The sequence below is a fragment of the Primulina huaijiensis genome, chromosome 9 (genome assembly GCF_012295235.1).
Source record: "Primulina huaijiensis isolate GDHJ02 chromosome 9, ASM1229523v2, whole genome shotgun sequence".
Taxonomy (NCBI): domain Eukaryota; kingdom Viridiplantae; phylum Streptophyta; class Magnoliopsida; order Lamiales; family Gesneriaceae; genus Primulina; species Primulina huaijiensis.
Genome location: NC_133314.1, coordinates 3300590 through 3371693, shown reverse-complemented (window position 1 = coordinate 3371693; position 71104 = coordinate 3300590). Strand labels below are relative to the sequence as shown.

The following is a 71104-nucleotide window of genomic DNA, read 5'->3' as shown; positions in this document are numbered from 1 at the left end:
GCATCACCCTCCCCAGCTCCACCTCCCACCGCGAGGGTTTCCGGAATTTGCGGCAGCGGAGCTGGCGAAACAAAGACCTTCGGCACCTTGACCTGAATCGTCGCATTCTCCCTGGCTTTGATCAACCACGGGTCGTTCAAGAACTGCTCCACCCCAGCAACCTCCTGCAAAAAGTCCTTCAGGCCCTTCTCGCTCTGCAATCTTCGAGGAAACCCAAGTGCGCAAGAACATATCTTTCGACTGCAAACACACAAAAAAAGAGAGAGATTTATCCCAACTCAAAAACCCATCTCGCAGACACACAAACACACTCCACTGCGCGTAAATCCACACATTAATGGGCTCAGTCCAAGGATTAAGAGAGAGATTACCAGGTAATTGGGCAAGAAACATGAAAAGCCATCGAATTTGAAAAAATATATATATATTAAGGGGAATTATTTTTAATTTTCCTTTGAGCGAGTGGTGGTAGTATTTTTGTGCAGACAAATTATTTATTTTTACGGCGCTGATATATTGGAAAACCCACAATTATTTTGAGGGAGAAAGGGTGATGAAAGGCAATTTGTGAATCATTAGGCCTCGCTTGGTTTATATATTATGGGGAAACATGATTTTGCTCCCCTCTGCTTTCAAGAATTCTACATTTAACAGACATTTCTTTTTAATATTATTTTATTTTTCCATATTTGTTTGCGACTAAAGAAACATCCACATAATTTATTACATTTTTATTATCTAAATTAAAATAATAATTTTATTAAACAAAATTCTTAATGCATACTAGTCTAAATATCATGCATCCACATGTTAAAAGATTTGTCATTAATCAGGGTTGCCATTAAGATTTCACATGAATCGAATCAAGTCAAATTATTACAAAAAATATCAAGTTTGAATGATTCGAAACTCGAACTTTTAACTATATTTAGCTCGAATTAGATATCAACCTCAAACATTCTTACATTTTAAAACGAAAATGTTCATTCTTGTTACATTTGGAGTGTTCTGCTGTACATTTTTCTTAATGAAAATAATCAAAGAAAGAAATAGATTTTTTATTAATGGGTTTTTGGGGTATGAAAATTTGCCAAAGTGGCTATTCTAGATAATTTTTCAATATGATTGTTTTTTTATATATAATTTCCCCATAAATAATTTGTCATGATTTGCTTGTCATTAGGTATATTATAATGGCAAAAACTTACGTGAGACGGTCTCACGAGTTGTATTTTGTGAGACGTGTCTCTTATTTGGGTCATCCATGAAAAAATATTAATTTTTATGTTAAGAGTATTACTTTTTATTGTGAATATCGGTAGGATTGACCCGTCTCACAGATAAAGATTCGTGAGACCGTCTCATTACAATTTACAACTAAAGAAACACATCTGTATAATTTATTAAATTTTTTTATTTTAAATAAAATAATAATATTATTAAAAAAAATCCTTCATACTAGTCTAAATATTATGCAACTCGAATTTTTAGATATTTTTTGCTCCAATTAGATATGAGTTTTACATATTCCAACATTCATTTTCTAAATTATATTTGAACCATAATTGGAAATAAAGACTCGAAAAACATTAACGAATTTCAATGGGAAAAAATTATGAACAAAATCTCAAAAAAATATTAATATAAAGTTTATATATTTAAATGAAAAAATCGAAAAATATTATGAATATAATTTGTTTGAATGAATTTACACAGATCAAGTTCACAAATTAGCTTGAATGGATCGGACGGACAAGAATTATTCGGAATCTTAACGGATCTTCTATTTGTATTGGATCCGATCGGTCTCCTGAAAATTGTTCGAGCCTGCAAATATTGATCAGTCAAAGCAAGTCCTCTCTCTCTCTCTCCAGAATCTTCTTCGATTACTACACACACTTTCACGCACTCGGAGGTGAAAAGGATCCGGCAATGTGTGTGTCAGCAGAAGATTGAGCTGATTAAGGTGATCGTGCCATTGTTGCCCTCTTTATTAGGGTTTTCTGAATTGAACACCTTTTTTGGCTTTATTAAACTGCTGGACCAGAGAAGTGAAGTTTGCTGAGTTGATTCATTTATGTTAATTTTGATTTCGTTGATTGATCTACAGGCCATTTTGACTGGAGTAACTATTATTGAGTATCATATGATCTGCCTCTAGCTAAAATTTATGTTTTTTTACTTTCTTTTTGTTGGATTTTGCATTGTGAAAGTTGCAGATTGAAAGGAGTTGATAGCAGATATACTAATCTATTTTAAGATATAAATAATGGTGGAATTGGAGGAGCAGCTAGTGCCTTCGCCAGGTAGTTACCATGTTCTGGCGTTTTTCATCTCAAGTTTGGTTTAGAAAATGTGGTGTTTTTTAAAATTTTGTGTCAATACTTCTATTGGATGCCCGGAATCGTGTGGTGTGCGATAGCATGTCATTTTCCAAGCGTTGTGTGAGGTGCACGAATTAAAAATTAGGCAGTTGCTACACACACACACACATATATGTATGAGCATGAGTCGAAGAGCTGTTCCCATAATCCATAAATAGCTCTGGTTGAACAACTCAGCAGGGCTGGGGCATGCTTCTCTGCTACCCCAAAGGTAAAATGTTTCAAGTTTTTAAAATTCCCTGAAAATGTAAAATTAGCTTGAAAATTGGAACTCACGTGGTGTAATTTTACTGATCTTTCTAAGATGTTTGATTTTGGGGAGTCATATATTTAAGACTAATACTACCGTTACTTTGATAATATGTATTCTTGTTAACTTTACTCCAAGAGTGACCCCTTACAGCACTTGAATCACGAGAATAGTGTTTCTCTAGCAATGTGAAATATTTTCTGTCTGCAGATCAATTATAAAATGGTTGTGTTTATTTTAAAATGAGAATATTTGAGATGAATAAAACATGCATCATTTGCAGATCGAGATGGTGATGATGAAATTGTTGCTGAAGGTGCCTCAGTTGTGCATGGAGAACTTCCTCAAGATGACAGTGGCCCCCCTAAGGTTAGTTCTGTCGTGGAAGTTCTTCATGAGAAAGTGACAAAGCAAATTATAAAGGAAGGCCATGGTCAGAAGCCATCAAAATATTCAACATGCTTTTGTAAGTTCAATAATAAGATTTTATTGACCTCTTAATTGCTTTCCATGAGTTATTAAATGCTCTCCATGAGTTAGCATATTAATCTTTTCGGTTTAGATAAATGATGTTCAATTATGAAAATCCTATGTATCCATGCACGTTAGCATCCCATGAACTCAACATTCTGCCAAGTGATGAGTTGGGGATGGGTTGACCATGACACTGTAACAAAATTCATGTCTGACTAAATTTTATCTATCTGGAAGAACATTTGTAATGTTTTAAGACAATTCTGAAACATACTTATGAGAAGTTTGAAAAAGAAATACCAAGCCATGAACCGAGGGAACAACATAATCTTCTACAGTTGGGAAAGGTAGTGTAGATGTGGGAAGATAGGAGTTTCGAGTATTTGAATAATTTCAGGAACTGTCCTATACCTCGATCTAATTCTCCTGGATGTTATAATGTTCCTATATGAACCAGATTCTTATTTCTCATACGATTTTGCTTTATTGTTTGGAAATTTTAACCGATCATAGCCTTTTTACATGACCTTATTCCTCTTCTTGTGCTCATAGATCTTTTATTTGATTTATGTAAGGAATGGGTGTACCCTCATGAAGGCAAATTATGAAACTGTACACTGGTCGAATTTGACTACCTTGTGCGTGTGAATTATAATGAAAATGGTTGCTGGACTTACAAGTGCCGTAATCTTTGTTCGGGTGTTTCCTAAAAGTTTTTGAATTTCAAATTTTTTATGTTATTTTCAAATAAAACTCTTTGATGCGGATGCTTCTGATGTAATGTTATCGTGGACTTTCATTTATCGTTTGAATTTTCACTTGATTCATTTCTTTTGAAAGGGTAGTTTAGGGTGATTTGCTTGCTGTGTTTGAAATTTCCGTCGCTTTAATGGGGAAGAGGTACACAAACTAACCTCAAAATTTTTGTCAGTGCACTACCGGGCATGGACTGAAAGTACCCAACACAAGTTTGAAGATACATGGCATGAACAGCAACCCCTTGAGCTTATTCTAGGCAAAGGTAATGCTTAAGGAGTTATACGTGTTGGTTTTCGTGGAGGTGGTAGCTGTAGTTATCTGTACACACGCTCGTTTGGATCCTTTTATGACGACTTACAAAATATCACTTGCCATTCTTTTGTGGTACTAGTGTGTAGTAACATGTCTCTTTCTGGGCTAGTTTGCTGAACTTCTGAATTAATGGAGCTTCTGAGATGACAGTTATTCTGAAGGATTTTATCCTTATATTGCAAAAAGCCACTCTGAGACTTAAAAATAAATATTTATTTTTAAAAGATTTTTTGGTCCATGAGAGTTCATTGAACCTTTTCATTAATGTACAGCGAAAAATGATGGGATATAAGTTTCTGGCAAAATGTGTAATTTTGTCTTCTGATCTTTTCCTACAGAGAAAAACGAAAAGACTGGGTTGGCTATTGGAATTTCTAGCATGAAATCTGGAGAACGTGCATTGCTTAATGTTGGTTGGGAACTAGGATATGGAAAAGAAGGAAATTTTTCTTTTCCAAATGTTCCACCAATGGCGGATATTGTGTATGAAGTTGAATTAATTGGTTTCGATGAAACCAAAGAAGTGCGAGTTTTATATCTCTCTCCGTGCTTAAAGTTTTGTGGATTACTTTAGATTTCCAAATATTCACTCTCTCCTGACAAATCATTACACAGGGAAAAGCTCGCAGTGACATGACAGTAGAAGAAAGAATTGGTGCAGCAGATCGAAGAAAGATGGATGGGAATGAGTTGTTCAAAGAGGATAAATTGGAGGAGGCAATGCAGCAGTATGAAATGGTTGCAAAATTACTGCTCTTACTACTTTTTGTTGTTTTCATTTTCTTAATTTACATTTCTCACGGAATTTTTTTGTGCTTTAGGCCATAGCATACATGGGAGATGACTTCATGTTCCAGTTGTTTGGGAAGTACCGTGATTTGGCTTTGGCAGTAAAAAATCCTTGCCACCTTAATATGGCAGCCTGCTTCGTAAAGCTCAAGCGCTACGATGAAGCTATTGCCCAATGTGGTATTGTATGTAGATACTTCCTGAAAATTCATCCACTCAGAACTGTTTTGACTGTTTATTTTCTTTCAACTCTCTCATCATCGAATTTTGTTGAACCTTTATTCAGCTTCAAAAGTAAATAGTCACTTGGTCAATGAAATGTGCTGGCTAGGATCTTGTCTCTTTTGGAGGAAACATGAGTATATCGCCTTTTGATCCTAATGTTAGTCTGACTACACGTTTCTATTACATTTTTCCAAATATTGAGTACAATCCAAACATTTGAAACCGGAAAACTAAATCATAGATGATTTCAGATAGTTGACGTAATATCAAGCTGTTCTAAAAAAATCCAGGATAATGTTTACAGGAGAAAAACGAGGTGACTTTTAACAGAAAGTAGAAACTTGATTTTGCACAACGATGGTCAGAAAAATTGCATTTTGTATCTAAAAAATTTTCAAGCTTTGTCACTTGAATTTTTCTTTTCTTCTTGATCACGTGGTTCGTGTTCTGTTTCCCATAGACCTACTGGGTTAATTTTTCACGTTTCGGTATTTTCTTTGTCAGATACATGATTTGCCAAGTGTTTGCTATAATAGCTAAATGGAACTTTGCATTTTTAAAAAAAATGGAACTTGAATTTCTGGATCAATATGATGTTATTTGCCCTTACTATGTCATTTGTACTCTCTTTTTTGGCTGGTATCACTACCATAATAAAAATAAGACTTGAAAGATGTTGCGGCTAGGTGTTGGCCGAGGAGGAGAACAATGTCAAAGCGTTGTTTCGACGTGGCAAGGCTAGAGCGGAACTTGGACAGACAGATGCTGCTCGTGAAGACTTCATGAAGGCCCGAAAATTTGCCCCTGAAGACAAAGCAATAACAAAAGAGTTGCGCCTGCTAGCCGAAGATGACAAAGCTGTTTATCAGAAACAGAAGGAGCTCTACAAGGGATTATTTGGATCACGTCCAGATCCAAAACCAGCAACGGAAAATGGGCTGGTTTTGATTTGGTATTGGTTGCTGTCATTGGTCTCTGGACTTTTCAAGAAAGAGAGACGAAAGGCCGACTGATGTTTGATGCGAGGTTTACATAATATATTTACAATTGTTTAAGAATGAATACAAGGGATGCTAATGCAGACAATTCCTGCTCGGAGTTCAGCTCGTATCGGTACAAACAATGATAATATATTCCTTCTTTTCCCCTCTAGATTTCCTTTTTTCTAAAAAGATACGTAAATTGCCAGTACTTGGTATTGATTTATGGGTGCATTTGCTCGAAATTGAGCTCGGTTCATAGAAATCCTCGAGCATGTTAAACTTGACGCGCTATAGCAAAGCAGCTAGTAATTCTCTTGCACAACTAAATTTTTATTTTGCAAATAAATTTCCAAAGCCTCCAAACAAATATTCAACATTTCTCCACCATCCATGTGCAACCTCTAAAGAGCTTTGCTGCGTACATGTAGTGGCTACTTTGCTAAACCGAAGGATACCAAGGATGCCTGTATTTCTTCCAATGTACGCCCCTTCGTTTCTGGAACAAGCTTTATGACGAAGATGATTGTAAATCCACAAATGGCTGAGAAAATGAAAAATGTACCTGAAAAATTCGAAATGGTATAATCAGGTTAATCGAAAGTTTAGAGCTCATGTTTACTGAATTGGTCGGATATTGGAAACTAAAACTAGAGTGGGCCAGTGTATCACCTGCAAAGCTCCACTGTGCAAGAAAGTTGAATGAATATGTTATAATCCAAGAACCAAACCAGCTTACCACTGCCACAAGGCTTCCAGCTACACCTTTCACATTTATAGGAAATATCTGAAATATCGATGAAATGTCAGACATATTGGTGAAATTTGAACTATTTCTGGCAAATATATAAGGTGAAAGTTGTACCTCTGACATTATAACCCAAGGAATGCCTCCCATGCCTAAAGAGAATGATCCCGTAAAAATCTGATGAAAAGTTAAACGAGTCTTCGTTCATTGGAGCTGATGAAATGAGAATTGCTAATAAGATATGCCAATATTCTAAGTATTGTCACGTTTTCGAGTTACTAGTGACAATGGATTACCAAGACTCCACCAAGAGATAGAAAGGGACTGGATTCCCATAGTTTAAGGTCCTGCAATTGGAGGATAATATACATCATGTATCCAGATCAACATGACGCGTGAAACAGATTGGTACGAGATAAGACCTGTAACAAGAATGATAACCCAATCAAGAAACAACCCAAGCATGTTCCTGCCGCTGAAACCTGCAGCAGAAGACCTTTCAGAAGATGGTCATAAAAGCTAAATGAAGGTAAGGGCGACATAATCATGTTACCAAAAGCAGTGGACGTCTCCCAGACTTATCCATCAATAGGACTCCTAAAACAGTCATTGGAACCTGCAAAAGGGAAGTATATAAATCGGAGAAATAGAATCCAACAATCAAAAAAACGAAATACAGAACATAGAAACCTGAATGATAACCATAGCTGTCGTACCCACTCTTTCTGAAAAACCTGTAATAAGCTAAAGATTAGAATTATTCTTCCTACTCGTCTTTGATTAAATGTTCTTTACCAGCTGACACAAATATAGAACTTGCATAGTATGATATTGCATTGACGCCTCCGAATTGTTGTAACACCATCAGGCCGACCCCGATCTGTGAATATGAAACACATAGTTGGACGGTGTAAGTCACACAAAACAAATCATTAATCCTCTTGAAGAAATAAATGGAACCTTACAGCAAGTGAGTGAGCAAATTTCCGTTGGAACAATTCTATTATGCTGGATTCCTTGAATTGTTCCGAAGTTACAGTATAGTCCTACGAGTCCATGAACACATTGTATGTGTGTCAAAGCAAAAGAATAAGCTGGAAAATTTAAAAACCATCCTACAAGCGTTAACAAGTAGAAGAGGCTACTCTAATTTCAGCAGCTTCTTCAAGAATGTTGGCTCTCATCCCGCGCAAGCGCACCAAAGATGATTCACTGCCATCCCACTGACCATTCTTAGCCTGGGAAAATTCGAACACGACTGAACAGACATATTTCATGATCTCCAAGTTTAACAAACTTCAACAATATTCAATCTGAGCTTACCAGCCATCTGGGGGACTCTGGAATGAAGAGTAGGCCCACAAGCTGTATTACACACGGGATAATTCCTAAAATGCAACCTGATCACTTCAACTGCCTTGCACATATATCAAAGAAAGCGAATGTGGAAAGGAAATTACCCGTCAAAGCCAAGAGACGCCATGTTATGACATTACCAACTAGGTACATTACGGAGGCACCCAAACATATCATCAACTGAAGCATCATCAGCACACTAGCCTAGGCAGATATAAAAATTTTGACTTGAAAGTATGAAGCAGATTTCCATTTTACCTGGTTCACTGCTGTAAATGCTCCACGGAGATTCTTCGGTGTTATTTCCGCTATATATACAGGTACCTAAAATAATAAAAACTCTAAAAAAACCTTCAAAGGGTAAATCAAGGAAGGGAATTTGGGAGTATGAAACTGTATGTACCACATAAGAAATAATTCCGACTCCAAATCCTGTTGACAGCCTTCCAACGTCAAGCCACCAAGCATTCTGTTGAGAACCAGTAATCAGCAACAACAATGAAAGACTTAAAAAAACTAGTTGACCCTGCACGTAGACAAGTACCACCTGTAAAATTTTAATAATGTGAAGCAATGTCTGCTTTCTTCTCTCATACAAACACTGCCCCCCAAATGTATAATCAATTGAAATTGCGTATGAGTATGTATTTAGATGAGAATAAAAGCATGATATAAACTCTCCTCCAGAAACTTGCACTTGCATATGAAGATCATTATGTTAGCCTTTACACAAGTTCTTGCATGTATATTTTCTTTCCCTTCACCTCCCAACTCCGATGAAGTTCTTCGTTCACCCACGAATAAATTCGTACTAGAATGCAAATTGAATCTTTCCAACTCATCAGGGATAAAACATGAGTAAAGAATGAGCAAAAATACCTTTGAAAAGACAATAGCAAGCCATCCAAAAACGTTAAACAACAGTGCGATGCCCATGGCCTGTATTATTTCATTGATTTTGCATGAGCCAGAGAAACAAATAATTGCCATAAGGTGAAATTTTGTAATATTCAGGCAAATCAGGGAAACAAAGGAGCTTACTCCTCTTCTCCCAAAGAGATCTGCTACCTTCCCACTAACCACTGCACCAACCATTGCTCCAATGGTTGATATTGAGCCAAACAATGAATACTGCAATGCAGAATCTAAATGAATGGTGTGGGTAAAATATACCACATATACATATATAAATGTTGCCAAAAATGTGAATTGTAAACATAACTGTTTAAGCATCATCAGAAATGAACTTATTTATATAAAGTTTGAAATGCTTTCTTGTTGAAATATTGCCTTACATTAACTTTGTTCACCAATTGACACTCACTGGCGTTGAATAATCATTTTAGCACACCGGAACACCACTTACTATTCTACTTCAACAATGGTATTCAAGATTGGATGATGCGATTTGAAGGGTTGAAATACAAAGATAGTGGAATAAACCGGAGCATTCAAGTTGTCATCAACTTCATAACAAAAGAATGTGCCTCTAAGATGTTTTAGAATAAGGGTAGCTCCACAAAAGAAAACCGAAAGCTAGTTCAAAGCCATTATATGATCTAATCTGCTAGGATAAGAGCATGAGAAAACATTTGTAAAATCGAATGTTTTGATGTTCAAAATAGCCAAGTAATTTCAAAATTGGTGTAAAGTTAGTTCTTTGCCGACTATCAAGGATGGTGACAAGAGAGCAAGCCACCAATCCTGGACCATGAAACAGACAGGCACATACTCTCCTTATACTTGTTGAGCAGCACGCATAATAAAGGCAAACTGTTTCTAATGTTATCTCATGAATTAAACCTTGCTGCTACTGTTTCTAGCTAACCTTGGGAAAATACTGAAGTTAGCTGGACCCAATCTTATGCAAATGTGAGGAAGTGATCAGTTTCTATTTCTAATCCCGTGTTTTCTTCCTTTGATATGAAGGTGTGAGAATCAATACAATACTGGCACCATAGTAAAACCTTAAAACACCATGGAAATGGATTCTACTTAAGTTGAACCGCTTTTCCATATAAAAATATTTCATCAATAAACATATTGTTGTTGCATTTACAACTGTTGCATTAGATTTTTTACTCTTTCTATATTTATCTTTGTTGTTTCAACTAAAAAAAAAATCTGAACACATCCTCTTGCAACACTGACGGGTCACCAAGTACTGGCACAATATCTGGCTCATTTCTATACAGAGAACAATCTGAAGTTAGGTACAGCAACAAATTGGGTAACCTGTCTACTGAGGTCCTGGAATTCCAGTATAAAACATGAGAAACAAAATATAAGAGTGAAAGTTTATTAATACAACTAAAGTCCATATCTTTCAAATGTGTAGGCAACTTCAAAATTGATTTACCTCTGCCAAGGATAGACCTAGATCCTTAAGAATCCCAGACTGCGCCGGGGATGAAAATCCCACCTGCAAATTTATAGCACAAGCATTCCAATTCAATTCACTAGTTTTAAAAGAGGGCCATCGACAAACAACAACAGGTTGAAGGGTAAAAAAATTTCAAATTCTGCCAAGTTTCTATAAATGATATTTAAAATATATATTAAATAGTCATAGCCCACTCTTTGATATGCCTGAAAAACCAGTGGCCAATAAAACAAAAAGACAGTAATCTATCTTTGAACATGGTCATGCATTCAGTGAAAACATACAGCAGAACCAAAAACAAAGGAACCCAAGACAGAGACGAAGGTGCTGAACACAAGAACACCGGTCATGGTGCCAGAACTGCTCCGCCGCCCGCCGCCGTGGACATCTGAAATTATCCTCGGAAGCAAAGGAACGCTGTTGCTACTGGCGGCTTCATCAACTGTGGCTTCCGGCTCCATTTAGGACAGTGAATCAACAGCAAGGATCACTTCGTATAACACAGAAATTGCTCGAACAGGAGAAATGGCGTCGAATGTTAGTTCCTTGTGGGAACGATGAACTAATTTATACTTCCAACATATTTATAAGAAATTAATTAAATTATTGATTATTATTATTATTTAAAAAATAAACAAATTGACTAATTAAATATCGAGTAGGTCTCTAGTGAGACGGTCTCACGAGTCTTTATCTGTGAGACGGGTCAACTTTATCGATATTTACAATAAAAAGTAATACTCTTAGCATAAAAAGTAATACTTTTTCATGGATGACCCAAATAAGAGATCCATCTCACAAAATACGACCCGTGAGACCGTCTCATATAAGTTTTTGCTTTAAATACCCATATAATATATAAAATAAAATAAATATTTGAACAAATAAAATATAATTTTTGTAGTAAATTATTCAAATAAAGATATGCACTGATTTTATGGTTTATTGATTGAGAAAATCTCGTGCTACTAATTATTTTATCCTTCAATAAATTTCTTTATATTTTTATATATAGATTGTTTATATTATATTTTTAAGCATTAATTCCTAGACCAATTATTTGACCATATTCTTCCTATGTTCCTAAATTTTCTCCATATTTCTTATAAAAATCTAATGATAAATTATTTTTAGATTTAATTATAATTAATAATTATAAAAATATAGAAAGAATTAATATTATCAAAAAAAAATTATACATGCGAGTGACCAAGTTTATGGATCCATACTATTTATATTAATTTTATCTATTATAATGGATGAAAATATAAATTGACTATCTTATGCAAGGTGTGTTAATTAAAAAAAAAATTTATTAGATTGATTCTTGAAATTTTGGACGTATAAAAATAACTTACACACATATTTTCAAAGAAGTTTTGGACATATAAAAATAACTTATACACATATTTTTATGATTGGATTGATGATCGAATAGATTTATCTAAACAAAATCTAATTGATTATATCATTTAATTGGACGATTGAACCAAAATATTATTATATTATAAAAAAATATTAATATAATATAATGAATAATATATTTTAAATTTTAGAGATAAAATATGTATATAAATATGTAAGGTTCAAAAATATTATTCGGTAATTTGACATAATTAGAATAATTATTGAGTTGTAAATTAAAATAATTATTTATGACAAATGTTTTTGAAAGTATGTTAAAAATATATATTTTAGAATATTATAGTTAATACGATATAAAATAAGAGTTTAAATAACACACGACAGTTAAATAAATAAAAAGCGGGATAAAAAGGGCATGGTTTACTATTCTTTTAAATTAAATTGCATTACATTATATACATTCATACCCAAACTTAACAGAGAATGAAGAACAAAGAAAAGAACTCATTTATCCAAATCTCATTTCCTTCGACCATTCCCGTCATCACTGTAGTAGGTGTCGTAGAATTGCCATAATTTTTTCGTTCGATGTCCACTCAAAAATTCTTGAAAAGTTGTGTTCATAACATCCTAAGCTTCAATTCAAGTCATAAACCAGAATTTTTAAGCAAAGATTCAGCTGGATCAAAGCTGTTGTTTCGGCTGGTTCTGCGCACCGCTTCTTCTTCATTTCCAGGTAAGGTTTTGGCTCCAATTCTTGATTGTTCTGATTAGTGCTTATAGTTGAAGTCCATGTTGTTCCTTCGTTTTCAGCCATCTTCCGGTCGGGATTTGAGCTTATCCGGTGAGCTTTCCGGTGATGTTACACCACCGTAATACCAAGAGACCACCTTGGTTCGATTTAGCTACGGTTTTCGGTATTAACAAGCTAAAAATTTCTGCTCTTGTTAGGCTAAAGGCTGCCAAAATTCGGTTTTTACCCATTCCGATTAAATTCGTTTTCGTCGATTATAATGTTTTATATTAACTTATATATTGGTTTTATATTTTAGGTTTGATAATTGGAAAGCTTTGAGGTATACTTTGACGAGCTATAAATTTAGTCAGATTGAATTGTGCGATTATTTTGTTGAATTAGGATTAATATGTTGAATATTGGTGTTTTTGGGATTTACTGGAGCGAGAATTAGTTTAATACAGTGCATTGTTAAATTCAACTTTAGTGGTTTTGAGAAAATAGTTGGTTTATTAAGATTTTGGTGAAATGTGACATTATTCGGCTTATAGTTATGTGTTTTAGGTCGAGAAACTTTAAAGTTGTTCATCGATCGTCGTTCATTGGTATAGATATGTTACAGTTCAGCAACACACAACGATAACACTTAAATTATATTTTATGCATATTTATGTGTTGTGGTGGTTGTTTATGTGATTATGTGAACAAAATGAGTTATTAAATGCACTATTGTGTTATATGTGCAGTTTATGTGTCATTTAGTCTAGGGCATACTGTTACGACATACATTTTGAGCCATATCGTTCTTGTTGACTAGTTTTTTTTATTCATTGTTATTCGGCACTGGTTGTTGTATAACTCGGGACCAAGGTGTGACTGATAGGCCTATATTGATATACATGAAACCATAGTTAAGATTGATCAATCCCGTTGTTAGTGAAGTCGTCGGAGTGAGCGCTGGGATTGTGATATCCAGTTTTGTTTGTTTGTATCATTTCTGTTATATATCGTTACAGCTATATGGAGGTCGCGTTGGGGGTGTTGATTAGCACATCATGTCATACCTCCCATACTTGCCAGGGTGATTTAGTTGCATGACGATGTAGCTCCCCTGTGTGTAACTCGAGCATTATTCTTGTTGATCATATTGTTCGTTTGGCTCCGTTTACCCCGTTGATATTGAGCCATGTTCATGCATTTCATATTTCATCTACATATATATCGATGCATGATTTATGTTATTGTCATGTTTGTTGAACTGTTTCATACCAGAATCTTAACCTTAGTTGTTTACTGGAGGGGCTGTTGTAGTTGCTTTTGGGCACCATGGTAGATCTCTCCAGTGGTTTTGCAACACCAGGCGGAGGTTCCGCTGGTGGAGCTCGTGGTTGATGTTGGATTAGTTGGTTGTTCGTCAGAGTCTCCCAGCTAGCTATATTTATATATTTTGAGTTGTGGTCAGTTTTTGTCACGTTTTATTATCCCGAGGAGATGCTCCGTGTATCTGTATTAGCATTTGGATTGATCGTTGCTTGTTTGAATTTAATTTATGTTGTTTGGGATCCTTTCCGGCTTATTTGAACTGCTGCCTGTGATATTTATGTCTTGCGCCTGGCCGGCAACTGCATGTGTTTATTTATGAATATCACAGCGTGTCCTTGAGTCATTTTCTTTTTACATGTATTTTAAATTTTTGGTATCTCCTATTTAAAGGTCATGCCGAAATTTTTCCCAAGCCCTGAGGTCCATTTTAAAGTATTTTTAAAAATATTTTTCCGCTCCAAATTTAATAAATCATTTTTGTTTGATAATGAAACATAATTTAAGTTATTGAGCCTCACAAAATAGATTATATATATATTAAAATTTAAAAATTAAATAACTATATATATCTAATTTAACATATCAATTTAATTGGCCGACCCACAATTCGCCACAATCTACCATTTGACTGGTTAGACCGTCATTTAGATGAGTTTTGAATTTCCCAATCCACCTCTTCGGTGTAGCGGGTTAACCTAATGAGCCTAGTCATTTTTTAGTTATATTAAGTGGGTTAGGACGAGTTGGCTTGCAACCTCTCCACCTCGTCATTTGGACAAACGGATTTTCGACTCGATCTAACTTATTAAAGTATTACTTTTTATGTAAAAAAAATATTACTTTTTATTATAATTATGGTTTGATGAACTCGTTTCACGGATAAAAATTCATGATATTCTCCGCTAAAAAACCTACTCAAATACCGAGATGATGTCAAGAATCGGTTTCAGTCAAGCTTGACGCTCAAAATTTATTTTAAAGATTGCAATAATATGAAAATGTTTACATACTATTATACCCATTGGCAAAGTAAAGTTTCACAAGTATATAATACTCCTATTTTATAATATAAATAAAAAAAGTACAAAATTGATTAAAAATATATTTTACAAACTAATTGCAAAAAAAATATTAAAATCCAAAGAAATTTTTTGTAAAAAATAATACTAACACTTAACTAACCACTATTATTCTTGCTTGAGCATAATTGGAATTTTAAAAAAGATTTCATCAACCTAGGAAATATATCTTTAGTGATCACGAATGCCACACATCTTTAATATATACATCTTTAATAAATATTGTATATATTTTAAAATTTACTTCGATATTTAATTTTGATAAATATATTTAATTATTACAATTTTCTCTCATCGTATTTGATATTTGATTTTAGTTATATGTCTATAGTATGTCCTATTAATTTTAGTATCCTTTTAAAAAAATACTCAAATGATGCAAAATAATATATATTAATACTAAAAAGGAGAGAAGCCGAATTGTTGTTAATTTTGTATTTTTATTAACATAAAAATTCTTCTAGTACGAAAAAAATATGAAGCCGAATTGTTGATTAATACAAAAAATTAAAATTAGTAATTAGTTTTACGAATAAAATATCGAGTATGTCTTTTGTAATACGGTCTCACATATCTATTTTTGTGACACATGTCAATCTGATCTGTATTTAATTATTTGTAGCATAAAATGTAATATTTTTCACTAATCGAGTTGGATTAGATATCTGTATCACAAAATTGACCTATGAGACATAGATTTTTGTTTAAAAAAAAATTATAGGGGTGGGGTGCGAGACTCGAACCCGAATAACGTCAAATTAATAATATTTTTCGAAGGTCGAATAATTTTATCGAGGGACACTTTTGTCATACAATAAAATAAAAACTGAAAATAGAAATATAGAATACTGTAGTAAATTAAATTATCAAATTATTTGAAAGTTTAAGGCCTCCTCTATCGAAATACTTCTATAATTACAAGATCTCTAAAAAAGATATACCAAATCGAGGCAAATTGTTTGAAATAATATCTTTAAAAGATTTACCAAATCTAGGCGGATTGTTTGAAATAATTTCTTTTCACAAAACAAAAATATTATATTAATACACTGTATTTTTAATTTGTTTAAATATATTAAAAAAAATCTTGAATTTTGAATTTCACAAAAAATAAAAGCCCAATAAATACGTCTCCTGTTCAAGAAGCCTATATTGCATGCATCTTTTTCTTTTTTTCCTGTTGATAAGAAGCAGGCCACAGAGTACAAATAATCGCTGTTTTGGGATTCTGAGAAGTGAATTTTTGTGAGATTTTTGAGAGCAAAAAAAAAAAAGAAGGGTTCGAGGGAAGATGGATCATACAAAGAATGCCAAGGGCAAAAGTGCGTTCAACAAGAGGCGTGCTTGTTTGATGAGGAAAGCTAGCGAGTTGTCTATTCTATGCGATGCAGAAGTCGCCCTTTTCGGCTACTCCAACGACGGGGAGTTGTTCGAGTATGCTAGTTCCAAGTACGCATGCATCTCTCCCTCTATGCTGCTATATGATCTTCTTTCTGAATTATTTTTTTTTCTGTTGTTTCTTGGTGTTATTTGTTGGTTCAGGATATTTTTTCTTTAATTTTTTTTGGTGATTGATCGGAGAAAATCTCCTGTACTTTTTCTGAGAATTTGTTTCTGTTGTTTCTTGGGGATTTATTCATGTGGTTAATTTGTTGTTTCAGGATAGTTTCTCTTGAATTTTTTACGTGAATGATCGGAAAAAATCTCCCGTTGCATGAACACTCGTACTTATATATATATATTATAACCTAACATGGTATACAATTAATCAGATGGGATAGGAAAATAGATAGAGTCTAATTATATAAATTAAGCTATCAGTGGCGGATTTTGCCCGAACTAGAATTTTAAACTATAAGTTTTTTTAATATTTTAAATTGATCCGATTAATATCATATTATTTCAAAATTATACAAAATTTACGTATAAATTTTTTCTAAAAAAATTATGCCACAGTCGGGATATATATGCATGTGGCTCCGCCACCAACCATACTATAAGACTCTAGATTGTCAGTTTACCGATCGAATTCGGTTATGATTCCGGTTTAGGATTCTAACTTTTAGGAACTGGAACCGAGCCGAATCCTAAGTTCTCGGTTTTGGTTTTTGATAGGGGTATGTAGTTAAGAAAATACATATTTTAGGAAGAAGGAATAAAAACCCGTCAAGCGATTGAGCTAGCATGTATTTTTCACACACTAAGATATAAATGAGTATCGTGTAACACTATAATCTGATTCTCTTGACTGCAGCATGGCGAAGATAGTGACAAGATTCGAAAAATGCCGGCGACTCATAGAACAAGGTATTCCGGTGAACAACGATCCAGAGGTACATATGATGCTTGAATTTTGACATATTTTTGGACTCTTAATCCATCCCCATATTCAGTATATGTATCGGATTTATTATGGTTGGTTCCTTTAACAGATGGACGAGGATCTCCTGAGAGAAGAGATGGAAAATCTCAAACAAGACAACGACCAGTATGATTTCTTACAACAATGACATTCTTGTATTTTTCGAAAACCCGTGTTTTTTTTTTAATCTTCCGGACTGTTAATCTGCAGGCATGTGTCGGGGATGAATGTCGAGGGCATGGATCGCAAAGATTTGCGCGAACTCGAACAACAACTAGACGAAGGGCTATTGTGCATTAAGGATAGAAAGGTTTGGCCTATAAATTCGACTATGGAGTTGAATAAAATGTAATAATCTTTCACTGCTAACAATAAAAGACAATGCTACGCTTTCAGGAAGCGATATTGGTCCAGCAACTTGAAAAATCAAGGGATCAAGTACGCCTATTAATCTCTTATTTTGTGCATTTGCTGATTTCTCATACGGGTCCTGGAGAGAAAAAAATAGTTAAAAAAAATTGTCTCCTTTTTTGATTTTTTTGCAGGAGCAACGATACATGCAGGAGAATGAGACCTTACGCAGAAAGGCATGTGTAGTGTAGGCTCTCTTATTTTCGTTACGAAATTCGGGTATTGATGTAAATATATCTAAGTACTCTGCACTGGCTTAACATGATTCATAGGTTGAACAACTTGAAAGGCAATATGCCTCGGTCATTTATCAACAACCACAATGTGTCAAGTACCAGATGATGGAGCTGATCAACTTTGTTCCCGTACAAGGTGTTTATGGTCTCCAAATGGATTGCAATATTAGCACCGGAGATGCTAACACAGTAGACGTTTCCCTAAAACTGGGGTATGACATTTTCTCCGAATTTTCGGCCTTTTTGCGTTCCTGATTTCTTACGTTCTGAGTACATGTTTCTTGCTTTTCGTGCAGGCCTTCAACTTCTAAGGTTTGTGGGAAAAGGAAAACTCCACACGAGCAAAGAAGCAATGACGATAATTTTCTTACTTTATAGGAACAGGATGCAGTTTAATTTTGTGGTTTGGATTCTTTTATTGGATGGTTTCATGGATCAATCTAACTCTTGGTTTATCAAATTTATATTTCTCACTGCATATATGGTTTCTAGGAATGTACAAAACACCAGTTGACGAGTTTTACGAGCTTGCAATCGCCCCTTTTAAGCTCTCTAATGAATTTCTATTACGATTTTGTGGCTTTAAATTTTTCGAATATTGATTCCCCCCCTTCAGGCTCCCCTGTTAGGAACTAGTTTCTGTTGTAAATATTTTGAACGAACTTGATTAAATTCTGAGTTTGGTTGGTAAATATTGTTTATGGAACTGATGACTGACTAATATCAAGTAGATCAATTATTCAATGACATATGCCCAATTCTACTGCTACCTACAAATTATGATACACAAGAACACAACTTCGTGATATTTGAACTTGATACACAGATTTGCGTGGAAAACCCGAAATGGGTAAAAAACCACGGGCAGAAGAGAAAATTAGCTATGTTGAAAGATGAAGTACATGAGAAGATCTAGCAGAGGTTTACGTCATATTAGACTCACAACCCCAGTTTCTTATTTACAAAATATATGTACGAAAAATAATATAGATCACACCGCGGGGTTGCTATCTCTGCTACCACTGCATATTCCCCAAAAAGCCTCGTGGCTAAAGTTGCATCGTTTACATCCCTCCGAGAGATTTTCGACCTGAGCTCAAAAGAATTCGGGTCACAGAGTCTAACATCACTTAAATGATGTTCTCTCTTATAGCTGCATATTCTGTCTTCCAAGAAATTTGGCGAGCAATTCGTTTCTTGTTTCCAAGACTTCAGAAAACAAACTAGAGGCTTTCTTTTCAATGCCCTGTATTGTATTCTCCAGTGTTTCCAACAGATTCTTCATATCCCAGGCAGCCTTACCCCAGTTTCCAGCAGAATTATCAGCCGAAAGGCGATCAACTGCAGCATTCACCTCCTGGATCACACCATCCGTTTTCTCTACATCTTTTCCAAGAATCGTATCCAGGTCTTTTATCAATGAATCATCCGATCCCAGGACGATTTTTCTTACATCCTCGTATGGTTTAGCATCATTGCACAAGCTTGAAAGAACCAGGCCAAGTGTTAAGACTCCGATTCTCCTGACTACTGTCAAAGCATCAAGGACTGTCGTTTCCTTCTTAGAGTTGGGCTTTTCTCGAATCCCAACTGACCATCCTTCCTCTTTCAAATCCATGCCAAGATCAAACGTTGTTTTCGGGATTTTCTTCAAGCGCTTTGCTGCGAAAGAAGGCGAGCTCTCGACAAGCCTAAGTGCGTAAAGATTCGAAATCTTGGATTGGTTTAGATGAGAAATGGAGGAGCTAATGGCATTGAGCAGATCCAGCAAGTTCAAGCTGTAGCTAAGGTATTGCTCCCTGGTTTTGGCACCCCACTCACACATTGGATGCTCTATATCTACCACTAGCTTTGCAAAAGCATTGTTTGTTAGTTGTATAAACTCAAAATACCTGTCAAAACCAGCCAAGGGCAGATTCTTTGACAAGAATTGGCTCATGAAATTCGAGATTTCGGAGCGAAAACTGCGTAAAGAGGTGGACGGAGGCTTGTACTTGTTGTTGTGAACTTCAATCCCAACTGGGAATTTGAATCTTTCGAGTAGGATTACCATGAATTATTTGATATTGTGGCTGTTTTTTTTTATTGGTGCTTCTGGTTTTTGGTTATGATCTTTACATATAGGAACTTGGACCTATTTATATATAAAGTTGATTGCTTGGCGCGTAAATTAGTTTTGAGGCAGAAGGAACGCTGCATGACTGGTCAAACATTAGTATCCTTGTCCGTGTCGGTTTGCAATTTTGACATCGCAAACGTGTAAGATAAAGATACTTCACCGCCTTTTAGTTTCTTTATCATAATTGTTTGGTGTTTGACATCGCAAACGTTCTATATCAATATTCATGACGTGCCACGATCATAACCAGGGGTGAACCTTCGGTGGTAACCGAGCCGAACCAAAATATTTAATCATAGTCGAACCGATCGAATTAATTTTCATAATCGATTAAAACGAACCAAATTAAAATCGGTTAATTCGGTTGGTGATCGAATTAAACAATTAGTTTTAAAAAAAATTGTGATTTAACTTTAATTATATATGTAATTTTTCTTGAACACTACAATCTACACAAATGCATAAAAACATAAAAATTAAAAATTAAAAAATATATATAAATTGATATGGTTGATTTTAAAATTAAAGGTTGATTAGAATTAGAATTAGAATTAGGGTTGATTTTAAAATTAAAGGTTGATTAGAATTAGAATTAGGGTTGATTTTAAAATTAAAAATTAAAAAATATATAAAAATTGATTAAAAAAATAAAAATGTATTAAATAATAGTATTTATTATATCGGTTAATTCAGTTAACCGATTTCAAACTTTTGAGAACCGTAACCGAACCGAATTAACCGATATAACCGATTTTTTAATTAGAAAACCGAATTTCTGAAATAACCGAACCGAATTTTAGAATTGACTCGGTTCAATCGATTAATTCGGTTTAACCGAAATCTTGCTCACCCCTAATCATAACGAGGTTTACGATCAATAAGAATTTATTCAAGTTAGGGAATACATGTTCTAATTGGTGAAGTAGATAAATACTTTATAAATAATTAAAAGTTCGATTTTTCGTAACATTTTTTCGGGCGAGCTACATGCTATTGCGTTATACTGTAGATTTATCAAATACCCATCGAAAAAATAATGACTGCCAGTTCCATCATCATTAAAAAAAAATTACTAGTAAAAATATAAATGATAGTAATTTCTTAATATTTATTAAATTATATGTCGGCCCCAATTTTTTTCGATTCTAAAAAAAATAATTTACTTTTCATATATAGTAATATTTATTATTTTTTTTGCTAATATATTCCTGTATTGAAAAATATACAACTATTTTTTAACCGAACTAAGTATAAATAAAATATAAATTTTTTTTATAAAAAAATAGTTTACTTTTCATATTTTGTATTTTTTTTTTTTGGTAGTATACTTCTAATATACGACTTCGTAGAGCGGAACAAAAGAAAAGATATTAAAAACATGGAAATATAAACTTACTACTTGTGGCCTTAGCCCAATTGCTTTTTCGAATTTTGTAACCCTAGTTGGTTTTAATTATTCTTTACTTGATCCTTGTTCTTACTCTATGAACTTAGCTCAAATTTTCTTTTACTATTTTTTTCCCCAACTCATTTTTAATAATTATTAATTTAATTTATTATTACTTTTTATTGTCTTATTATATGTATTTATACAGTCTGATATATTTCTTATTTTTTGACTTATTTATTAATTTAATTGACGTCTTCTTCGTTGATATTTTGTTACATTAAATATTTTATCAATAAAATCCTTTCATACGAAATTTCGCATTTAATTTAGTGTGTTCTTTCAGCCTCTTAGTCTACATTATCTATGACTAGAGTAGAATAAAGAATATTTATATTTATATCATAAAAAATGACAGTATCTCTTTATTGAAAGTAATAATAATAATTAAAAAAAAAGGTCCAATATCGGATATCCCTAAATTATTTATCGAATTCTTTATATTCCCATTTTAATATTCACAAAAACTCTTGTGAGACGGTCTCACGGATCAATTTCGTGGGTCGAATCTCTTATTTGGGTCATCCATGAAAAAATATTACTTTTTATGCTAAGAGTATTACTTTTTATTGTGAATATCGGTAGGGTTGACTCATCTCACAGATAAAGATTCGTGAGACCGTCTCACAAGAGACCTACTCTTTAATATTGAAGAAACGATGATTGAGCATTCACCAAGCAACTAAGAGGGCTAGTCTATACTACATCGGAATTGTTTCTCCCACTATTCCAACACGATCATATTGGTCCCTCAAATTTTTATAAAAATTGACATATATATTAATGATTTATAGACTAACATTTGATCATATCGTAAGTGGAGAAATACTTCAAATGTAACATAAAATAATCACTACTAGAACTAGAAACCTAGCCTTCATTAATATACCCACGCGTTCAATAAATTTTGTGTCCTATTTATAGAAAGTTTCCAATTTCCTATTTTTCAATCATTAATTAGTATTTTATGTTGGGTAATTTTTTGGGTTCATTTGTTCATAAATTATGCGTCGATCCATTATTTAATCAAGAACCCAATTAAATTATCTACAAAGTTATCGGCTTGCAAAATATTAATGTAATTGGTAATTTAGAAAATCTGACTCCTAATATGTGGAATGTTTCCACTTTCCTATTTAATTTTTGGTTCACCAATTAATATTTTAAACATGTAATTTTTATAACTTGCTATATGATAATGGAGAATGAATGTTTTGTACACTAATTTGTCCTATTTTGAGATTTGATCCACTAAAAGTGTTCAAAGTTTATGTTTTTGATACAATAATTTTGATTTTTTGACTTTTAGTTCTATTTAATCTGCGTGATGACGTAACACGGAAAATACTAACGTGACGTAAAAAAATGCTGGCGTGACACCGAAGTTGCAGATGTTGACACTTCAAAATGTTGACATCTCCGACATCATGTCAGCAATTAGAACAAAATAACAAGAAGTTAAAAGTTATTGCACAAAGATCAACGTTTGATAAGTTATTGGAATAAAACTCAAAATATGACAAGTTAGTGACCAACAAAGTTATTTCCCCTTAAAATATGAGTAAATTTTCTTTACATCTCTAAATCCCCAAACTTGAGTTTGGGTTCAGTCTCTGTCAATGAGAAAATGATTTGCAATCCTTGATCCAAAAAGAAAACTTGTATGCACTTCCTGTGTCCAAATATATTTTCACGGATGAAAATTGATACAAATAATTTGAAATATAGTACTAATATATGATATGCGAATACTAATTGTTTCAAATCTGCTATAAAAAATAAGATTTTGAGTATAAAATTAAAATTTTTTTATTAATACGAATACTTATCATACATGTGTACTAATTTAAGAAATTTTACGTGCCAAAATATTAAATCAACGTATTGATTTATATTTATGGTATCAATCGATTCAAATTAGATACAAAATCATAGTTTACACTTTCAGTTTTAGAGGGATGAAATGTAAAACACATATAATTTCAACTATTTTTCACAACGAATAGAATATGTGGACTCAAGAAGCACATAAATTTTTTTTTTTTTTTTTTTTTGAATCAGAGAATGTAAAATCATTTTCTCCTTGATAGAGACTGACCCCAAACTTAGCCAAGTTGGGGTCCAAGGATTTAAAGACAATTTACCCTAAAATACTATGATTTATTTTCTTACACAAGTGTGAGACATCTTGACCATACCAACATGCATAATTTATGTCTCAATAAAACCAGAAATGAAAATTGAGCACTTGCCAACTACGGATACAAAACCAGTTCATTGAACCACATACTCAAATGTTGTGTTGGTTGGAATTTAGAACATTGCCCAAACAATCGTTGGCTTGTCCCTCATGCTAATGTTTAGGTTCGACAAAATATAGAACGCTTTTCATTTTACCGTCGATGATCCGAATCAAGTCGAAACCGATTATAGAGAAATCGTTAATGAACTCAAAGTTTTTTCTACGAAAAATCTGGTATTGTTTAATCATCTAAAATGAATCGTTAATACTCGCTAATCTATCGATACACACAATATGTGTGTGTATATAACTATCATATTTTTAAAATATTTTTATTTCAAGATAAAAATTTAAGTAACTAATAACATAATTATATTAATTAAATTAATATGAAAGAATGATAATATGTAATAACATTTATTTAAATAAATTGTGATTCGTGATAGAAATAGATTATTTATGCATTCATTATATGAGAGAATTAGATAAATGAATTTTTTTTTAAGTAATTCGATATGACAGGTTTATTTATTTATTTTTTAATTAATCGAAAAGGGAAATAAATATTATTGTAAATACATTTAAAAATACCAAAGAGGGAGGCCCTTTAGATGTATAATATATGGTATTGTAATCCTTTTAATATAATTTCTCACTTTGTCACATAAATAAATAATCAAATTCATATATTTAAAAGGGAAACTACATAAGATCAGTAAATAAAAACATTTAAAAAGACAAAATCGAACATATTATCTGGAACTTCTGTCTTGTTTTGCGTAGTAAAATGCCAACATATGATGACATTATATAAGCAAATTTTATAAGATGTTCTTGACAAAGGAATCTTTGCATGATACATACATGTTAAACAAATCAAGCAACCTAAATTTGAATTCAAAGAACACTATTTTTGAATAATTAATACATGGTTAGTTAAAAACGGTTAGTTTGATTATGTAAGCAATGATATTTTATTTTTTGTTTCATTCCTTGAACTTCACCTATAAATACTCATCCATTCTTCATTTCAAAAATTATACCAAAAAACGCAAAATCATCTCATCTACAATCATAAGCGTAGAAGTGAGATAAATGATTTAGTGTAAGATTTCTGAAGGAATGTTTATCCTTCAAAAGAATAGGATTAGTAGATAGAAAGTGAGTGTTAAAATCGATTGTTCAAGTATCAAAGGTATGATGGCTTAGATGAGAATAAGTTGCTAGCTATTACTTGAATAAGAAAAGTTAGGAAACGACAGTTTGGTGGTGCTATGCCCATCTTTTATTGGATTCACACAAAGGGTTACGATTAGCCATCTTTTATTCGAAAAATATAAATAGCCTTATAAAATTATATATATAAATCATAATATTAAATTTTTTTTTAATATTACTTTTGTAAAAATTTGTGTTGACTGACTTCAAGTGTTGGAGGCATGCATTCGACTGAAAATATTTTCGACTCTCTGTCACTGTTCCAATTTGAACTAGTGGAAATCCAGCACGGCCATCGGCACAAACATCACACCGTTTTAATAATTAATTAATTAAAAAAATATAGAAAAATAAAGGTTTAAACATAAAATTTGGAGTAAAATTAATAATATGAAACCATATTTTACACACACTCACTAAGTACATATGACAAGAGGGCCGGGGAAATTACATTTCTTGTTTATGTAATATATTTTTTAATTTTTATGTCGATCATTTTATAGTCTTAATTCACTAATTTGCACATTCATTTCAATTTTCGTTCTTTTTCATCGAGTGCTGATGTGACACTGAGAAATGATATCATGACATTGGAAAAAATGACAGACGTACACTACCAAAAAATTAATACCGTAAATTGACCAATTACATGATAAAAATCCAAAAATATACAAATTACAATACAAAAAATATAATTTCCTCGAACACATTACACATGCTTCATTAAACTCTTGACATGGCGAAACCTGATACGCAGCTAGTGAATTAATAATTGCAAACCGAAGAAGGTCTTTTCTGTCCTCCAAGAATCTCTACATTTCATCTGGTTTGTTGAAGACTTTTGAATACATTTTAACACCTTTTTTTTTTCTCCCAACAAATTAATCTCTCTCTCTCTCTCTCTCTCTCTCTCTCTCTCTCTCTCTCTCTCTCTCTCTATATATATATATACACACACACACACACACACACACACACTCTCACACAGCACACAAACTCTTGTGCAGAAGAGAAACAATGGAAACCAAAGCATTTCTCATTCTTTTCTTCACTCTACTCCTACAGAAGAAGCCAACCGAATCTCTTTCGACAGCCAACAAGCTTATTATGAGGAAAAATCCAAGCATAGACAGAAGCCTTTTCAACGCGAGCCGCCATTTTCGTGATCAAGCGGTAGTTTACTCACAAGAAGGGATGAAAGAAAGTGATAGGATCGAGAGATTGCCGGGACAGCCACATGTTAGGTTCAAGCAATACGGTGGATATGTGACGGTGAATCGAACTGCCGGTCGAGCTTTCTTCTATTACTTTGCAGAAGCTCAGAATTCGGATAAGCCGTTGCCTCTCCTTCTCTGGCTCAATGGAGGTATTTGTTTTTTGTTTTTTTGTTTTTTTTAAAAAGATATGTTCTAATTTTTTGAGTAAAATTTTTAGTTGTGAATTAGGTGAGATTTAGGTTATTTGTTTTTCTACGTGTTATTTTGTGTGGAATTCACATGGATTTTTTTTTTTTTAAATTTCAGATGGTATAATGTTTTGTTTCCATGGAAATATCCCACCAAAAGTTCAAAAACTTTTTGACTGCATTACGATATGATATTATAGCAGTACTTTATTTTAAATTCAAATGTGATATAAAATAACATTGTTTTGATATATACACAAAAATTTTCATGAAACGGGTACATGAGTAAGTTTTGTGAAACATATATTTTATTTGGGTCACTCATGAAAAAATATTATTTTTTATTGTAAATATAAACAGGGTTGACCTGTCTCACGAATAAAGATTTGTGTGACCATCTCACAAGAGAGCTACTCATAGATATATATATAGGGTTGGTTTATGTGTTTTTGTTAGGTTTCATTTTGTGCCTATTATTTCCTTTTATTTGTATAAGAATTAATGTACATTTTGATCTCTATTATTTTTCTACTCGTCCTTTTCTGGTTAGTTTTCAATGGTTGATTTATGTTGGGGATATAAAAAAAAAAACATATAAAATTCATAAATAGGAGACTTTTTGGTTAGTTTTCAATGGCTGATTTATGTTGGGGATATAAAAAAAACATATAAAATTCATAAATCGGAAACTTTTTTGGCACGTCGCAAACAAGAGGGATCAAACAGTCTTGGTCCTAAATAATAGGGACGAAAAAAATGTAATTATCCCAAAAATTATTATTTTTAGTATATATCGAAATTTTTCAAATTTTATATTGTTATCGTATCAAAAATTTTGGTATGATTACCATACCTTAACGAAATCTTAAGTATACCAACAATTTTGATAAATTCAATATATTTCGATACGATAATATCGTAATAACGAAAATTTTGGTATTTTTCCCCACCCCTTTTAACTATTCTTCCAAGACAAAAAAAAAAAAAAAAAAAAAAAAAAANAGACATGTTTATTAGTCTTGCAGTTTTCTTGGAATTAAAACCCATTCCTTTGGCTCGTATCATTGGCTTCTTCTTGTCATATTATAATTTAATGTTATGCATGTCGTATGTAGTAACCACGTCTTTGTTTTTAATAATTAAATCTTATTATATTTCCATCCAGCTAGAAATAAGCAATATTTTCCTATAAATTTATGAAATAAATTATTATTATTTAATTGGGATTCCAAATAATATTTAATAATTAATACTTGAAATTGTAGCCAATGAAATTAATGATTCACACATTTTAAAATTAAAATATTCGTCGCGTCACGTGGGACTATGATGAATTTATATATTTTTTAATTTCCTTAGAAAATAATAATTAATATAATATTATCTGTCAGAATTAATTAAATAATCAAGTATCATGTAATTAATAACTTTAAAGATTTAGAATTTATTGTGTTACAGGGCCTGGCTGCTCCTCTCTTGCCTATGGAGCAATGCAAGAGCTAGGACCATTTAGAGTTCTAAGCGATGGCAAAACACTCTACAAAAATAAATTTGCATGGAATTATGGTACTTTAATTTATACAGTCTCATTTTAAACAAAAAAATTTTTTAATTTTGAATATTCTTTTTGATTATTTATGTTCGTTTTTTATTTTTTATTTTTTAAAAGCTGCAAATGTGTTGTTTTTGGAATCTCCGGCTGGCGTTGGCTTCTCATACTCGAACACGACAGAAGATATCGTGACAGGAGGAGATAGTAAGACGGCTTCTGATAATTATGCATTTTTATTGAATTGGCTCGAAAGATTTCCGGAGTACAAAAACCGGGAATTCTATATCGCCGGGGAGAGTTATGCCGGACACTATGTACCTCAGTTGGCACATACCATTCTCTACCATAACCACAAGGCAAACAAGAATATTATTAATCTCAAAGGAATAATGGTAAGTTTTGGCATTCTTTTAATCGATTCAATTAAAAATATATTTTTTCTGGGACAACAAAACTTTTTTTATTATTGTTTTTACTAAAAATAAAATAAAATTTGGTCAAAACATTAGTATTGATATATTCTCGTTGGGACCAGATCGATCCATCACACCTCACTATAATTTGATTATGTTGGACAATATAAATTTTGGTCATCTAATTAGTCAAGTTCAATCTTAGTACAATAAATTGGATTAATAATTCAAAAATTCTATATAGACCAATTTACGATGCCAATTCTACATTTTTATCTTCATATAAATTTTTTAAAAAATTTTTTGGTTTTTTTATTAATATATTTTATTGTAATAAAAAAGTTTCCTATATGTGACAAAGCACAATTTGTCTTGTTGCACATATATAGACTGGTAGACATCTTTTTATGGGTGGGTTGTTGGCTGGTACCCCATCTAATTTACCACTAAGTGTGGAGAGGAACTTAATGCTTATTTGCATGCTCTCATGCCTAAAGTCATGCCCTTAGATATTTGGTCCATTGCATTCCATACATCACAAATTTGGTCTTCTAATAGGCCAAAACTATGAGCCGCAAACGCGCAATAGCATAAACATCGATCTTTCCTGTTGGATTCGACTCTGTGTGATAGCGAAAAAACTCAACCCCATGTAATAAAAAAAGCCAAAACTTTGTTTTTCTTTTCTTGCATACTTTAGATTGATTTTTGTCGAAGTGACGACGTGGGGATAGATATGCATGTTCGCAATATCTTGCATCATGTCAATGGCCTCAACAAAAATAAGAGTATATGTGCAAAATGACATTTTATTGCACCAAGACCAAAATTTAATATGTTAGAAGATCAAAACCTAATCTAGCCCACTTTAGAGATATATATGAATTATTCCTATATTTCTAGTTAAGAATAAGATATTTTCTCTTAAAATTAAAGGGAAAAAAACATCTGCTATTTTCTGGATCAACCTCAGGGACCCTATGCTAAATGTAACTCCACCATTGAATGCAACATGATGTTCATATTTTTCTTGGATAACTACAGATTGGAAATGCTGTGATCAACGAAGAGACCGACGAGAAAGGGATGTATGAATTTTTCACGAGCCACGCTCTAATGTCGGATCAAACTTTTAATAACGTCATGAAGTACTGTGATTTTTCCCCAAACTCCTCCGACGAATCGAAAAATTGCAGCCAGGCAGTCGAAGAAGCAGGGAAAAACGTCGGCAACATTGATATTTACAACATTTATGCTCCCTTATGCGCTAACTCAAGCATCACCCAAAAGCCTAAGAAAACATCGGTATGTGTCCACCTGCATCAATTAATCAATATATGCTTTTCTATACACATGTTTACATAATTACATATATCTAATATTGCGAAATTACTTTTATATATATATATATATATAGCTTTGATATGTTGCACACCAATCGTACATATTTATATGAGCACTGATGAGGTGACACTCACTTATTGCTATAAAATTTTCTATGTTTCATCACATCCAATAAATGAGTGTCACCTCATTGATGTTCACGTAAATATGTACGATGGGTGTATATCATATCAAAACTATATATATAATTGACCTTCCAAGATAATTCAATCAGCCCGATTTTTTTATTCAATTGATACTCAAATATAGATCGAGGTATAGCATATACCGACTAGCTAGTACTACTTAATAAACATTTATTAAAATTCCATTTTTATTTATTTTATTTAATTCCACAGATTTTTTTCCCATATATTTTTTTTTGGATAGAGAATAATGAAATTCTTACAAATTAAAAATGATTATATGTTATGCAGGGAATGGTTTTTGATCCATGCAGTGACAATTACGTTCATGCATACCTTAATTCTCCTGAGGTTCAGCAGGCTCTCCATGCCAATACTACAAAACTTAATTATGACTGGGAAGCATGCAGGTCAATTATTTTTTCATTAATCTCCCATAATATTTTTTATTTTTACATCATTTGAATATTATTATTAGCTGTAGGACGTACGTATAATTATAATTTTGTTATTAATCGGAATTTAAATTGCAGCGACGTCCTCAAGAAATGGCTAGACAGCCCTTCGACGATCATTCCTCTTCTCGAGGAGTTTAAGTCGAATGGACTTCGAGTTTGGATATTTAGGTACGCTATTAGCGATCGAAATACTAGTAATCGAGACACACACGTTATAAACATACGACAAATTTTGACTTACTAGAGGATTAAAACCCCATCTAGGCCACTTTAAAAGCTGATTTTTTATTGGAAATTTCTCCTTATAATCAATAATTTTGTATTTTGGAAATGCCTGGTTTCTTGATTTCGACATTTTAAAATATTTTTTCTCCATCAAATTCCAAGCATTATTGTTCTGGAAAAATGTATTTCTTTTAAAAGTAAACTTTTTTAATGAAAAAAATATATAATCTAAATTAATATTGTTTAATTTGATGTAAATTAAATACAGTGGGGATATAGATGGAAGGATACCGGTGACTTCAACATTAAATTCTATGAAGCAGATGAAACTCACAGTCAAAACTCGATGGCACCCTTGGTATCTGGCTGGAGAGGTTAGCTCATTTGCACATTACACTTGAGGTTTAAAATATTTAATTAACATCTAAATAAATGTTTTTAAATAAATCGAATTTCGAAAAAATAATTATTGAAATATCGGATTCTTTTAATAATTTCGGATAATTATAGGGAAAAAAAATTTAAATCTAAACTCCAAAACCCACCAATTTAAACACAACTGAGTCTCAAACATGAGACATCGTCGTCTCAAATTCATGAGTGCTTTGATGTCAGATTTGTATGTTTCAATGGTTGTATATAGGAGAAAATGAATGGTTCCGATGGTAACTCAAGAAAAGATTGAACATAAATACTATGAGTATCTATTAGTCGTCGATGACTTATAACTCATCAAGACACTAAAAATTCAAAGTTTTGGACAGAATGTCTGGTATTAGACTCAATTATAACAAAACTTCTAGTTAGACATGAAAAAAACATTCACAAGCCTTTTAAGGAATCTGTACTTTATAAATAAAAAATTTACAGTAACGATGAAAGATATTATCATGCGGAGAAAATATTTTATTAATCTTTAAATTTATTTTAATTTTATATTATTATTATTAAATTTATTTTTTGTTAAATAGGTTGGAGGCTATACCGAAGTGTATGAAGGCAACCTAACATTTGCTACCGTAAGAGGGGCAGGACACCAAGTACCAAGTTACCAACCAGCTAGGGCACTTTCCCTTGTCATGCACTTTCTTGGAGGGACACAGCTTCCTAATTCCTCCAGAAATTAAATCATTATATATGGGTTCACCTAATCAATTAATAACAAATTAAAATTTCAGTAAAGTTTTTATCCTTATTTTGTTCTTTTGTTTTTATTAAACAAGAAAAATAATTATCTCAAGAAACGTATTTTTTCGGATATTAAAATTTTATTTTCACGACGAAATATAACTTCAGATCCGAATCGGCCGAATGAAAAACTGACACAACTATATTTTGTAAACTTAATGTAACATGTTTTATAATTATAATAATAATTGAATTTTGTTGCTTCTCGTTGATGAAACTAAATTGCACAAAAGGTAACAGTTGTATTCACCAAAATCCGATGTAAAATTCTTATCCAACAATTTCACTTCCAATTATTCTGTTGACATTTTTTGATGTCGTATCAACACTACTATGAAATATGACTACAAATCAATAACAAGAAAAGTTATATGACTAAAACACAGTCTTGATAAGTCATATGACCAAAAAAGCAAACAAGACAACTTAAATGACTTCATTGACTATTTTCTCGTAGAAAAAACATTCTGATTCTTTTTATTCTTGTAGTGTTAAAAAATCATAAAATCTACTCCCCATAATTTTTTGGCAACACATAATGTCACACCTAGAGCTTTGGGTTGATTCTAAATTTCTAAAATATAGTTGTCACGTCCCGAGACCGGGGTTGATTGATACCGACATTGTTCAACAATCACATAATCATAAAATCACTACACCAAAAAAGGCATTCGACAACGGATTTTATCCGTTGTCCTAGCCATACTAAAACTGTTGTAACTGAGGGTGTTGTTGAAAGTCCGTTCAACGACAACGATTTTTATACGTTGTGGTAGGTCGGATTTGCGACGGTTTAAATTATATTAGCGACGGATTTATTCAACACTGTCCCTAATTTTGAATTAGCGACGGTTTATAATCATGATTTCCGTCGCTAAATTGTTTCGAAAAATAAAAAAAAACTTTTTATAATTTAATAAATCTAAAAAAACTAACAATCGAAACTAAAATCGTGTAAAAGAGAAAAATTTTAAATTTTGTGAAGTGGTGAGAATAATTTTAAGTGTTGTGAAGTAGTATAATCGTATACGAGAGAAAAATTTTAAGTGTTGAAGTGGTGAGAAAAATTTTAAGTGTTATGTGAAGTGATAAATTTGTGTAGGGAGAAAAATTTAAGTGTTGTGGAGGGAAATGGGCCGAGTATGGTGATATTTATAGATAGTTTGCAACGAGTTTTGTTTAACCTGTCGCTATTAGCGACGGTAATTAAAAAACCGTCGCAGTTTTTAATTTTGCGACTTTTTGGATCTAAACTGTCGCTAAATTTAGCGACGGTTTTAACAAAACCGTCGCCATATTTAGCGACGGGTTTTATACAACCGTCGCTAAATTTAAACATGCGACGGATTTACGTAAAACCGTTGCTAAATTTAGCGACGGTTTTGCCAAACCCGTCGCTAATTTAAAATTAGCGACGGTTTCCATTTCACAGTCGCTATATTTAGCGACGGTTTTATAAAATCCGTCGCTAAATATTGCAACGTTCTCAAAAACCGTTATTGTTTGTCCAAAAATCACGCTAATCGACAACAGTTTCTTAAAACCGTTGTAGATTGTCCAAAAAAACACGCTAATAGACAACGGTTCGTTGTCATTGACCCTAAAAAAAGGCTCAAAGACAGCGGTTTTATAGAACCGTTGTCATTGACCCTAAAAAGCGTTGTCTTTGACCCCAAAAAGACAACGGTTTTGGAAAATCGTTGTCTTTGACCCCCAAAAGACAACGGTTTTCGCTAAAACCGTTGTTAAAACACATACGACAAAGGTTTTTCACAAAAACCGTTGTCATATGTGCATTGTTGTATGCAGAATTTCTTGTAGTGAATAATAAGTCTCTTGGCACAATATATACCAAAACTAGTAAGTACATTTCATAAATAGCTCAAAATTATATTGTCTTTACGACGGAAAAGTCCAAAACAAAATAGCATTGCGGAAGCGTTTTGCAACTTAATAAAATAATTTTGAAATAACGTAACTAAACTAAATTCTTGAATTGAAACATCTTCATCACCAGTCTCAAAACATATTTTGCACATCCTACTCTACTTGTTCTTCGTTCTTATCTGGAAGAGAGAGTAAGATGTGAGTATTTGTGAAATACTCAACAAGTGAGGACCGTTCGAGACACAAAACAATATACATATATAATTTCAAATTCTTGGCATAACATATCATAACTAGAATCGTAACACATACTCATATTTCGTAATCTTGACATCATAACTGTTTACAATCCCACCATATAAGGTTCATAAACATATCGTATTTGGGGGTTTTCACTCATATCCAGTTGAATCCTAATAGTGCTCAAAACATAAGGTTCTTGCAACATAACAGGAAACAAATAACTCATACTTGAACGAACCTTTCAAAAACTGAAATGATTTCAAATTGAATTAATTTAAAACATAAGACCACTTACAAGATCAAGTATGCCAAATTATATACAAAAACCCATTTGCCTTAGTATTTCTTGAATAATTTGAAACCACAGAAGAATCACGCAAATGACACTTCGAAATTGTAGCCGCACTTTTGCCGAAAAGCAATCATCTTGCGGAATTCTTTGCGACTTATTGAACATATGGATCGGACTTGAACTTGCAGAGAACGTCCACAAGTAATTCAAATAAATTATGAATGGTGAAGATCGGGTTTGAAACTCTTTTCGATCTATTTATGAACGAAAAATAGTAGGTATATTATTCCCACTTATAATATGAGCAGTTTTCTTGCGGAGACTGTATATAAAAAAACTAACCATTGGATTCGACTAAATTTTAGATATATTATTCAGAACATATGATAGCGTATTATTAATGGTGAATATTGGATTCTAAGCAATGGAGCTATGTAAATAATTTTCCGAACATGGACAACACTTTGATGATCGTGGCAGTACTTGGGAGAGGATTTTCGAAAATAATGGAGAGCGAAACTCAAAAATTTGAGAGCTTGAGTGGTGTGAAATTTTCTAATGTGGGTGTTGCTCTATTTATTGAGGTCGAGTTGTAGATGCTTTCTAGATCGCATATTATCTATGTGCTTAAATTTTGTATTCAAGTCTTCAATTTATGATATATATCAATCAATATAGATCAAAATCTCTCTATCAATCCCTTGAGTAGGCCATTTTCGAAAATTACCTCCCCTTGAAAGCATAGGATTCGAAATCATATGCCCAAATGTTTTGCTATCCTANTGAAGTTTCAAATTTTTTTAATGATTTGCACTCACGATAAAATTCTTGATTTTCTTGGTCTTCTTGGGTTGGAGTTCATGATTCTTTGATAAATAGGATTTCAAAATTTTCATGTATAATTCTTTTTATCATGTAGAGTACTTTTATCCATCCATTTTGATATTCAAATGATATATCCCCGTGTGTGTGTATATATATATATATATTCAAATGATATATCCGTAAATATGTGATAATTTCGAAAATATGGGGTTACACTATCTATCTATCAAATCTCCTTTTAAATTTACTATTTTCGAAATCATCCACATAAATTTCGAAATACATATATACATGTATGTATATGTAAGACCGAGTGCTTACCGCTTTACCAAAAGTTATAGCTGGTAGTAATGGTACAACTCAAATTTTTTAAACCTCACAATAGCTCAAGCATCACGGTTCGATCGCTCTTCCAGCAGAGACAATTATTGCACCCAACAATTTCTCTTCCAATAATTGCACTCCATGCAATCAATGGGAGTCGAACCCGTGACCTTGGCTCTGATATCAATTGTAGGACCGAATGCTTACTGCTTTACCAAAAGCTATAGCAAGTGGTAATGGTGCAACTCAAATATTTTAAACCGCACATCAGCTCAAACACCACGGTTCGATCACTCTTCCAGCATGGAAAATTATTGCACACAACAATTTCTCTCTCAATAATTGCACTCCTTGCAATCATGAGATCTGATATCAATTGTAGGACCGAGTGCTTACCGCTTTACCAAAAGCTATAGCTAGTGGTAATGGTGAAACTCAAATATTTTAAACCGTACAACAGCTCAAACACCACGGTTCGATCGCTCTTCCATCAGGGACAATTATTGCACTCAACAATATATATCCAACATTTCTCTATCTTAATACTTGAATCTCGAAGAATCTTGACATATGTATATCTACATACCAAAATAAAAAATTAGATATTTATCACTTGAAAATCGAATTCCTTGGATAATTTGTACATAAAGGTATCAGTTATCACTTGAGATAATTTTGACAATCCTAAAAAAAATCTTTGATAACTTATTACAAATTTCGAGTACAAAAATAATACACCGAGTTTAAAATTTGCAGGTTTTTACATCACTCCATCTTTATGAGAAGTTTCGTTTTCGAAACATGGGTTGACTTGGTCTTCGAAGAGATAAGGGTATTGTTCTCGTATTCTTTCTTCCAAATCCCATGTAGCTTCTCGTTCGGTATGGTTAGACCATTGCACCTTGACGTAGGGAATGGTGCATCGTCTTAGTACTTGGTCTTTGGTGTCTACAATTTGAATGAGAACCTCTTCGTACTTTAGTTTTTCTCCCAAGTTATCTACGGTCAGGAGTGGTTCTACTTCCAATATGTGACTCGTGTTTGGAATTTATTTCCTTAGCTGGGATACGTGGAAGAATTTGTAGATTCTTGACATATTTGGCGTCGAGGTTAGCATGTCTAGCATTGGAGTTTCCCATGGAGACATACTCAGTCAAACTTCCTTCTTGTCTAACAATTCTTGGAGTTGCTCTTTTAGCTCCTGAAAGTGTAGCCATTCGGTAGGGTGCCTAGGAGATTGGTGCAGCACCAGGAACCAAATTTATCTCGAATTCTACTTCACGGTCTCGGAGCATTCCAGGCAGTCCTTTCAGAAAGACGTCTGAAAATTCTCGTACTACTGTAATATCATCCAACTTTAGCTAATCTCCTTTCTGTACTTCGTTCATTTTTGCTAGGTGAACTTCTTCTCTAGACCTCGTTGCTCTCCAATTCTGGAAGCAGAAAAAAATGTTTTCAGTTCTTGGTCTTGCCATGGTATAAGAATTCTTCTTCGTTTGGAGTTCGGAGTTTAAAATTCTTACTTCGGCAATCTTTTATTGCATGAATATTAGATAATCAATCAATCCACCCTAGGATGACGTCGAAATCTACTAAGTGAGTTGAATCAAGTCGACACCGAATATATGCAAATTGATACTAATTTTATTCTATCATAAAATTATCACAATTATTATATCAAAACTCAGAAATCATATAGAATCTTGGAACTTAACTCAATATCAATCTATAGCATATTGATTTAAATCCCAAAAATTATAACATAGATGTTATAAATTAAATTTCATTCAACATTGTACGAAAAGAAACTAATCCTCAAATAAATATCATTTTACTAAATCTTGCTTTCATCAAGACCATGAGCCTAGCACACTATAACACAAATGAGTTCATTGAATGTCTTTCTCTTTGAATCATTCTTAATATCGCAATATGCTTCAAAACGTATTATGTTATACTTTCCTCAATAGTACCGAACAATATCTCATCTTATTTTATTCACAAAAGATCATAACCTACTTGTTATCTCAAAATGCATAAATTTCTTAATACGGGAGATTGTTTCTCATATTCATTTATAACAAGATATTGAAAGATTCTAAATATTTAAAGTTAGTGTTTAACATTATTAATGACTCAAATTCAATGTTTATACAATTAATTATTGATTTATTGACACAAAAAATCAACTTTTATATTGAAATACCCAAAAATTATTACCTAATTCTTATATCAGATTTTCTCGTATTAGTTTTTCATAAATAATTTATCAACTCCGAGTCAAATATTTAATCTTAAGTTGGAAGCTTAAATCAACTTATCTCTGATATGTATATTTTCAATAATAAAGAATAATAATAATTGTCTCCGTATTACAATTCCATAAAAATTCTACAAGTAGTACAAGAAATGCATTAAACATGATTTTTTGAGAAATTTTACAAAAATAGAAATTTCAGAGATTGACACACGGATTGAAAGAATACCTCGAGATGATTCCATAACAGTTGACATAATCAAAATTTTAATTTCATACGAAAATTTATAAGCTCTATGAAACTTTCTTAAAACGACAAAATGGGATTCAAAGGCTTAGACAAAGGAATTTCGCGTTTTTGGACCATACCTCACAATGAGATGATGATTATTATTTGTTGGGTCGTTACAGAATGGACTGCACCGGCTCTTTGCCTTAATATGACATATTTTTTTCTTTTTTAATTTTTTCCCCAACTGGATTGTGAATTTGGCTGCTCTTATACCACTTAAATGTCACCCATGGACCGGAGTTAATCGACACCGACTTTGTTCAACAACCATGTAATCATAAAATAACAAGGTTCGTAACATAGTATATACCAAAACCAATATATTTCTTAAATAACTCAAAATAATATTGTCTTTATAAGAAAAAAACTCTGAAACTAAATATCATTGCGGAAGCGTTTTACAACTTAATAAAATAATTTTGAAATTGACTAAACTAAATTCTTGAATTTACACATTTTCATCACCAGTCCCAAAACATATTTTGCACATCCTCATCTACTTGTTCTTTGTTTTTATCTGGGGAGGGAGAATAAGAGATGAGTATTTTGCAAAATACTCAGCAAGTAGGGGTCGTTTGAGACACACAATAACATACATATATAATTTCAAAATCTTTGCATAACATATCATAACTTGAATCATAACACATATTCATATTTCACAATCTTGACGTCATAACATAAATCAAAATAATCACTGAAATTCATCTATTTTCTACAATTTACTAATATCAGTTCATACTTTTTAATCCTCTAAAGGGACGAGAACTTAATAATGGTTACTATCTCCCCATATAAAGGCCATAAATTTATCGTATTAGGGTTTTTTTTACTCATATCCAGTTGAATCCCAACAGTGCTCAAAACTCTAGGTTCTTTCAACACATCATAAAACGAATAACTCATGATCGACCAAAACTTTTAAAAATTGAAATAATTCATATACGAATTAATTTAAAACATAAGCCCAATTAAAAGAACACTTGTGCCAAATTATATACAAAAACCGACTTACCTTATTATTATTTGAATAATTCAGAACCACATAAGAATCATGCAAACGGAACTTCGAAAACATAGTCGCACTTAGATCGAAAAATCAGTCTTCTTGTAGAATCCTTTGCGACTTATTGAACATTTGTATCGAGCTTAAACTTGCACAATATGTCCATATGTAAGTCAAATAAATTTTTAATGGAGTTCGGGTTTGGTAGTCGGTTTGGCCTGTTAATGAACAAAAAACAATAAGTATATTATTCTCGCCTTAAATATGATAAGTTTTCTTGCGGAGGTTGTATACAAAAAAACAAACCGTTGGATTTAGCTAAATTTTGGATATGTTTTTCAGAACATATGATAGCATTTAACATGGTGAAGATTGAATTCTATGCATTGAAACGATGTAAAAACGTTTCCGAACATGGATAGCATTTTGATGACCGCAACAACACTTGAGTGGTGAGAGTTTCAAATAGGGGTGTTGCTTTATTCATTGAGGTGCATGTGCTATCTAGATCACATATTTTCACCACGTTGAAATTTGTAATCAAGTATTCATTTTAAGATATATATATCAATCCAAGACAGATCAAAATCTCTTTTTCTATACATCGAGTAGCCCATTTTCAAAATTATCTCCCTTGAAAGCCTATGATTCTAATCTTCATGTCCAAATTTTCCCTATTCGACAAATCTTTTATTTTGCAGTATATATTTAATCACTTTTATCAGTTATTAATCACCATTATTCGATAATTACAACTCATCCAAGTGAGAAGTTTCACACATACTATATGCTCACATTTATCTAACAAAGTGAGATATTACATCCTTGCATTAATGTTCTCGTTGGAGTTAGTACGAGGGACCTCGAAGTGATTACAAAGAAAATCCGGTTTATATAAATAGAGAACCTTAATTATAGTGGAACCGAGAAATTTTAGCCCACGAAGATACGCTCGGGGCTCCGGCCCGGCCGGTTGTGAAATTATAGCCGTTGTCAGAAGCTGGTTGAATTAAACGGTTCGGATTGCTCCAATTTTAAATTTTGAAAAGAAAAGGCCGATTCAACGTTTCAAATCCATTCTCTCTCTCTCTCTCTCTCTCTCCGTAAATTTCAGCTCTGAATTTCGATTTTCTGCTACAGTTTTTCTCGATCTATCAGTGGAAAGAACGGCGAATTCACTGTTGTCATGGACGGTAATCTCTCTCTTTTCGCTTGTCTTCTTTTCCGTCTATGGTTTTTGGGATGTTTTGACATAGTGTTCTTGGTTTTTTTTTTTTACTTTCGATTTCCTGGTGAATTTTTGGGTTTTATAGTTATTTTGGACTTAGTGTTCCTATTTTCAACTTCAACTGCCCGCGAGAATAGTAGGTTTTAGTGTTAATTTTTATCTGATATTAATATTCTCAATTTTCATCGTTCGGTCAGAATTGGGGTTTTCATGTTAATTTTACCTGATGTTTCTGTTCTCAATTTATTTTTCGAGAGAAATGTGGATTTTAAACTTCAGTTGATCTGGAGAACTGCTGTTTTTAGTGTTAATTTTGATCTGATATTAATATTTTCAATTTTCATCGTTCTCAGAATCGTCGATTTATAGTGTTAATTTTTACCTCATGTTCCGAATTTTAATTTTAACTATTCAAGCACACTGAGAATTTTTAGTATTAATTGTTACCCCATATTTCTATTTCGATTTCATTTGTCCCAGATAATTGTGTTTTTTTATGGTTATATTTTTCCCTATTTTTCTTTCGTTATTATTCAGGAGAAAGGTAGCTTCTAAATTTTTTAGAAATTACAGAGTTCTCTCCGATGAAAGCTGTTGGTTGGAGGAAAAATCTTGGCATTTTTTCATTCTGCTGTTGTTTACTTTATTTTCTTGACAAATTAAGAAACATAAGCGAAAAAGGGGTAGTTTTACTGAAGATCCGATGGCATAATTATTTTGAACTCTGATTGGGGATTTTTAATTTGAAGGAAATAGTGGTCTGGTAGATATCTGCAGTGCTGCCTCTGAGGACACCCAAGAATTTTGTTCTTATCCGCAGCAGACTCTTCCTATTCTTCAGAAAATCCAAGATCTCGGAGAGAAAGTAAACGTATGTGGTTACTGGCAGAAGCATTTTCATTTTAGCGGTTTCACTTTGGCTGCTACTATCGACTGTAACACTGCTTTAATTTCAGATTATTAGGAATGAACACGCGCTTCTGTGTGATGAAGTTAAGGGCTTGACAGCTCATTCTTTTATTAGTTCCGAAGCTTTCAGCGCTCTTCAGAATCTCGGTGTGTTTCCCGTTCTGTACAATCTTAGTCTCCTTGAGATTTTTTGACAAGTTTTGACGCATAAATGAAACTTATTAATGCTATATTTTGTTGAGTTATAGTCACTGAACATGAACTTCTGAAGAAGAAAAGTCATGAAGAGTGCGAACTACTAAAAAAGCAGTATCTTGAAGAATCATCTGAAAGAAAGATTCTTTACAATGAAGTCATTGAACTCAAAGGAAATATCAGAGTCTTCTGTAGGTGTAGGCCCCTAAAACAAGAAGAGATTGGAGATGGTTTGACTTCAGTCCTTGATTTTACCTCGTCTAAGGAAACCGAGCTACAGATCATCTGCTCTGATTCTTCTCGAAAGCAGTTCAAGTTGGATCATGTATTTAGACCTGAGGACAGCCAAGGTAGATAGAACTGACTTTAAATGTTGTGCATCAGCATTTTTTTTGAGCTCTAACAAATTTCTTTGAATTGATAATCATTAATCCATGAAATTCCAATGCAGAGGCTATCTTTGTTCAAACTCTGCCCATAGTGACCTCTGTATTGGATGGTTATAATGCATGCATATTCGCCTACGGACAAACTGGAACGGGTAAAACATATACAATGGAAGGAACACCTGAAAATAGGGGAGTGAACTACAGAACTCTGGAGGAACTCTTTAGATTATCAAAAGAAAGGAACTGTATGAAATATGAATTGTCTGTCAGCATGCTAGAGGTTTACAATGAAAAGATAAGGGATCTCCTGGTCGAGAACTCGAACCAACCTGCGAAGAGGTAAGGCTCTATTAATCTTTCTTATCTTGCCTTTTCTTTTGAATTATGAACCTTGTGCCCAGGGGAAGCTAATGAATAAAAAACTGTAGAAATTATATAGCTAACAAAATTCTACCCCATATTTTAAAGAATTTTCCGGTCACCCATTTGGATATTGAGTATATATATTACTGCTTCCAGGTTATAGAAACACATTTGCATTCCGTTGAACGGAGAACAGTTTTCATTCAATCAACCAACTATAGAACCAAGAATTGGGAGGAATTGCATGTTTCCTATTTTAGGCACATGGCCACATGTATCACATATTCTATACACCATGTTTCCTCATTGCTACGTGCCAAATGGATCTGACCTTGTTTTGTGGTTTTCCTGCTCAAAACAAGCTTCTAATTTATTTGCTTTAATATTTTTTATTCCTGACACATACTTCTTCCTAAGATTTACACAATTTAGGAAATAATTATATATTTTAAAATGACAACTTAATTGGCCCTCACATCGCACCGATCTTAACATCATAAAAATAAAAGAGGATACGGGTTTAACGATTTAATATAACAAAACATAGAGGAAAGGTTTTTGAGTTTCAATGGCAGAATAACTTGCATTACAGAAATAACAGACTTAAGAAACAAGAAATAAGGATATGGAATTTAAGAAGTGTCACCGTTTCTCAGTGACTCAATCTGGAGGTACTTGCTAAAAAACAGGATTCAAGAATGCTATCTGTAAGAAAGGATTCATAGTCAATATATTGATTTATAAGTTTTTCTTTTATGGGGAATGTCCACAAGAGTTAACACTTCGCAAATGCAGGCTGGAGATCAAGCAATCGGCTGAAGGTACTCAGGAGGTCCCTGGACTTGTTGAAGCACAAGTTTTTGGTACAGATGAAGTTTGGGGCCTGCTAGAATTAGGCGGTCGAGTAAGATCCGTTGGATCAACAAACGCTAATGAATTGAGTAGCCGGTCTCACTGGTAAAATTCAGTGCTGTTTTATCTGCGTTCTTTTTTTTTTTTTGGTCGAATCAGATGATTCAGTATAAAGTATTGCCTATGTTCCTATGACATTATATCATCATGCAGTTTGTTACGTGTGACTGTTGCGGGAGAGAATTTAGTAAATGGGGAAAGAACGAAAAGTCATTTGTGGTTGGTTGACCTGGCAGGAAGTGAGCGCGTAGGTAAGATTGAAATTGAAGGTGAAAGGCTGAAGGAATCTCAGTTTATAAATAAATCTTTATCTGCACTGGGGGATGTTGTCTCTGCCCTTGCTTCCAAATCATCTCATATTCCATACAGGTGTCCTCTCTATTATCCTCTATGATTGTGTTGTGTGGAAGGGAAGAGTTCTTAAATTCCAAAATTATTTTGTAACCATATCTTTCTCTACCTTCAGGAATTCGAAGCTTACTCATATGCTGCAGAGTTCTTTAGGTGAGCAAATTGATTTTTTTTGACTGATCGACTTGAATCACATTTTTAATTCTGGAACTGCTTTCTTGATTAAATATTCTGCAACAGAGACCAAGCTCTTGGTGATATAGTTTTTCTACTAATAACACCAATTGGAACTGAATGCAGGAGGAGACTGCAAAACTTTGATGTTTGTTCAAATCAGCCCAATTGCGGCTGATTTAGGTGAAACTCTTTGCTCTTTGAATTTTGCTAGTCGCATACGGGGAGTAGAGCATGGACCTGCTCGGAAACAGACAGACCATGCCGAGCTTTTGAAATACAAGCAGTTGGTATGGAGAAACAATCAATCTACTTTTCTGGTATATCAATTCACACGCACTCCTATTAATTCCCTTTCCTCGTTATTTGTTTTGCATTAACAGGCAGAAAAGGCAAAACAAGATGAGAAGGAAACAAAGAAGTTGCAGGACAATATTCAGGCTTTGCAGTTAAGGCTTGTCGCCAGAGAACATATTTGCAAAAATCTTCAAGATAAGGTATAATCTATATGTCCTCGCATGTAGAGATTGCAACTCAACATCAACTGGTTGAAGTACGAAAATTAATTTTTTTTTTCCACTTCACTCTATTTCTTGTTGTTCTTGTCACTACGATTGTTTGATATATACTCTACAGGTTCGAGACCTTGAAAATCAATTAGATGTGGAAAGAAAAACTAGAATAAAACAGGAGACCAGAGCTTTGTCCTCAATTTCAACTAAGCCCTCAGCTGTATCAACTTCAAACCGAGGACAAATGACAACTGATAAAAAACCACCTTTGCCCCCAACAAAGGCGAGGTTGCCACTTCGAAGAATCACAAACTTTATGACAAATCCTTCTCCCATTCCCTCGAACAAACACAAGACATCATTTTTACCAGTTGTGGACGAACACAAAGAGAATATATCAGATGACAGGGCAAAGCCAATTTTTAAAGCAAGGCGAGGCTGTGTTGTTGTAAGACTTCCACCATCAACAAATCAGCTTCTTCAGCCCAGAAGAAGGGCTTCCGTTGCAACTCTCCGCCCTGAATCTAGCTCAAACATGACAACTCCACTTCACTATTCGACTGTCAGATCAAGGCCTGATCGTGCTGTGGGCCGACAATCATTTGTGTGGGATCCAAAAAAAGTATGGAAAACATCAAGAGTATCTTCTCCGCTGCCACAATGGAGACAAATGCCAAATGCCGCCACAGAAGCTACACCTCTTTCCTTTAGAAGTAGTAAATTCAGAGGAAGTCCCCCTTCACAGGCATCAGGTCAGTAAACTTTCCCGAAAAGTAAATATAAAATGCGATTTCGTTTCGTTAATGCTCTGTCTCCACCACATCAGGTTCACTGATTCCGAGGCATCCTACGGTTGTGGCGCTACACAAGAAACAGTTGGTTTGGAGTCCACTGAAGTTCAGAAGCATGAAAAACAACCGGAAGTCGTTATTGTCATTACCCAAATTCAACAATTAAAATGCATGTATAGGGAGTTTTGTCTATCAGTTGTGGCGCTACACAAGAAACAGTTTGTCTATCATTTCCTTTTGTTACTTTTATATAGGGAGTTTTCCATCATGATTCTTGCTAACGGAAACTGGATCATTCTTCTTGATCATTGGGGCTTTCCATGTTGTCCTACTGAATGTAAATGACAAAGCAGACATTTCAAATGGATTATTTCTTCACTTTGTTTAAGACATGTTTTTACCAAGTCCTGCAAGTCATTCATTATAGGTGCGGCAAACTGGTTCTTCCTCTCTTTTCTTTCCGTATACGGATGCATGACAGACGTTCGACTCAAGCTCGAATTTTGACGAGCTTGAGTAGTTCATTCATAATGTATATGATATGAAACCATCGATTCAGTTTTGTTTTGTTTTTTCAAACGGTCGACCAAATGCTCAGTCCTGCTGTGAACTGGCTGTGATGGTAGTCAATTTCTTGTAGGACAAATTGCCTCTAACGAGCTCTGTGAAAATTTTGAAAAGCTAAAACACCAACGTATAAAATCAGCTGCATATAAAATTCCGAGTATTTTTAAAATTATGCATAAAATTCTTTGCAAATTCGGTAAATGTGCTTGAGTTTTAAAAAAATGATTGAAGTTTGAAAACATGGAATGGGGATTTTGTGATTTTTTGCATTTTACTAGAATGTAAAATTCTATTTGCCCAATTTTTGTATAATATATACTTTGTTCGTCAGGATATGCCCAACATTTTTTTGGGTAAACAAGCTTTATTTACAGATAAAAGAAATTGTCACTTGACATTTAAGATAACATTGAAGTAATCAAAAGAATATAAAAATAAGTTTGTGCTAAAAATAGCTTCTTCTTTTTTTTTAAAAAAAAAAATAAAAAAAATACTTGAAAATTGAAAATTAAGCTCAGAAATTAAAGCTCAACGTAAAGGCCAAATAATGGCTTTTCTTTGCAATCAATACTCACGATTAAGACAGTTATCTCAGGCCAAGGCAAGCCTAAATAATCTTTTGTAGTGTATAAATTAATTATTTGGATGATAAGCATTCCCAAAAGTAATACAAAATAAAAAAATTTATTTATCGAAATATTATTTTTCATTAACCATTTAATATGGAACACTAGTTTTTCGTTATAGATTACTCGTACCAAATTGATTTGGTTTGACCAATAATTTATCTGTAGATTATTTGTAGGAAATTGGTTTGATCAATACTTCAATAGGATACTGATTAAGCACGAAAATTAACTTTGTTTCGTATAGATTTTTAGGTCGTTTTGGTGTTTATCTCGTGTATTTGCATCCAAAAATTTATGGTTATTCATTGTTTTTTTTTTAATTAATGTTGACTGAAACTTGGATTTTTTTTAGAAAATTGGAAAAATCAATAAATGGATGTAACGTAAACAACATGCCGAGAAAACTTAGTAAACTATGGTAAAAAAGGGTGTCAAAGGCCAAGAAGAAGCCTACGTACACGTACATTGGCCTGTGGGTTGATTTTAATATGAACGTGCTTGAGAGCATGGGAATGCACAAGTTTAAGGGACGCGATTGCACCCCTAATTGTGGGTTGAAGAATAGAAACTGGCCAACCCACGCTCTAACGCCGACGACCATGGGTTGCGAATCTTAAAAAATTCCGAAAATAAGGAAATATTGGAATTTTGAATGGATAATACCAAATGTACTACCAACATATAGTACAATTATATTTACATCAATTATATCTTGAGATTTTGTATTCAATCTATAATAAGATTTTGATAAATTGAATTTTTTGTGGTATAACAATGTAACATCGGTCATTTTGAATATCTAATATTCCAAACTTGAATTTTAAGATTTCAATAAATTTTAATGAGATTACGATAAGTTCAAGATAAAACTAAGTTTTATAACTTGTTTTAATTTCAATAAACTTAATGCGTTCTTGCTCTTAATTATTTATTGATAGGCAAAAACTTGTGTGAGACGGTCTCACGAGTCGTATTTTGTGAGACAGATCTCTTATTTGGGCCATCCATGAAAAATTATTACTTTTTATGCTAAGAGTATTACTTTTTATTGTGAATATCGGTAGGGTTGACCCGTCTCATATATAAAGATTAGTGAAACCGTCTCACATGAGACCTACTCTTTTTTATATTAGTTTATCATTTCCTATGAATAATTCAACCAATTAATGTTAGAATATTTCTAGTACTTTAAGTTTTGGTTCTTGAAAATTACACAACATCGAGCTATTTCAGGATCCAGCCGTTCTTTAATTGTAAATTCAAATTTTCGGACCGATGGATCTTCTCAAGTCGTTCAGACAGAATATCAAGAGTTCAAGCCGTTCACATATGGAAGTCAATCTACAGTACTTCTAAGCTCTAGCTGCAAAAGATCATCTGTCAGTCTGACATGATCAAAGTTCTATATGTACTACACCTGTTCAAACTGTTTAACTCCAACCGTAATGCAAACGATCAGATTTGAGTAAATTCAAAGGATGCTACAAGTCAAGCCGTTTATGATAAAGTATGATGACATGGTTTCCTACCAACTCCGAATGACAAAATATTTCTAAATATGTTTTAAGTCAATTAACTTTTCATATGATACTTGAGCTAAAGATGGAAAAATCAATGGAAATTAAATGACATTTTATTAGAGTGTACAATGATGATAGTGTCAAGGCCATTTTTTCGGGAACAAATAAAAAGATCGTTGAAAAATGAATCCGACATTTGGAGCTTCTCAACTATATATATGCAGACTTCAAAGAGAAGAAACAACCGAACTAATTGATTATTTTCTCAAGCCTGCATACTTATAAGATCTTTGAGCACACTTAAGAATTCATATTTCAAGCTACTCATATGGCACACGCCTATCAGAATATATCAGATTATCAATGATCAATCTGTGTTGCATACCAACTCAAGTCGTCAATATGACCGTTGGGTAGTTTGTATTGTTTTCCAGTGAACCTAGAGTTCTTAAACATCAAGATCTTGTAAGTGATCACTAAGAATTTTGGTTTAGTCAGTGATAAGTCCTTGCTGAAGTGAATTATTATAAGACATAAAACAAAATTCTTTTAATGAAAACCTTTCTAAGTGTAAGAAGAAGTGATATATGAGTGTTATCTCCGAACATTCATAAAATATCTATCTCATTTCATTACACATTTTATATTCTTGCATATTATTTTTAATATGTTCTTTTTAACTGCCTTATATATATATATTATCACTAATCAAGCTAGACTTTTTTCGCACTTAATTAATTTTTAATGGTCCGGCCATCAAAGGTATCCGCTCAAGAATATTTCTTCACAACCAAAAAAATTGTTAAAACATCTAAAAGTTATGAAAATCATTTAAGAGTTTATTCACCCTCACTAAACTCTAATCCGATCCCAACAAGTAATATCAAAGCAGATTTTTCTTGAACTTTGAAAAATATATATTTTTAGTTGGCATCCTTTAATAAGATTTCAATATTTTCCAAAGAATACTATAATGATTGGAGAATAGGCATTCAGTCACATTTAGCGGCTCAATATAATGACATGTGGTATGCCAACACTGACGGTCCACGTGAAGATCTTAAAAGCCAATACAATCGTAGCAATATATGATGGTGCTTCACAAATGGTGGAAAAGCACCAGTCTGAATCGATGGTTGAAGATAAGAAGAAGAGCAACTTTGACAATGTGTCCAAAAACATCCTATACAAAAATCTCGACAAGAACATGTTCAACAAGATCAAGACATGTTCTACAGCCAAGGAGATCTGGGAGAAGCTGACCCAACTCTGTGAGGGCAACGATCAAACCAAAGAGATAAACTAACCGTTGCAATCTAGAAATTCGATAATGTCAAAATGAAGCCCGACGAGACTGTTACTGAGTTTGATGAACGATTTATAGTAGTATTGTTATTGAACTAACATCTCTTGGTAAAGAATAATCTAACCACGAAATTGCTTTGAAGGTTATTATAGCATTGTCCAGAGAATGAGATGTAAAGACGACGACTATGACGGAGTCCGAGGATCTCAGCAAACTCAAGCTGCACGACTTGTTCGCTGATCTTAAAGCCTTTGAGTTTGACTTGAGAATCTAGACAGAAGAAGAGCCATACACTTCACAATCAACTAAAGCTCTGACTACCACAAACCCAATTTCAACTGCTAATAAAGAAGCTTCTAGCATAAAATCTGTTGACTAGAGAAGCTACGAAGGTATGTCATTATTTGTTAAAATTTTTGGAAAATTTTTGAAGAAAAATAAGTCTAAATTCAATTCTCATCATGAAAAGGACTTAGATGATGATAATTAAGATTGTTTTAACTTTGAAAATCAAAACCATTTTATTGCACATTGGAGCTGGTCGAAGAAAGATGATAAATCGTATGAAAAGAGATGGTCCAAAAACGACAAAATATATTTTAAGAGAAAAACATATCAATGAGTACTTATTGTTGACGAAACAAAGAACAAATGGGCCAATTCAGACTCAGATCATCCAATTCAAATAACTCCTCAAGTGAAAGTGAGAAGGAGAAGATCCAATATCTCATGATAGATGTTGAGCCGGAGATTTCAGATATTTAGCTGGAAACTGCCAACGACATGATATTTAATTTTGACTCGGATTAATTAAGATGAGAGGATCTTGTCAAGGCACTCACTGCATGATATGGAGGATTATTTTAAATGATTCTCGCAATTATTTGACGAAGCTTCGACAAAAAGCAAAAACTAACAGATAAGTCAAAAAACTCTAGTTTTTCGCAGCGAATTGAAGTTAACGGTATGAAAGTAAAAATCAATATGTTAACGGCTGAAAATGATGATATACGAAAGTGTTCCAAGAAACTATTAATGAAAATAAATTGTTGACATTTCTAGTCAATTCTTGGTACAATTCTTCTTCCTCCATTGAGAAGATGCATGAGTTGTAAAACAAGCCAGTGACAAAACTGAGATAGGGTTTGACAACAAAGAATGTAACTTTTCTAATGTAAATTCTCAATCGTGTCCAGACAAAAGCAAGTTTAATATGATAAGTTTTTTCCGGTCTATCACGACATATGAACATGATCAACCCGAAGTTAAACCTAACAATGTAAGTCTTGAGAACAGAGGTAAGTACCGTTGTTTCAGTTATGTTTAACTTTCTAAATCCAACCAGACATGGTTAAAAAGGAGAAAAAGTCAAGCCGGTTACAATGACTCGATGGGCTTGCAAAAATCCAAGTCTAACTGAACATTACTTTATGAAGGAAAAATATAACCATTATTATAATTGCAGGCCAGTTCAATAGAGATACAAAATAGATGGGAAGAATGAATTGGCCAAACATCATTCTGTGTGAGAGAGAACACATAACACAACATCACCTGGTTTTACACATAACAAACTCTTTTGGATGCACACACTAATAAGCCGGTTATGATAATTCAAGTGTGAGTCCCTAAATTATTAATCCATTCAGGACCCAACTAGATTTAGATGCCAAAATCTTTTTTCAGTGTTCGCAGGAACTAAAGAAAAAGATTATTAAAGAATCTACTTGATTTCTGAACGGTGGATGCTTACTGTTGTTAGAAGTTATTGACCACAAATGACCAAGAATCATATTTGGTGATAACTCCAAGGGTAAGACTACAGGTAATGGTAAATTATCCATGAAAAAATAGTCATTAATATGTATTATAAGTTGTAAAACTCTGTTATAATATGATTAGCATTATCCATCTTTGTGACAATGATTATTTAGTTGAGTTTCATAAACACACATGCAAAGTTAAATATGCAAATGATGATAATATGCTAACCAGACTAAGAGAAAAAAAACCTATAAAAAAATTAGCTAGAATGATGATAATCTAAATGTTCCCACATGTTTTGTTGCTTTGCATGATAATAAAAATTGTTTACTACATAAACGACTCAATCACTTAAATTTCAAATATATCGCCAATCTTAGCAAACAAAATTTGGTCTCAAGGTTACCTAAGGTTTGTTCTTCATGTCAGTTAGGTAAACATGTCAGATCAACATTTAAAAACAAAAGAAGTAACTCAACGACTCAATGTCTGAAACTTTTGCACATTGACTTATTTGGTCGAATATCAGTAATGAGTCTAGAGAGAAAGAAGTACACCCTTGTGATTATTGATGAATTCTAACAATTTATGATATTCTCGAGTTCTAAAGATTAGACCTCTTCCCAACTTATCAATCTCTTAAAAAGATTACAAAATAAGAGAACCACGATGATGTATAGGATAAAGAGTGACAAAGGTACCGAGTTTATTAATAGACTCATTTAAATCTATCTAGAATGCAATGACATTAAGCACGAGCTTTCAACTACAAGATCACCTCAACAAAATGATGTTGCTGAAAGAAAAAATAGAACACTCAAAGAAGCGGCTCAAACCATGCTAGCTGAATCTAGTATGTCTAAAAGATTTTGGGAAGAAGTTGTCAACATTTCACATATCAATGATTAATATGAATCATGGGAAAAATTCCTAAGTGATCTGGAATGACAAACAACAAGAAATATCATATTTTCCCATATTTGGTTGTAAGTGCTTCATTCACAATAACGACAAAACCCATTTAACTGCTTTTGATATTAAATATGATATTTGTATATTCTTGGGTTATTTTTTGGTTAGTAAAACATATTGAGTTTATATTTATAGAACTCTAATCGCTGAAGAATCCATGCACGTGGTATTTGCTGAATCTTCTATCTATCATGATTATAATAGCAATGCATATGATTTAAGCAACAAATTGGATGCTACTAACCTTGATTCTAGCAGTAATCATGAAATAGATCTAAGAATAACGACTAAAATAATCCCTGAAACAAGTCTAGCCGACAATGAAGAAACTACTCAAAATCAATCCGCTAAAGAAAATGAACAAGTGGACAACCACCAATCAGAAACAAAACTAATGAAGATACAACAGTCCAATAGCCAGATCCAAATCTATTTGGACCAAGTCTTCGGTGGAATAAGAATCATCCACTCGAGCTGGTCATTAGTAACTCGACCGATTCTCTTAGAACTAGAAAAAAAAATTATATATGAGTTAATGTATACTGATTTTGTGTCCAGTGTGAATCTAAGAATATTGACGAGGTCTTAGAAGATTCAAATTAAATAGATGCTATGCAAAAAGCACTTATTCATTTTGAGAGAAGTGAGGTTTGACATCTAGTTCCCTGACCAACTTATCTACATATTATTGGAACTAGATATGATTTTCGAAATAAAATTGACTAAAGTGGACCGGTTGTAAAAAATAAGGCTAGAATTGTAGTTCAAGGCTATAGACATGAAGAAAGAATAGATTTTGATGAATCATTTGCATCTGCAGCTATACTTGAGGTCATTAGAATATTTCTTGCATTTGTTGCCTTCAATGACTTTAATAATGTAAAATGGATGTAAAGTCAACATTTCTTAAAGACTTAATTAATTAGAAATTATATGTTGAAAAACCTTCTAGTTACTTTAGTAATATTCATCCTAGTTATGTTTATAAACTATCTAAAGCATTATATGTGATGACATAAGCACGTTGGAAAGACCCGTCTTGGTACAGTGGGGATAGTCGTCGAATCTGGAGCGTTACAGTTGGTATCAGAGCCGACCTCTCTTAGTACGTTGTGGTTTGGGGACGTACCAAGTTGAAGCTGGTGGGCATATGACGCCCGAGACCGAAGAGGGCGGGTAGTGAACGCCTGTGCCATGAGGTTACACGGACAATGAGCGGTTCCTGGCAGGCTTCTAGACGAAAGAAACATGAATGAACTAATCCTACACCGGAATGAGAATGATTCTAAAAATATTCAGGTTTGTGATTGTGTAGTTGATGAGTGTTTAAAAGATTTGATAGGTACTACGCATATCAAAAAGTGCATCTTCTTTTCAGGAGTTCATCACATTAGAACTCCAAAGTTACGTGTGCTTGACTTGTAGCAATTCTAGGATGGATGACTCTCTGGGAAGTTTCCTAGGGTGCATGTGAGTGAGGACATAAACACTTTGGAAATATGAAGGTATGTATTTAAATATATCATGCATTATCAATATCAAGAGTTGATTAATTCATGATAGAATTAATATGAGAATTTAATTAATGAAAATTAAGAGTTCTAAAGAAATTAGGATTAGAAATCCTAGTGACATAGGACTTGTGTATTCTAATAAATATATTATCAAATGTCGATAACATAACACGGTACACAAAAACACTTCTCCTCCCTATCAATATTTCGGCCAACATAATTTTTGAAGAAGAAATTTTCGGCCGAGCAATTCCCACGGAAATTCGTGAGTCATAGTCTCAATGCAAAAATTGTTTGAGATCTCTAGTGTGATCCAAACAAGTAACATAATCTCCGATCGTGGACTTAAGAGTCCTAAAGAATCTAGGATTAGGAATCCTAGTGACATAGGACTTGTGTATCCTAATAAATATGTTATCAAATGTTGATAACACAACACAATACACAAAAACACTTTTCCTCCCTATCAATATTTCGGCCAACATAATTTTTGAAGAAGAAATTTTCGGCCGAACACTTCCCACAGAAATTCGTGAGTCCTAGTCTCAATGCAAAAATTGTTTGAGATCTCTAGTACGATCCAAACAATGAACTTAAGAGTCCTAAAAAAACTAGGATTAGGAATTCTAGTGATATAAGACTTGTGTATTCTAATAAATATGTAATCAACTGTTGATAACATAACACAATACACAAAAACACTCATCTCCTCCCTATCAATATTTCGGCCAACTTAATTTTTGAAGAAAAAATTTTCGGCCGAGCACTTCCTGCAAAAATTCGTGAGTCCTAGTCTCAAAGCAAAAAGTGTTCGAGATTTCTTGTGCGATTCAAACAAAGAACATAGACTCCGGTCGTGGACTTAATTTGATGATCGAAGGAGAGAGATCCTTTGAAAGGATATACAAAGAAATATCACCGTTTGAAAATTGAAATAGTTTGAACCCCACCTTATGGATGTTTAAACGCATACGCCGCCCAAATAAAGTTTCGACGTCGAAACTAAAAATTTTAAACTTCCGCTGTGCTTTGGGTGTTGGAAAATGCTACTAACACTTATCACATTATCAACATTATTATAATGTTTATATCTTGCAAGTCGAAACTAAAAATTTTAAACTTCCGCTGTGCTTTGGGTGTTGGAAAATGGTACTAACACTTATCACATTATCAACATTATTATAATGTTTATATCCTGCAATATTTCTAAGGACACGCAAGACATGTAATTGTTTAAGTTTAGAAAGCCGAAGTTTCATAATTTACCTTATAAAAATACAATGTTTATGTCACTTTCTGTCGTCCTGAGCAACAGCTCCGAAAGTTTCAAGTAGAAAAGGCTTCACAAATCCAATATATTTTTCTACGTTCACAACGAGAGAAAGTTTCAGTGAGTTTCAAAAGATATGAATATATTAGATATTATGGCAATTATAGAATGGACTCGATCAGTGATACTTTGGAGGATAAAATAAAATGGATGGATATACATTGTGAACCCATTTTTGGGTGACCACACCATGCGAACATCTTGCTGACATAATTTCTTCAGCAAATATTGCTGTTTACGCTATTATATGAAGAGACTTAGTTTCCATTATTCTTCATCGTCCGACCAAGAAAATGCCGGTGAAAGATCTTCTTCTTTCTGCAATTTTTTAGGTGATCTTTGATAAGTTGGCCTCAGGTCTGATATTCATGTTCGCCCACTGGGATAGGATTCACGTGAAGCTCAAGAATTGGATCCAAATGTTGTCGTCTATTCAAGCACAAATTAAAGATGACGCTGGGGAGATGCAGTGGCTTCGCAGCGCCATAGATTTGGCTTGTGAGGTGACTGATCTGTTGGATGAGATGGCTTTGTTCCGGGATCGGAGGATCTCTAGGAAACTACAAGAAAGGTACTTCTAAATTTGACTCATAACTATTAATATCGATGAGATCTTCCTCATGCTTGGAATTGGTGTTTGCAATCGTTGACATGATCAACTAGAATGACTTGTAGGAAGAGGGTCACAGTACAGTGATATGAAACAGATATTCTTGACCATTTAACTTTCTTTCCTAGCTCTAAGGAAATAATGTTTGTATCTGTAAGATTGAATAACCTTATACGCATAGTATGTGGCCGGTATTTATTGAAACTTGAACGAAGCGAAAACAAAAAACAAGTAGTTGTTTACGAAGAGATAGCTTAAACTTAATTGACTTTGTACATCAGCGGCAGGTAAGCAAAAACTATTGTGCTTCTGCATCTGTTAACTATCTAAGAATCGATATTTTTTCACATGGTCCAAGTTTTTTTTTTTGTGTCGATGTAGATACTTGCATATGAATGTCTTCCTAGCATTGCAAGTGCGTATGGAACACAAGAAGAGGAAGACAACAAACAACTTCCTCGTATCCACCAGGGGAAATCAAGTAAGTGGAAGAAAAAGTATCACCCAAGGAAGTCGTACCCTTGGAAATCAATCATGTGGAAAGAAATGAGAACTAGGAACAAGTCAGTGGGGGTTAGTATATCATGCAAGTTAATCCATTAATCTTTTGTCATTTTCGTGTACAATAATTGTCGATTTACTTGTTTAATCCAAACTGTAAAGGATACAACCGATCCTTCGACATCAACCAAGGAGAACCATGATAAGTTAATCTATTCCTTGGTTGACCCTTTGGCATCCCAAATTGCAGCATGGATGTTACAGAGTAAGACAGAGTATTGCCAGGAAATTTATGAGGAGAAAACTCCTGCCCTAACGCATGATCAGCACATCCATAAAGAACAATCCTCTCCCTTACATAAAGGGGAAGGCCTGAAAACATCAGCGGAGTTGAATATAGAGACAAGAACATCTGCAACACTATATTCTAGCTTGGGGAAGATTATGGAACAACAGACTTACATGGATAGGAGGCTTGTACAGCTGGAGAAGATGCTTCAACAAGTTCTCAACTGCATTGAGAAGCGGGATGCATCCCCAATCTGTGCACAGGACTGCAAAAGACAACGTTCCCCTAAGCTTCCGCCAGCAAAGAGACGAAAGACACAAGGTACTGAATTGGTCAAATATCAACACACTCTGCCAGTGTGCAATGTACCTTCCACTCCTGTCATCGACGCCACAAGAGACACTCCTACCCTGTTCTTTTGTTCTTTTCTTTTGTGATATTAAATATCTAACCTCACACTAACATAGCTACAATAGCCTTCTAAATAAATATGAATAAATTGATAGGATGTTCGATTTAATCATTCCTACTATCCTAACTGTCTCACCGCTTGGTGAGACGTATAGATTCAAGTAGATGGGCTGCAAGTCAATAGTTGACCTTGTAAAAATCTTTGTAAATTTTCTTTTACAAAAGCCATCAATCGTTGACATTGTAAAAAGCTATGTAAACTCTCAACATAAATAAAGTATGAATGTAATCAGAAAATCTTTTTCTGGTTATTGGAACGATTGGATAAGTTTTGAGTACATTAAAACTTATTTGTGTATTGCCAGCATGTTTAAGTAAGTATGCAAATACTTAGTTGCAGTTTGCTTTTTACCAACCAACACGAAGAACCAAGAAGAAGACATCTGGTAAAGAGGCTACATAGCCACATGCTTATATGATCAGAGTTGAATGTATCTTAGCCAGAAGCTGGACGGAGATCTTGCAGAATTGACCAACCTTCTGTAACAGAAACCCAACAGAGCTGCCGGCCAGTTGAGGCGCTGTCCAGCACGAAAAAAATCCAGAAGAGGCAATGTAACGTTCCTAACGAGTAGTTTATCGTCTTATTCTATTGGTTAGATTCATTATACAACTATTCATACAATATTTAAGGCCAAAGCCAAAATAGTTGAAAGCCAAGAGGATGGGTCGAAAGGATCCATAGGTTAGAGGAGTGGCCGATAAATATATAATCCCTTTAACCTCAGTGTTGTGAGCTTGTGATGAAAGTTGTATCGAATATTTTTATTTTAAAGAAATTAATAATATTATCAAATGCTACCAAAAGTTTGATTTAAAATAATAATGATAATTTTATTTAAAAAAGCCTAGCTGACATTCTATCAAGTTTAAAGGAGGAAAGAATCGAAAAGAAAGTAGAGCAGGAGTTTGATGATGAGCCTGACCAGGAAATGGCTCAGGAATTTGAAGAGAATCGTCCAGGTTCTGCCTCTGATTTTGAGAGTGAAGAATCGATTGAAGCAGAGCCCTCTGATGAAGACTCTGAACAAGCCGCAGAAGAGACTGATGCTGCTGCTGGTTTTGGCAACATCACGGACGACACTGACATTGAAGATTATGATCTATCTGCCTCCTTCTCCAACTCCTTTTACTCCGAAGCTGCTGTAGCCAGATGGTATCTCTATGTACGCAGAGAGTTTGTCGACGAAAGGAATATTGATATCGACGCCTATTAAAGGAAAAATCGGATCTCCTTCCTCACAACTCGAGGATTGCTTGCAATGGTGACCTGTGTCATGCCCTACCCAAAGAGGCCCTTGCGAGAATTTTACTGCAATCTCACTGCTGCTGTCGGAGATTTGAGCTCTGTCCAGTTCGTTCGAGTATTTGTGCGAGATGCTATTTACCAGTTCTCCCCTGATATTATCGACTACTACCAGACTTCTTCTGTTGCTGAGGACCTTCCTCCTGCTGATATTGATGATATCACTGCCGTACAAACTGGTGGTATCATCATCAAATTTTCGGTTCGACCCCATCGATTGGCTGCTGCAAATCTGACGTCATTCTACTTTGTGCCATACAAAACAACATTCGAAATTGGACCCTTTCTTTCAACACCACAATGATAACTAGGCCGCATGCCTTTATTCTATTTGATATTGGTGTGGGTCGCTTCTTCGACTTTGGACAGTTGGTGTTTAGAACTGTCCTTCAATTTGTTGAAGGTGGATTGAAGCTCACTCGACTCCCATTCCCATCTCTTATCTATGGAATTATAGAGTCGCGAGGTATTGTCAAAGAAAATGATGAACACTTGATAGACCTTATTTCAAGGAAAATCGCAAATTAGATCTTCCTTGGTTTGCAGCTGGTGTTGCCACTGATTTTTGTAACACCACTTCCTCCTCCACCACAACACCACAGGGTTATATTCTAGTGTCTCCTTCTGCTTTGTAGGCTCAAATACACGTTGGATTGAAGCAAATCCAGAATGTTAATGATTTGATCGCTCAATACGAAGATCAGATTGTTGAATACATGTTGCTCCTGGATGTGGCAGTCCATTCTGGACACAAAAGAGGAGTAACAAAAACAATTGATGCAGATGAAGATAAAAACCGATGATGCAGAAGCTGCAGCAGATGATACCGATGACTGATTGGTTTTTTTTGTCATTGGTGGTTTTTTTGGGGTTGTACTTTGTTTTTTTTTTTGTTTGTCTCTTTCTATGGTTGTTTAGAGCGAGAGTGCGTTAATGTTCAGGTTGGGTTCTGGGTGTTATAAAACTTTCTTTTGTTTCTATGTCTTGTACTATGTTTTGGACTCGTGTTGACAACATTGTCAACAACACATATCACACAAACTGTGCTAACTTGTTTTATTCAGGGGGAGATATTCTTTTGCTCAGGGTGAGCTATTGTGTCGTTTTTGGGATGTTTTGTCCAGAAATGAAAAAAAGGTGAGGTTGAAAGGAATATTGTATTCCGAATTAATTTTGTTCTTCTATATAATATGAAAATATTATATTTAAAGGTTTTGAAATTCTGAACTAATTTGACTTGATCTAATAATGATATTTATTCCTAGATAATTTAATCTTGATATTTATCCTACATAATTTGTTTTTTGTATTTATCCCCAAGATCTAATATCTTAGATTTGAATAGAGTTTTATTCCTATTAAATTTTGTTTCCATGTTTGTAGGATTGGTTTTATGGGAAGATAATTAGGTCAATATATGGTTGAAGCATATATACGAGATATTCAGAAAATCAGTAAGATGTTAGCTTTATTCCGCACTATTATGATTTACAGTACTTTAAAGATTTTATGACTTTCATGCTTTTGAGTGGTTTTTGAGAGGATTTAAGAGTTTATGCTATTTTTGAAAAATGTTAGCTTTAGGTTTTGGTTTGAAAATTTTATATTTGGCACTGCGTTTTGGATTTTGAAAAATAGCTGGTTGAGTAATTTTAAATGGTGCAAAGTAGATATATATATATATATATATGTATGAGTAGGTTCGACCGAAAGCTTTTAAAAAAAGAAAAAAATTTCTAGTATATTTTAAAGAAAACGAGTAGTACACGTTTTATGATTTTTGCTTTTATTGGTTGTCCAATTAATTATTATACCAAGTCAGTCGACGAGGTTAGTTCAAACCACTCTACTACCAATTACACCTGACCTAACCTTTAAAACTCTAAAACTAATATGTGTTTTGTTTAGTGCAGAATAGAAGTGCTTCACCACACTATATGGCCTTTGAAATGCCAGAAAAGGAAAAATACAACTTTCTTTTCAAATTTACTGAAAAGACTCAGACAAACAATGCAACTTATTCTATTATATTTGAAGGATTTCAGAAGCCCTTGCAAAAGCTCAACAAATCAGGCAATTCAACAAAAAAAGTTCTCAAACCACATCGACGAAAGTAGGAGTGCAACAAAATAAGTTCAAGCCACCAAATCTCGGAGCGAGAAAATAATTGAGACTCGAAATATGAAATATGGCAATGCAAATGCACAAATTAAGATTGAAGATGATAAAAAAATTGCTACTTTTATCAAAAGGAAAAACCAAACAGAGCCTACATCCAAGTCTCGAAGCCAATAAAACAAAAAGAAATTAACTATTGATGCCAAAGGAAGCACACAAATCATGATTGAAAATGACGACAAGATTTCTTCTTTCACGAAGAGAAAGAGACAAGTCAAAACTAAAAATGATGCACAAAAGGTGTCATATGTGAATATCAAGTTAGAAAAACTTTAAACACATCATAAATTATTGCAATATGCTTTTTATTGTTTTTAAATTTATGTCCTAAATTACAATTTATCTATTAATAAATGTTCGTTTATATATTTTTTAAAATATTTATTATTTTGATTGACTGATTATATATCACAATCACATTGTGTTATACATATTTTTTTTATTATATGATTTAATTTAAAGTCTACTACACATAATTATATTGGGAAATAATCATCGGGATACCACGTGAAACGCACATGCTATTTCCTAATGGGACAAAAGGTACCTAAGAATGACTCTTGTGTTGTTAGGAAAATATTTTCAATCTGTGATGAGATCCTGGTTCATGGCTCGGTAAATGACTCTATAGCACTGTTGAGTGGTTGGTTTGATGGAAAGAATGATATGTACAAAGTCTTAAGAGTTTTTTTGCCCCAAATTATGGGAACTGGTCATGGAAGCCACTGGTGTGGAAGAATTGTATCATTCCTAAACACAATGTTCTATGTGTGGTTGTTTGCTCATCGGAAGTTTTTAACTGTAGATAGACAGCCAAATATGGCGAAAAATTAAATGTATTTTTTCTGATGACTTTAACAAATGTTTTGATCATTTGTTTTTCCGTTACCACTTCTCGAATTCTCTTTGTACCAAAATTCGAGAATGGTTAAGAATGAACAAACTCATAGGTTCTCATCAAGCCTTGCTAAAGGCCTTTAGAGGGATTCACGACGGGACTTTCTCCCTAGCAAAGATGCGATACATGTATCTATAACAACTATCATTTTTCACATTTGGAGAATAAATTGTATGCTATTTGAGAATGAAGAATGATGTTGCTAAAATCGGTGATGGTAGCTGGGAGTTCGGATCTTCACTTGGGAAGCTCGGATTGGACCTTCAAAATCTGGCAACACGAACAAGAACGTTAGAAGGGGGCCGGAAGGTTGTTCCCGCGTAGCCCCTCCGACGCTCAAGTCAGAGAATAGAAAACTGAGATAGTAATGTGTGTGATGAGATAATGTGAATATATAAATGGATAAATAATGAACGAAACCTGGTATTTATAGGAGAACAATAGAGTCATGATTTGGTAGATTTAGATCCCCAGAATCCTTGTGAAAGATTTGGTTATATCTTGTAAATTTGGTTAGATCCTGCAAAGATTTGGTAAATCTTTAATGGGCTTTTACCTTTTTGGACTGGGTTTCTGTGGGCTATCTGTCGATGTCGAAGTAAGAGCTCGGATAAGTATGAGTCCACCCGTAACCTTGACCTCAAGGAGGCTCGGCTTGGGAGGTCGGCCAAGCTATGTCCAATCGGCCCGATAACGCCATACGGGAGGTCGGCTCAGAAACCATTGGGAGGTCGGTCATGGAGCTCGGCATGGGAGGTCGGCCAGATCCTTTCCGCCGTTACGTGGGTTTTGGGAGGTCGGCCTCGATGACCTCCCGGATGACCTCCCAGCGAGAGTTCCCGATCACTGGGCCTTTAACTGTCTGGGCCACCGAGAGTAGGCCGGGCCCATCCCCGATCCGGGGGTATTAAAGAACAAAGTGTTGATGACATATTTCGAAAAATACAAATTTTTGTCCATCTTTGTATGAGAGTTTGAGTAATCTGTGTATGTTAGATGTCAGGTGGTTAGTTGTTGGTTCAAGGAGTTAATGTTCTTGTCACTCCTATGACCGTTTCTTGGAGGAAAAAAAAAAGTACATCTGCAACACCGGATTCTTCTACCATGGGGAAGATTACAGAACTACAGACTAACATGGATAGGAGGTTTGTAGAGCTGAAGAAGCTGCTTCAACAAGTTCTTGACTGCATTGAGAGGATACGTCCCCAATCTGTGCACAGGTCCACAAAAGTCGACATGCCCCTAAACTTCCACCAGCAAAGAGACAAAGGACACAAGGTCCGGAAGTGGCCAAGTGCGATCCGAACACTTCACCAGCGTGTAACATACCTTCTACTCCTGTTGTCTTAGCTGTAATAGAGGAGAGCCGATGCCTTAACTGCTAGCAATAGTGGTTGAGTACCGTAATTTCCTAAAAGTGGTTTAGATTATAGAAATGAGGTCTTGTTGATTCCCCTGTGCAATGTTGACTTTAAGCCGAGCTTCAAACTTGTATGATATGATGGTAGTCGATGATGCTCAAGATTATAAATGGATTCCTAACCAAAGGGAAGAACACATGACTACAAGGCTACACCTTCAAATTGCAATGTAAATATTTTTATCAATACTTTACAACCAGTCCACCGTACTCAATATGACATGAGTTCGAACCAAACTGAAGCTCAAAATATTTCACTTCTTCGATCTTCAAGCAGGGTTTCAATAAAAATAAAAATTCAAACTCGAGCATAAATGTGATAAAGGGAATGGTATTAGACTTGACTCACTTTATCTGCATCCCTGTCTGTAAGTTAAGATTTCCTCCCTATAAACTATAATAATAGTAAATAAAAATATATCGCAGAAAAAGGTTCTTAATAATCCAATATATTTGCCGACCACCATCCCAAAATTAACCAGCATCTAGGAGTATAAGCAATTATATTCAAAAGCTTTAAAAGAAGGATATCCAAGTTCATGAGATTCAATAAAAAATATCGATTAACTTATAAAATGTACACAACATTGAGAAATATTATTACACATACAAAGAAAGCAAACAGGTGCTTTAAGCTGCAGGCTAAACTTTATAAACCTTAGCAAACTGGAAGATATACAGAATCAGTTCCCTCTTCCACAGCAAAGTTAATGGTAAATGTGTAAAGAACACCGAAAAGATAAAATATACAAAGGACAGCTGACTGTTAATAAAACAACGTCTGACCATGATCATCCCATATGATTCTACTCACGGGGTTGTATTCCGATCCAACGTGCATAATCCACCCACCTGCCATTTTAGAGTGTGAAATTTCTGATGAATGAAAGTAAATAGAGAGATATATTCGTTTTTTAATACAAGAGTCTTACATCAATGATCCTAAAAAGGTATTTCCAGTTCGAACAACAAAACAGATTGCACCAAGAATGAGTTTCTGCTGGTGCAGTAAAGGTTCTAAAATACGTTGCTCGATTACCCCAGCAAGTATTTGGTACCTATACAGAAAATCATGCAGATTAATGAACCGATTAGATAAAATTTCAGCAGGACAACGATGATGTAAATGCTAAATTGTCTATAAGCAGAATATTTGCGATAAAAGAAAAGTAGTCAACCGCAGAGGTACAAAGGAATAACCAGAGTGCTAATTTTAACCTTGTTTATAGAGTTTGCTAATTTGCACACATCAACTTCATTTGATGAATTTAGGAAAACGTGAAATTTATGATGATCTTTTTGCAATTAAAATCTATTAATAAATTAGAATGGACTCGTAGATCAGGACAGAAGTTGCAAGTACTTATGTTCCCCATAGCTAGCCAAAAAAAAAGAAGCTAAATCTGTTCCTTGCCAGCATGTATTGATTTTATAAAAAGAGAATTAAAATTAACTATTTCTACTGCAAGAAAAAAAAAGCATGTAAAGTGGAAATTATCAAGCACACAAACACCTTCAGGAAACGCAGTTATGCAACAATAATCATGTATAATAGTATACCTCAGGTTGCTTGAAACTGCCATATAGACACCATAAGCAACACTTGTTGATAGTATAGGAACGTCTTCGGATTCACCAGCATAATTTTTATCAATAAACTTCCGTGCAGCGATCAACAGATTTGTTATGCCCGTGCCAACCTGTAAAATGGACATCATTAGGACATTCTCATCAACATTTTCCTCCAATGGGTATATTCCAGACCCCAATTATTCAGGACCAAGTCAGAGGCAAGAATTATGGAAGTAAAGAACATGGGAAATTATTTGGAAACAAGAACCGTGAAATAACACAGGCATCGATAAAAGAACAATTTCATGAAACCTGTTACATCATTTTAGAAGTAATAGTTGCTAGTTAAGGTTATACATAAGACGTGCACTAAAAAAATTGGTGAATAAGATAGCCAGTAAAAATTGTTCGAACATGGCCCCTCATATAGCCATGTTTATCTTCCAGTGTATCTCCAGTTGTCAGACCATTTTAATTTTTAGCTCTCCAGCCCTTAAATAATGTTAATCATGCAATTATACTAATCAACTTGAATTTTTCTCAATTTTTCCTCTGTTCTTAGCCTGTTATAAGACACTATTAAGTATATAGAAAGCTCATAAAGATCCGCGTTAAGGTAACTAACTCATAACTCCATAGCTCCCTCTGTCCATATAGGATATATTGACTCACCCCATATTCTGTTCATTTGATCTACATGTTGGGGCGGTTAGCCACATAGCTCAGTTTGGGACCTAATACTATTCCAGAGAAGGAAAAACAAAATCTTGAATGTTGCAAAAGAGTTTCATCACTGTTTGTGAAAGATGGATATCTTTTATTGGCAAAATATATTTATGGTGGTTTTCAGTTGAATGATATGATTATCACATGGACAAGTTATGTAGAAAAATACTTCTAAATGCCATGACTAAAGATTGCACTCGTCCAAAGAGATGCTTCGTGTCGATGTCCAATTCAATTATAAAATCCACAGAGGAACTATAGGAATTTCACAGCTAGAATCTGTCCCCTGATGGGACTTGCAGGATTATTCAGCATGAGCTGTAATCAATATTTCTTCAATAAATGACAATCTCAATTTATGTGCAACTACCTATTACCATCCTTGCTGCACATACAATATAATTTTGAGCCAATATTACCCTGACCCCTTAACAACACTCGTCTAATCAAACATCCCTTACTCGAGGACCTACTTTGATTCCATTTATCACGTCCAGGACTATTAGAAATCAGGTTTACCTCATAGTCCACCGAGTGCCATACGAAATTTGGTTATCTTAACCAAAGCTGAAAATTGAATGTCAATTATACAATTGGATTCCATAGACTTTTTTTATAAGCCGCTCAGCGTTGTTCTTCTATTTTGATATTTAACGTATGAGATAGATAGGGGTATCAAAGTGATCAAAACATTAAGATGTTCGAGTATGTTTGGATTGAGGTAGTTGGAATAATGGATTTCAAATCCATTTGACTTGTTTGGATGAATAAATTTGGGTGGATTTCAATTCACTCTCATTTAATCTATGCATATTTATTAACAATTGCAATAGATTTCAAATTAACCCAAAATAGGTTTCATTTGAAATTAATTGTCAAATCAAAGTCCTTGCACTCAAATATATCCATCCAAATGCAGTTTTAGTGATATGCAACTTATGCACTACTCAAAGAGTTGACATACCAGAGATGCGCCAGTTCCGACTATAAAAAGCTTCCCCCCATTTCTCTGAACAACAGATGATAACAAACACTCAAACTCATTGATTATATCAATTAATTGAAATAATGTTGAATAAGTAAATTACTAACCACTATTGCTCCTATTCTTTGTAAAAATGAGTAAGATGTTCCTGCCAATGCAACCTGCAGCAGCACCAAATTTTATTCAATAACTATATTTTAGGGCTTTTCCCCCTTGAAAACCGAACTATACATATATAATATATATTCAAGAAGAATTAGTGACAATTATTTAAGATGACCTGGAATGCATTATCCGGGCACCCGTAAAAGAATTTATTGAGACCTCCTGCAGTGATGGCTAGAGGAGGTCGGAGAGAAACAGTAGGAGCAGGTAGCCAAACAAGCATGAAATCTGCAATAATGGCCATTACCTGAACACAGATTATTAGAAAATATTAAAAACAAAAAAGGCAATAAAATTAAGATCATCTGATGTTAATGAGACAAAAATAAAGAAACTGTCCAAAAGGAAAAAAGCAATATCACAGAAATTTGACAACATATGACTTGATGGGAAAGTTCAAGACTGTATGCTAAAAAAAAATTCACGTTAAAAGCTAATTAAACAATTTTTGTGTTTTTCAAGTTGGTCGGTATGTAACCATACCAAGAAGTAACCATTTTGGCCAATCACTCAGCACAGATTATTAGGATACTACACAGAGCAATGTATCCAAGTGAAAAGCCCAGATGTGTCGTCTCTTTCCATGTTACACATCAGAAAACACAAGAACATTTAGAAACAATCTGGTCGAGGATATCCCTATACACTGATTTTTCATTAAATTCAAGGAATATCTGTATATTTCCAAGAATCCCAGATTAATTGTAAACAAAACAGTAAACTCTAGATTTCCTGCTCAAATGTCTATATTACGGGAAACATAGAAAAAGTCAGAAGCAAACCCAGCTGGTCCATTGTTTCTTTACAAACACACACCCCACCCCACGCTAGAGTGTCCAGGGTTATTGCTATACATAAACTAATGGTTATACCAGTTGATAAGAGAAAAAAATATCCACTAATAGTTTTTTCCTCCTTTAATTTAGAAATCCAAACAAAAGATGAACAATTTCAAGATGAATAGCTCATAGTGAAGCTCAATTCCAAGTTTAGGGATCTAAAGCTAATAAACATTCATTCAGTGCACAGGGAAACCATTATGGCAAACTGGAAATATAACACTCCAACTGATCTTGTAGCATTTGATCACATGTACAACACAACCACCCAAGCCTCATCCAATTAAGTGGGAAATGCTGCATGGATCCTTACATGCCATTGTGCTCTATTTCCTATTATATCCCCATCTATATTTAGATAATGCATATCATGCTTAATAGGTATCATCCAAGTCTTTTTTTTATCTCCGTCTTTGTCTATTGATAGGGTTTCTCGCATCTCCTAACTGGAGTCTCTGCTGATTGACTTTTTATGTGTCCATACTATCTCAGGCGTGTTTCCCTAAATTTTTCTTTGATCTTCTCTAATATACTTGTTTCTTAGTCTATACATTAACGTATGTCTGCTATACTGCCCAACATTCGGATCCATATGTCGTAGGCTCGTAGCAGACCCAACTGTTATTGTGTAAAACAGTACCATTTGTCAAACAAGTATATTTTGAAATTAAATGAGCACATTTTTCCAAAACCGCTCAAGATAAAATAATGTGAAAACAAGCATACCACATCGGCAAAGACGAAATCAAGCTCCTTGGTAAACTTTTCTCGACGCCTTTCTAGCTCTGCAGCAGTCTAGAGAATAGACAACAAATTTGATCACATACTCTAATTGCATGAAAATGCAAGATCTAACAAATGCTTCAACATGAGAAGCACTGAAGGTGACATGGAAATAATCATAAAAAATGACATGCAACTGATATAAGAAAAGGTTACAATAACTTATCATATAGCAACAAATATGCATTCCAACAAAGCTCAACTTCAAAGGTGCCCTTTAGATATGGTCATACATGCCAAAGCAAAAGTAAAAAAATTCCCATTCATGTAACCATTTGGGTTAAAAAATAGATCCTCAGAGCTTCCCATTTGAAGCATTTCAACTTCCCACAGCCAATTCCAAAATACAATCTTTTATCCATAAAATAAAAGTTTAAAGCCACAAGTTTCAGTAATTATTAATTATTATTTTTTCAATAGCTTCTTGACACCTAGAACCAGTGGCTGATCTGAAAATTTAGGCAAGATTCAACGGAAATGACTTAATTTATCTTGTGGAAAAACTTGGATTTCTCTGAAGATTACACTTGAAAGGCTAGCCCTTATTAGTTCCATCTGTCCTTGTACTCAAGACAAAAACTCATCAGCCTTTATTAGAGAAGCCCTCCTCTAGTACTAACGTAACTGCTATTTCCTAGATCAATCAAGGATAAAAGTATTTTGTAACCAAACATCATAATTTAAATAGACGAAGAAAACACCATAATTTTTTTTACTAAGTTTAAGGAAAATCAGCAACCTTAGTAAAGATCCCAACACCACATTCAATGGCTACTTTAGTCAAGAAAAGATCATCAGCAAGCAATCTTTCCTTAAACCCTCCAAACCTGAGCAACCAGCTTAGAAAAGGAGATTTCTCGAGCTCGAAAAACCGATACACTATGGAACCCGGCACTTTCCCTGCTTCAATGGCAGCTGCCAAGTCCTTTGGAATGCTATCCAATGACCTGCCCACTTCAGCCAAGGCCATGATCGCCTCCATCTTGTTTCTCTTTCCTGCATCTCCATCGCTATCTCCTCCTCCGCCACCACCAAAGCCTCCACTTCCACCTCCGCCCACACTTCCCCCTCCGTCTCCACCAGAGAAGGAGACGAATGAAGGGCGACGTGGAGTATGAAAGAATTTGAGTTTTAGTGAAAAATTAGAGGTAGCCAATAATGGATAGGTGATGGAGCACGCAGGCCAGTGGCGGTTATTTCTGCTTCTTGGGGTCGGAGAAACGATGATTTGGTTTGCGATGCGAGAAAAGGAGGCGCTTGCCATGGTAATAGCCGCGAGAGAACAAGGCGGAGGCCTCCCTCCCGGTGGTTTTCGTGGCGGGGGTCGTTGAGGACGGCAGTTGGGTAGTTGTCGAAGCGGGTGAGTGGTCTCAGAACTTGACAACTGGCTTCAAATGTGAGCACCGCTACTCCACTCCACTCCACTCCACTCCAGTCCACCACACCAAAAAATAGTATGATAATGTTTAGAGATATAAAATGAAAAAATAAAAATTATTTTATTTCAGGGATAGACAAATTTTAAAAAACAATATTAATATTAGGCTTATTTTCTAAATATAGAATATACAAATTGTTTGGTCATGAAAATTCGATCCAGATTCAAATAAAAAAAAAATATTATGATCCCGATGAAAAAAACTAAAGTTGCCAAAATTTGAAAGATGCAAAACTAAAACAGAAATTTAATAATATAAATAATCAAAATCGCAAATTCCCAAAGCATTGCAATAATATTATGAAATTTGAAATGATAAAAATGCAGCTCTGAACCTCTTATAATTTATTTGTTGAAAAAGTTATTGTTATTTTAAAGATAAAAAAGTTTAAAAGTAAAAAAAAAAAATCAATATTATAATGTTTTTAAAAGTCAAAATATATGAATTGCATGATGAGAACGGTTATATCATGCTCATTAAAAAAAATTATCGAAATGTGATGTTTAAACTGATATATGATTTAAACATTTAAATTAAATATTTATGTCAAGTAAATCACTTAGTTAAATAACAAGCTATTGATCTATAATTATTATTTGTATATTCGATATCGATTATTTATTATTGAGACGAGTATTATGAGAGAGTGAGAGATTGATCAAAATGAACATTACTGAACTAATATATAACTTTTTTTAAAAAATCTATGAGATAAAAAAGATGCAGGGTCGTTTGTCTATTTGGCTGGTGAAGCATGGGATAATTCATAGATTTTTAGGCTTTGATTATCAAGGAATCGAGACTTTACAAATAAAGCTCGAGGATTGGCATTCCATTGCTGTCATTTTATATGTATATGGTTACAATTATCTACGCTCCCAATGTGCCTATGATGTAGCACCTGGCGTTATAATCAATTAGTATATCTTTTAATAAATCAAGAAATACATCGGTCCGCCAGTATTAGTATGGTAGCTATTTTTCACATTCAAATTTTTTTTTTTTGAAGTACATTCATTTTATTTTTATTAGTACCCATTCTAAGATACACATTAAGATTCTCTTTTGTTCTTTCTAATTTTTTTTCTATATTTTGGTCACAACCAAATTAAACGATTTTTTGATATGGTAGTATGTATATGTAAATGCTCAAAAAGTGATTATAGATTTTTCATTTACATGTTACAGATTTGTTCGAATATGATATCGATTTGTTCAAAGAAAATTTCGATTTACACGAGTTCGGTGATTAATCAAATAAACTGAATAATTTACCCATAGAAAAAGTATACCTCATGAACAAGTCAAATTCATGCCTCATTGCATGGAAAAGAAGGTATGTGGGCAATGCTGACAGCATTGGATAATATTTTTTTTATATTATGAGTGATATGATTATTTAATTTAAAATATTAAAAATGTATAATATTTTGTAATTTTGAGAAATAATATATCTGATTTATATAAAAAAGACCATAACATTAAAATTAGTTACTCTAAGGTATCGTTAGATACATGAGGTGAATATTAGATTAGACATAATTAATTTTTATTCATCTCATATTTGTCTCGTTTTTTAGTCAACTCAATAGTTGACTCGTGATGACATTAGATGTGATCAGTTGCATTAGACATCCTCATCTACCAACATGATGAACATATTATAAGTATGATATGAATGAAATTTTATAATTATATCATTTGACAATCATGATTGATTTAGATTTTACGAGTACGTTTAATATATTATAAAATAGTAAACAATAATCATGCAAGTTAAAAACATACCAAACAATATATTATTCATCTTTATTTTATCCTTATTTTATCAAACTTATTACTGATCTCTTATCATCACATTCATAACACAAAACGATATCTATGTGCTACAAACTTATTAATATAGCATAGATAATCAGATTTCAATCCAGGTTAGTCTGGATTATATTCAATGTAGTTTCAGGAACTAAGGGGTGAGAAAAGAAAAGAAAAGAAAAGATAGACATAATTATTAGGAGGACATTTCAATTTTAATCAATGCAATGCATTTTGATGCTTCCATTTGATAAAATGCAATGCATTGACTGATTCATTCTTTAACTCGATCCCACTTGACGAAATCCCGAGTCAAATTCATATTTCAACGAAATCCAACAACTTAATAGAGAATCCTTGCAGCATAAAAAGAGCAAGTAAACAATGAGATAATTTGATGAGAATACATTTGCCAATTATGATTTGGACAAGAATATTACAATTGACATGTTTTTTTACATGATATTTGAGAGTGCATCTGTAAGGTCTAGAAATTCAAAATACGTAACCTGACTGTATACAAACCTAGGGTATTATTAAAAATGTTTAATCAAATGTTTTAAATATATTAAATGTATGTTCATGAC

General features: G+C 33.7%; 8 protein-coding genes across 13 annotated transcripts in view; 4 read left to right on the top strand and 4 right to left on the bottom strand.

The window, feature by feature from the left end:
* LOC140984382 (uncharacterized) overlaps positions 1 to 549 on the bottom strand; it is a 7787-nt gene extending 7238 nt beyond the window's left edge. For 2 of the 4 annotated variants that reach the window (XM_073451763.1, XM_073451762.1), the window contains exons 1-2: positions 372 to 548; positions 1 to 240 (exon numbers count right to left, since the gene is read on the bottom strand). The exon at positions 1 to 240 is cut by the window's left edge. In XM_073451763.1, coding sequence (XP_073307864.1) covers positions 1 to 240; positions 372 to 403 — 272 coding nt within the window. In that variant the 5' untranslated portion in view covers positions 404 to 548. Of the gene's footprint in view, positions 241 to 371 lie in introns of all 4 variants that reach the window. The other 2 variants (XM_073451761.1, XM_073451764.1) reach the window with 2 other exon arrangements.
* A 1256-nt stretch (positions 550 to 1805) lies between these two features.
* Positions 1806 to 6227, top strand: LOC140984334 (peptidyl-prolyl cis-trans isomerase FKBP42-like). Of its 3 annotated transcripts, none has more exons than XM_073451658.1 (8): positions 1806 to 1966; positions 2220 to 2306; positions 2918 to 3100; positions 4040 to 4129; positions 4518 to 4702; positions 4795 to 4917; positions 5001 to 5148; positions 5858 to 6227. In XM_073451658.1, exons 2-8 carry the CDS (start codon positions 2270 to 2272, stop codon positions 5977 to 5979), a joined length of 888 nt encoding a protein of 295 aa, XP_073307759.1. In that variant the 5' UTR covers positions 1806 to 1966; positions 2220 to 2269; the 3' UTR covers positions 5980 to 6227. The 3 variants fall into 3 exon arrangements, with proteins under 3 accessions (XP_073307759.1, XP_073307757.1, XP_073307758.1); XM_073451656.1 differs by having other exon boundaries at positions 5001 to 5153; positions 5880 to 6227; XM_073451657.1 differs by having other exon boundaries at positions 1808 to 1966; positions 2214 to 2306; positions 5001 to 5153; positions 5880 to 6227.
* A 138-nt stretch (positions 6228 to 6365) lies between these two features.
* On the bottom strand, positions 6366 to 11207 carry LOC140984333 (sugar transporter ERD6-like 5). The gene is made up of 18 exons (XM_073451655.1): positions 10945 to 11207; positions 10637 to 10699; positions 9319 to 9408; positions 9157 to 9216; positions 8681 to 8746; positions 8536 to 8601; positions 8382 to 8457; positions 8245 to 8309; positions 8067 to 8159; positions 7887 to 7967; positions 7717 to 7801; positions 7612 to 7655; positions 7475 to 7537; positions 7344 to 7403; positions 7218 to 7268; positions 7039 to 7098; positions 6846 to 6960; positions 6366 to 6738 (listed from the first exon to the last, which is right to left on the bottom strand). The coding sequence occupies exons 1-18, from the start codon at positions 11119 to 11121 to the stop codon at positions 6608 to 6610; spliced, it is 1446 nt and encodes a 481-aa protein (XP_073307756.1). The 5' UTR covers positions 11122 to 11207; the 3' UTR covers positions 6366 to 6607.
* Positions 11208 to 16431: 5224 nt separating this feature from the next.
* Positions 16432 to 18127, top strand: LOC140984684 (agamous-like MADS-box protein AGL15). The gene is made up of 6 exons (XM_073452230.1): positions 16432 to 16612; positions 17418 to 17496; positions 17596 to 17651; positions 17736 to 17835; positions 17922 to 17963; positions 18071 to 18127. Exons 1-6 carry the CDS (start codon positions 16455 to 16457, stop codon positions 18125 to 18127), a joined length of 492 nt encoding a protein of 163 aa, XP_073308331.1. The 5' UTR covers positions 16432 to 16454.
* Positions 18128 to 19319: 1192 nt separating this feature from the next.
* LOC140984683 (UPF0496 protein 4-like) lies at positions 19320 to 20225 on the bottom strand. The gene has a single exon (XM_073452229.1). It carries the CDS (start codon positions 20223 to 20225, stop codon positions 19320 to 19322), a length of 906 nt encoding a protein of 301 aa, XP_073308330.1.
* Positions 20226 to 26005: 5780 nt separating this feature from the next.
* LOC140984116 (serine carboxypeptidase-like 40) lies at positions 26006 to 31962 on the top strand. Its single transcript, XM_073451314.1, has 9 exons — positions 26006 to 26024; positions 26206 to 26564; positions 28062 to 28169; positions 28273 to 28547; positions 29613 to 29873; positions 30389 to 30507; positions 30631 to 30723; positions 31049 to 31154; positions 31752 to 31962. Exons 2-9 carry the CDS (start codon positions 26216 to 26218, stop codon positions 31905 to 31907), a joined length of 1467 nt encoding a protein of 488 aa, XP_073307415.1. The 5' UTR covers positions 26006 to 26024; positions 26206 to 26215; the 3' UTR covers positions 31908 to 31962.
* An 8182-nt stretch (positions 31963 to 40144) lies between these two features.
* Positions 40145 to 45302, top strand: LOC140984146 (kinesin-like protein KIN-14S). The gene is made up of 13 exons (XM_073451380.1): positions 40145 to 40287; positions 41072 to 41193; positions 41279 to 41378; positions 41480 to 41776; positions 41878 to 42154; positions 42974 to 43135; positions 43244 to 43459; positions 43557 to 43594; positions 43742 to 43905; positions 43999 to 44112; positions 44252 to 44879; positions 44954 to 45091; positions 45138 to 45302. The coding sequence occupies exons 1-12, from the start codon at positions 40281 to 40283 to the stop codon at positions 45082 to 45084; spliced, it is 2256 nt and encodes a 751-aa protein (XP_073307481.1). The 5' UTR covers positions 40145 to 40280; the 3' UTR covers positions 45085 to 45091; positions 45138 to 45302.
* Positions 45303 to 62733: 17431 nt separating this feature from the next.
* On the bottom strand, positions 62734 to 68690 carry LOC140984854 (protein RETICULATA-RELATED 4, chloroplastic-like). Its single transcript, XM_073452523.1, has 8 exons — positions 68003 to 68690; positions 67207 to 67275; positions 65757 to 65888; positions 65584 to 65637; positions 65456 to 65500; positions 63754 to 63893; positions 63126 to 63251; positions 62734 to 63045 (listed from the first exon to the last, which is right to left on the bottom strand). The coding sequence occupies exons 1-8, from the start codon at positions 68525 to 68527 to the stop codon at positions 63000 to 63002; spliced, it is 1137 nt and encodes a 378-aa protein (XP_073308624.1). The 5' UTR covers positions 68528 to 68690; the 3' UTR covers positions 62734 to 62999.
* Positions 68691 to 71104: the final 2414 nt, after the last annotated feature.

Coding starts and splice junctions, on each gene's coding strand:
- LOC140984334 (XM_073451656.1), top strand. CDS start 2,270: ATGGTGGAATTGGAGGAGCAGCTAGTGCCTTCGCCAG. Junction 4,918..5,000: donor CAATGCAGCAGTATGAAATG/GTTGCAAAATTA, acceptor TTTGTGCTTTAG/GCCATAGCATACATGGGAGA. Junction 5,154..5,879: donor CTATTGCCCAATGTGGTATT/GTATGTAGATAC, acceptor TGTTGCGGCTAG/GTGTTGGCCGAGGAGGAGAA.
- LOC140984333 (XM_073451655.1), bottom strand. CDS start 11,121: ATGGAGCCGGAAGCCACAGTTGATGAAGCCGCCAGTAGCAACAGCGTT. Junction 7,538..7,611: donor CAGCTATGGTTATCATTCAG/GTTTCTATGTTC, acceptor TCCCTTTTGCAG/GTTCCAATGACTGTTTTAGG. Junction 7,404..7,474: donor GGAGACGTCCACTGCTTTTG/GTAACATGATTA, acceptor CTTCTGCTGCAG/GTTTCAGCGGCAGGAACATG.
- LOC140984684 (XM_073452230.1), top strand. CDS start 16,455: ATGGATCATACAAAGAATGCCAAGGGCAAAAGTGCGTTCAACAAGAGG. Junction 16,613..17,417: donor TTCGAGTATGCTAGTTCCAA/GTACGCATGCAT, acceptor TCTTGACTGCAG/CATGGCGAAGATAGTGACAA. Junction 17,964..18,070: donor TTGAAAAATCAAGGGATCAA/GTACGCCTATTA, acceptor ATTTTTTTGCAG/GAGCAACGATACATGCAGGA.
- LOC140984683 (XM_073452229.1), bottom strand. CDS start 20,225: ATGGTAATCCTACTCGAAAGATTCAAATTCCCAGTTGGGATTGAAGTT.
- LOC140984116 (XM_073451314.1), top strand. CDS start 26,216: ATGGAAACCAAAGCATTTCTCATTCTTTTCTTCACTCTACTCCTACAG. Junction 29,874..30,388: donor AAAAGCCTAAGAAAACATCG/GTATGTGTCCAC, acceptor TATGTTATGCAG/GGAATGGTTTTTGATCCATG. Junction 30,724..31,048: donor CTTCGAGTTTGGATATTTAG/GTACGCTATTAG, acceptor AATTAAATACAG/TGGGGATATAGATGGAAGGA.
- LOC140984146 (XM_073451380.1), top strand. Junction 43,136..43,243: donor TTGAGTAGCCGGTCTCACTG/GTAAAATTCAGT, acceptor ATCATCATGCAG/TTTGTTACGTGTGACTGTTG. Junction 43,460..43,556: donor TCATCTCATATTCCATACAG/GTGTCCTCTCTA, acceptor CTCTACCTTCAG/GAATTCGAAGCTTACTCATA.
- LOC140984854 (XM_073452523.1), bottom strand. CDS start 68,527: ATGGCAAGCGCCTCCTTTTCTCGCATCGCAAACCAAATCATCGTTTCT. Junction 67,276..68,002: donor GTGTTGGGATCTTTACTAAG/GTTGCTGATTTT, acceptor TCTATTCTCTAG/ACTGCTGCAGAGCTAGAAAG. Junction 65,889..67,206: donor ATTTCGTCTTTGCCGATGTG/GTATGCTTGTTT, acceptor ATCTGTGTTCAG/GTAATGGCCATTATTGCAGA.